The 72089-nt window shown below is 40.1% G+C and overlaps 3 protein-coding genes and 1 long non-coding RNA gene across 8 annotated transcripts; 2 read left to right on the top strand and 2 right to left on the bottom strand.

Moving 5' to 3' along the window:
• Positions 1 to 22790: 22790 nt before the first annotated feature.
• Positions 22791 to 36102, top strand: LOC105426319 (segmentation protein paired). 4 transcript variants are annotated; one of them, XM_011637480.3, is made up of 5 exons: positions 22791 to 23608; positions 27966 to 28104; positions 28394 to 28677; positions 33078 to 33494; positions 33600 to 36102. In XM_011637480.3, exons 1-5 carry the CDS (start codon positions 23545 to 23547, stop codon positions 34178 to 34180), a joined length of 1485 nt encoding a protein of 494 aa, XP_011635782.1. In that variant the 5' UTR covers positions 22791 to 23544; the 3' UTR covers positions 34181 to 36102. The 4 variants fall into 4 exon arrangements, with proteins under 4 accessions (XP_011635782.1, XP_011635783.1, XP_011635781.1 ...); XM_011637481.3 differs by having other exon boundaries at positions 22791 to 23321; positions 28394 to 28683; XM_011637479.3 differs by having other exon boundaries at positions 22794 to 23608; positions 28394 to 28683.
• Positions 36103 to 37710: 1608 nt separating this feature from the next.
• Positions 37711 to 39419, bottom strand: LOC105426396 (uncharacterized). Its single transcript, XR_016139771.1, has 3 exons — positions 38986 to 39419; positions 38285 to 38426; positions 37711 to 38189 (listed from the first exon to the last, which is right to left on the bottom strand). It is a non-coding gene; the product is annotated as an uncharacterized LOC105426396 (long non-coding RNA).
• Positions 39420 to 40529: 1110 nt separating this feature from the next.
• LOC105426320 (trehalose transporter 1-like protein) lies at positions 40530 to 51345 on the top strand. Of its 2 annotated transcripts, none has more exons than XM_011637483.3 (5): positions 40530 to 41013; positions 46272 to 46328; positions 47925 to 48066; positions 48166 to 48485; positions 48591 to 51345. In XM_011637483.3, the coding sequence occupies exons 1-5, from the start codon at positions 40954 to 40956 to the stop codon at positions 49548 to 49550; spliced, it is 1539 nt and encodes a 512-aa protein (XP_011635785.2). In that variant the 5' UTR covers positions 40530 to 40953; the 3' UTR covers positions 49551 to 51345. The 2 variants fall into 2 exon arrangements, with proteins under 2 accessions (XP_011635785.2, XP_011635784.2); XM_011637482.3 differs by lacking the exon at positions 40530 to 41013 and adding an exon at positions 43821 to 45435.
• On the bottom strand, positions 51022 to 57198 carry LOC105426322 (cytochrome P450 307a1). Its single transcript, XM_011637485.3, has 3 exons — positions 56279 to 57198; positions 53494 to 54285; positions 51022 to 53235 (listed from the first exon to the last, which is right to left on the bottom strand). Exons 1-3 carry the CDS (start codon positions 56673 to 56675, stop codon positions 52907 to 52909), a joined length of 1518 nt encoding a protein of 505 aa, XP_011635787.2. The 5' UTR covers positions 56676 to 57198; the 3' UTR covers positions 51022 to 52906.
• Between the last annotated feature and the right edge of the window lie 14891 nt (positions 57199 to 72089).

Consider the following 72089-nt stretch of genomic DNA (forward strand, 5'->3'; position numbering starts at 1 on the left):
TGGGAGCGGATATTTGCACATCGTTTACGTCGATCGCAGCAGATTTCTATCGATTAATCGAGCTCCTCTCGGCGTGGTCACACGTAGGTCGTTTATTCGGCCGTACGGCTGATAAAAAATGGCGATATAACTCTTGCGTAACGAAGCAACGATTTAATAACGCGTCCGCATGGGGATGCTCGTAGTCGGCCGGTCCTCGTCGGGACCGGTGGTTAATTAAAACGATCGCTCGGCAAGATCCGGGGATCATTTGTTTACCGATGGCGCGCGGGCGAGTTATCTCGCCGTTACGATCGCGCCGTGTCGGATCGCAATTAGCTACCGGATTTAATATACGGAGAAATCTCGGCTCGAGCGAGACGAGAAGCGACGACGAGGAGGTGAGAAGAATTGGGGCCCGCCGGATTTCGCGGCTGTCGCGGGATGGAGGAAAGAGGACATGAACGAAATGCCCCCGGGGAGGAGAGCGAGAGAAATAAGTCGTAAAAAGGAGAGGAAGAATCCGATCGGTCCTTGGAAAGGAAAGGAGGGACGATCGATTTTAAGATAGATTGGCGACGAGAAGAGAGAAAGAGAGAGAAGGAAGGAAAGGAGAGGAAGGAGGATGCACGAGGCAATTGAGACGGAAGAGGACCCGCGGGGCCTGACATGAAGAATGAAGTAAGAAATGGAGCGTCCACACCGAGATAACGGACTCTCAAGTCGGACCAGGTAACGAAGATAAAGAAAGCGGGCGAGTTCGGGCGAGAGAATTTAAATAGATGTGTAGAATAAGAAACGAGACAGGCTGTTCGTAAAAATCGAACAGATTTAAACCACTTGCCACTTGGATAACGTGAAGAAAAAAACTTACTTTAAGGAGCTTAAAATATCGTATAACAATTATTCGATTCCGTATCGTCCGAGATTTGCGGAGGGGAGAGGAGCCCGAGTGTGAGAAATCGTGCGTCGTACACCGCCTCGATGACTCGGCGTGGGCGAAAATCAGCGTGCCCCGCCTCATGGGGCCCCATGAGTAAGGGCCCGAGTGACTAGAAACCAGGCCTATTTTCCCGGTCGCGCGGCGGTGCTGCGAAACAGAAGCGGCGAGTGTCCGACGCTTTAGGGAAGAAGCCGCGCTCGGTTAATTACTTCAGGCCCATTACCGCGCACAATGTAGGGCCCCGGTGAGTCCCGCAACACCTCTTCTTGATGCGTCTCGATGCCTCCCCCCTTTCCCTCCTCGCCCCCCGTCCTCGGGGACTCGGACGGTGCGGCTCGAGATGAGAAAGCGCGCGCGGGTAGCGAACGGGAGGGCGAGGGGAAGTGCGGCGGGTTTTTGTTTTTACCTAATTTGCCCCGAGAGAGAAAGAGAGAGAGAGAGAGAGAAAGAGAGAGGGATGCGATAGGAGACGAGGCTGTCGCCTCAGCCGCCATTTCTTGGGACCCTCCAAGATACATACCCACGTCCATACCCACGGAAAGTTGTACAGTCATCGACGCTTGATCGAGCCGACGCGGATACCCGTCCTCCGCCTCCTCCTCCTCCTCCTCCTCCTCCTCCTCCTCCTTTTCCTCTTCTTCTTCTTCCTCCTCCTCTTTGTCCCTCTTTCCTCTTTCTCTTCTTCTTCGTGCCCTTCTTGCCGCTCTTTTTCTACAGCGTCTTCTTACGCCGCCGGGCGTTATATTTCTCGGACAACAAAGCTCCTCGACCTGGGCCTCATGATATCACGTCCACTCGATATCCTGATACTCTGATCATAGGCGGACTTATTGAACTTTTATCCCCGCTTGTCAGCGCGCCGGAAAGGCTTCGCTCCGCCATCGTCGATCATCGCAACTTCGACGACTCGTACTGCCACACAGTTTCACAATTGAGATAATATTTTTACTATATAAAATCATTATAACGCGCAGTACGTTTAAAATAATAACGGTAAGTGAAGCAAATTATAAAAGTATCAATCGAGCAAATTCATGAAAAAAATATTTCCAAAAAGGAAAATGGAGTTTTTATTAAAATATTTATATTCGTTTGCCTTGGAAGATAAAAAGGGCAACTTATGTTAGGCAAATCTTCTTGTAGAACAGGAAGCCTTGCCTTTTTCCCCTTGTAAAAAGAAATGTATTACGAGTTGTAACGAGAAATTAATGTACTTGCACAACGACGCACCGGCTAACTATTCTGGAATTGTTTCTGTTTTTCTGATCATGATCGTCCCCCACGTCTTTCGTACAATCATATGTATATCGTCGCGTCATGTTCATGTTCTACGTACTGGTGATGGTTTCTGTGCGCAATGAGACGTGCATCTGTCGACCGACAGCCTACAGCTATCGGCATCTGGTCGACCGTAGGTACTCAACTTGCTCATTTTTTTTCGAGAGGAAGACAATCCCGAGAGCTATTTCTACCTGTCGTGACACGTTGTTCGTGAAATCGCATAAGAAAACACGCATTAAGAGCCATCATGTACGGCTTATCGACGTCATTTACTCGATCTCGTTTCATTCTCTTCCTGTGCCTAAGATCGCAGATAACGATAATAATGTTTGAATAATAATCACGCTCGGACGATTGCAAAGTGACATTTACAAGTTGGGCAGATACAAGTACAGTACAGTACAAGATGGCTCGTGACGTGAGATCGGCACATCCCATTTGACTTTGAGTCTCGGCATTTTTACGAGCAGCTGCTTTCTAATCTCGTTGATATAACTGCTGGCTCACACGCGGAGAGGAGATTCGGAGCGGGTTGAGCGGCGTTGAGGCGGACAGTAGCTCGAAAGTTTAATTAATGATGGCCGAGTCCTGATTCATTCATACCTCGAAGAATCCGAGGACTTTGCGCCCCGAAAGCAAAAAGCAACGAAGTCCGAGATAGCGGTGCGGCCAATAAGACCAAAATAACCAAGACTTCACGTCGTGCGAGAGAAAGAAGGGGGGAGGGAGGGGGGGGAGGGGAGAGAGAGAGAGAGAGAGAAAGAGACGGAGAAAGGCGAACGGAGCGAGGGAAAAGGAAGCGGAACAAAAATTGAAGTGCATTGTGGCCGTCGGTTTTTTGCCTCTATCCGCATCTACGAACGACAGACGCTTACGTGGAAAATTTCATATTCGTCCATTTTTCTTCGTCGAACCAATTCCAGAAGCTTGATTACTTTTTACCTTCACAAAGCTTTGCGGCCCGCGGCCGGCTTCTGTGGCCTACTCTCCACTTTTGCCCCGTCTATCTATATATATATATACCTATATATGGACGGTTGTAATCTCGCTCTAAAATAAACGTTGCTTCACGACGAAGGAGTGTGCCAGTAGGGGTGTAGATTACAGTGACGATGAACGCGATGTTTTGTCGTCGTGGCTATTAACCTTTTTTTTTTTTTTGCATTTGCAGGACTTTTTCACAATCCCTTTGCTCGCGATAAGAAATCTTAGGTACGCCACGGCGAGGGTGCTAATTGGGGTTAACCTTTGTACTTCCAAAAATTTATTGAAGAAACGACGTTGCGGGGGAAAGCTCTCCTCGGAAACACCGCACGAGGGGAGTCGAGGAGGAGGCGATTGGACGGAAGTCTAGTGTAAATACATAAGGAAGCGAAGCATTAGGGAGGAACGACTTCCCCCGGAGCGTATAAAATCAGTAATTTCGCCTTTAGACGAGACCAGACCCTAAGCCATACATGCTGCGCCGGTGCGAATGTTGCGCACGGGCCTTAATGCCCCGCTGCATCGACGCTGGCCCACAAAAACTATGCATTATCGCGCTAACTGCGTGATCTACGAAACTCTTCGATAAAAGAAAAACCCGAGGGAACACGGGTGATTCGCTTCTTCTTTTTCTTTTCTAACAAGTTGTGCGGCTACCAATAATATTAATATAATTATAAAAAAATTACAAAGTGATGAGAGCCACACGTTGATAATAATCCATTTGAGCTGTATGTCTTTTTTTTTTTTTTTTTTTTTAAAGAAAGATTATTTTGACGTTGGATAACAATCGCGTGCGGAAGTGAGATGATTTTTTGGACTACTTTGCTAATCCAGAGACATACTTTAAACACATGCGAATTGACTTTCACTTACTTTGCTTTATTGCGAACATACGAGGGACCACGAGGCAATAACTTTCGCGGCACCCTCGCAACGCGCACGGCAAAGAGTAAAGGAAGCCGTACCGCCGCCCCCTCACTCTTCGTTCGCGGCTTATGTAAACATTAAAGTCTATTACTTTTCGATCTCAATTTCGGGCCGGACGCGAAACTTTTTAATTTACACACGCGGCAAAACCGCCGCCGCCGCCGCCGCCGCCGCCACCGCCGCCGCCACTGCTGCCATCAAGCCCCCGAAGCCAGGGATACCGCCAGGGTATAGGGCTGGATACAGAACGGAGGAAAGAAAAGAAAGAAAGAGAGAGAAAGCAAGCGAGGTGGCCGCATTCGCAGCTCTCGCGTTACAAACGAAGCCGACACCCACCTGTGTCCGGCTTCTTTTTCTCCTCCTCTTTTTTTCCCGCCTCGCTCGTTTCTGCCGCCTCTCTCATTTCTCTACCTTCCTTCGCCGGTCTCTCTCGTCCCGTTGTCACGCAAGAACGACGGACGAGGGAGGAAGAGGGGAGGATAGAAAAATGTCCGAAAAATGTTATTAACATTTTTCCGCGCGATCGTGACATCGTCAGAATCAACGTCGCGCAATCCCCGCGGAATCCGTTTCCGTTTTTTCCCGCACCCGAGTGAACGGTAATTGTCCTCGGAAATGCCGGAAATTTCTCTCCTCGCGGGATCGAAACTGCCCGATGCTTCCTGTTACATACGCGATTTACGATGGCAGCCGCGCGCGCGCGTTTGATTTTTCGCGCGATTCACTCGCGCGCGCAAGCGTGCGGCGCGTGCATGGTGCAGTCTTCGGGCTCAATTGGCCGTGTCGCTATGCGGTAGCAGGATGACATTGCTAATGGTTGGAATGCAGCGACGTCATACCGGTCGCGATGCTGAAGAGGTGTAACGATTTACATCGCGCGACGAGCGCGCGTATGCAATTTTACGCGCGGGGCAAGAAGTCGATACATCAATCCTAAAAAATACACTCGAATTCTTCCCCCGAGTATACACGCCGTGATACGGAGATAATAATTATAATTATGATTATAACAATTATAATAATTATAAATACGAAGCTGAAAGAGCGAAACTCGATTTTCGAACGCGTTAATCTTTAACGTAATCTTTTTTTCCTTTTATGCGTATCTTTTTCGTTTTCTTTCTTTTTTTTTTTTTTTTTTTTTCTTTTATGCGATCGAGATGAAAGTATACAGAGCGGCACGGCTTCACGCGCAATGTTTGCACGAGCGGTAGGAATCGCGCGATCGGTGTGAATTCCACGCACGATATTTGCATAAGTGATGGCGGCCCGCAGATAATGAGCGTAATGCGTCGGTTCTCTCCGCCGTTCCGAGAAGGCGAGCTCATCCTCCGTATTTGTTCTCCGTGATGTTGCGTTAATCACAACCTCCATTACAATCTGCACAGGTGTGCGTAAGGGGGTGAAAAAAATTTACATGTGAAAGGCCGGCGGCGCGACGCGGGCGAGATTTATCGAGCCGGATAACTGTCTACACGGGTTTTTCTCTCGCCTCGGAGAGGCAGAATCTAAATTGTAAAGCACTGGTTAATAACGGATGTAACAGTCTCTCACGTTTCTCACCTGTAAGCGGTGAAGAAAGAAAGAAAGGTTGTTCATGCTGACTGAGTCGCGCTACCGTCTGATCGTGTACGTTGGTTTGCGTTTCGCTTCATTACAACGCTATTTCTATTTGCAATCGATATTAATTTTATCACGCCAATTCTTCCATATTTATTTACAAAATAATGTTTAATAAAATAAATATGCAGTTAATATTAATTTTAATTAAAATTAAAATTAAATTAATTTTAATTAATTAATATTATTATTAATTATAAATTGAGATACATACGTAATTAAATTACAGTCTAAGGAGGTTAATAATTTTTAGGTGTGTGTGTGTGTGTGTGTGTGTGTGTGTTCCAATTGTGTGACTTTTAAAGTACACTTTCCGAGATTCATTGACGATCCATGCTGGCGAGGCCAGCAGATCTTCGCGTTGGACCAGCAGCATCCCAGCGGGCCCTAAAATACTGTAATTAAGACCGATCGCACCGAATCGCACGCCCACGCGGGTATACTCGTCATATTCATGACAAAGTAAAATTTTCAATTGCAGGATACGGCCATTAGCGCGGACCGCGGCTAATCCCACAAATAGAGCGTGGAGGACGACACGGCCGGTGGGGGTGTGCTGGCAACGGTACAAAAATTAATCATCCTCGCGTTAATTGGCGGGCATGATTAAGCGACAGTCCTCTGCACGCCAGGTTGACTTTCGACGCTCTTCGCCACTGCCCGTTGTTTTACACGCGATTCCGGTGTTAGGTAACAAACGAGATCTCCCTCTTTCGTAAAAACAAAGAAAATAAAATAAAATAAAACTCGAGATGTTTGTAAATTTATATCTTACAATTTCGAGAGTTTAACTTTCGAAAAGATTGACAAAAGTGTACTTCAATGCGTGATCAACGTGATCGTTATAAACGTAACAACTCTTGAGAAAGTACAACGTATCCGTGTATAAAATTTCCGGGAACGATAAGTCGTTTCTTTCGCGGACAAAAAGAGTTATTTCCCCTCTTCACCCTTCTCCGTTTATTTATCATCCGATAAGGCTCCTCGAGGACGATTACGAGGAGGACGGTCGTCGTTATCGGGTCGGGAGGGACTGTTCTATGCGTGCCGCAAGATTTCACGATGTAAATGGCTTGTAACTGACCCACCGCAGTGTCGGACCAATTTAAGGGATCATTTCCCGAGGCCGCACTTCACATCAGAGCGTTGCGACGCTCGAGCGACGAGCGAGCTCGCCCGAGAGAGGAGCGCGCCCCGTGATGGATCGGGGGACCACACACGTTACGGTGCCGCATGATGCGCCACGATGCAACGCGCGACGCATGTGCTTCCTCCGCTTCGTAGAGCAATTTCGGAGCTAACCCGGTTCTCGCAGCCCGGGCCCGAGTCTCTCGTAAGAGGAGAAATCGCTCGTCGGCCTGCCTGACGCGCGTCGACTGCTCGACGCTCGGTCTCAGATTGATAATCACGCAAAAAAAAAAAAAAAAAAAAACTCGACGCGACGTTTGTCCAAGATGAGATTCGAGGGAGAAATCGATCCTATCCCGGAAAATAATTAGACCTCCATTTCATAAATCCAGATAAATTAGACGGACAGAAAGTTCGCGATACGCGCCAATTTCAAATCCCGACAATATATATCGCGTCTACGTCCTCGGATAATTAACACGTCGGTATTGATAAATGATGGTACATTCATCCGGCTACTGTTTGCCGTTTCCACGATAACGGCCGCGCCATTCACCGGCGATGGATCTTACTTAGCGAGGCCGAGAGCGTCTCGCGATCTCGACGAGTATGTGTGAGCGCGAATCATGAAGGCGGCCGGGGAACGAGCAAGGGCGGGTGGTCGATATCGCGAGCTCTCCTCTCAGAGAAAAATTCAATTTTACAAAAATATCGGTCTGGTAATGAGAAATAGCCGCTGAGTCAGCGCGGTCGCCGGTAAAAACTTGAAGAGGGCAGAAGAGGCCGGCGGCTTGTTCTCCGCTTCGTACACTCGGGCCCCGCTGCGTCCCACGCCCTCGGCCGGGTCGGAAAGAAAAATCAACCCCCTCGTGCCTCTCCTCCACCTCGCTCTCCGTCCTTCTCGTTTCGCTCTGTCAAGTGAGGTCTCGCCTCCAGATCGCTTCTTCCTCCTTTGCGGCCGCGCAAAGTCTCCTCTCGCCGCATCTTTCGCCGCAACGTGGAATTCCGCGAAGCGAACGAAATAAGGAGGCGTCTCTTTTCATTCTCCTTCGATCGGGTCGCCGATCGCGATCGATATGCGTCAATTCTCAACACTACTATCCGACAACTCAATCAGTCTGCTAAACTCTCATTCGCGTTAATTCTGGATTTGGAATGATCTCCCGTTCGAGCGAGCGCTACGATCGCACGAAATATCGGCGTGGAATTACTGTCGATTCTTCCGAGATTCTTTCGAATATCTCGGAAAACATTGTTACGTTTGTTCTTAGATTCGTTCTCGATTAAATGATGTATGATGTACGCGTATCGCATTTACACAAAGCCCTCGCGCGACGTGCAGCGATAAGTAATTAACCTCGGACGGAAGTCCGGGGTGCATGAATATGAAGTTCTTTAATATAGGAAGAAGGATCGTAATTATATGAGTTACGATCGCGGTGCGTTTACCTCCGCGCAACGCGGGCGAGCAACAAAGAGCCCGGGTTTTTATGCACGTAGGAAAATTTTTCAGGTAATTCATCTTAGGAATCGTAGAAACGGGGCGGAAGAGTAAAGACCTCTCGTTGCAAATTAAACGCGGCGTGGCGCTCCGAGATGCGAGATAGTATTATACACGCCGATTTCATCGTGACGATCGCCATTGTTAATAATCGCGTCCACGTGAAATTGATCTTGCAAATCGATCTTTTTTTTTTTTCTAATAAACCGAGGATAATCCGAAGAAAGCTCGGACGATGAAAGGTATTTCGAAAAACCGCAACGAAATTTAGATCAAAGTCGATTTTACCATTAATAAATCTCTTCAAGGATCGAAGCGTTAAGAATTGGAAATAATTTTATTAATTTAATGTTAAGAGTGATTTAATTTAATTTAATATTTAATTTAATCTACTATTAAAAATTTTTAGATTGCGAAAATGATAAATACGGCGCACAAGCTTTATTATGTAGTTGGAAAAATAGAGAAAAAAAGCAGAGAAAAAAGAAGACTAATTTTAAAATCAAGACTATATATTTTCATATATAAGCAAGAATATTAATAATTTTCTTAAAAAATTTAATCTTGATTCGGTTGATATATATTGATTTAGGTATAGATATTCTTATGTATAAGAATATTCAATATAAATCAAATTAAGACTAAAGTTTTTAATATTAGTTTTAATTTAAAACTAATTTTTTTCTGTGTATTTGAGAAAAAAACAAAAAATAGTGTTAAATTAAAATTATATATTTACATACATTAGTAAGAATATTATAATTATATCTCCTTAGAAAAATTTTAATCTAGTTTTAATTGAATTTTTATATTGATGCAAGTACAGAATGCATTTCGTTTCTCGCATGATGCACATGATGTATTATTATTCACTACATTCGATTATCCTTATTATTCCCTACATGTTAAACAAAGATAAATGATGCATTATGGTCATCATGCAAGAAACGGAACGCATCCATAAATATTTTCATAAGCAAGAATATTATAATCTGTATATAGAAAATTTTTAGTTTTCGAATTAAACAAAAGTAATATTTGCAATAGAAATATTAATTTACGACTAAAGTTTTTAAAGAAGATTACAATATTCTTGTTCACACACATATATGAGAATATTTATCTTGATTTACAACAAATTTTTTTTCTATGAGTAAAAAAGAACACAAAAAATTATTCTTAAATCAAAACTTACTTATATATTCTCATATAAGTAAGAACATTATAATCTTCATGCAGAAAATTTTTAATATAGAGTTGAACAAAAGTAATACTCACATCAATACAAATTCATTCGAATCAAGACGATAAAGTTTTTCAAAAAGATATAGATTATGATATTCTCGCTTGAACACGAGAATATTCGTGACTTAAGACCAATTCTTTTTTTCGAAGAAGCGAAGAAAAGGGAAAAGGTAGATAGAGGTAGGAGAAAGGCATATCCTCGTCTTAAGCAGTTGGGAACTTTTCTTAAAAGATATATACGTAGGAAAGAGGCATACCCTCGTCTTAAATAGTTGGGAACTTTTCTCAAAAGGTGACCTGGGCATTTCGCTGAAAGCGGCGAGACGAAGACGGTAGACCGAGGAGGCCGAAGGTGTTGCGCATGTTGCACGCGCGACTGACCGTAGGCAAAGGCGTAAGACAGTGGCAGCGCGCGTTTCACCGTGACGGCCGCCATTGTCCACGCGTGAAACCGGCCCGCGGCTTCTCTCCGCCGTCCGGGGCCCGTCGCGCGTGCACGCATACGGTATATACGTATGTACACGCCGTAAGGGTAAGGACACGTCGCAATACACGCGCGTGCAACATTTCTCACACACGCGACAGAGGCCGGCGGGCGCGCATCACCGAGTCCGAGTCGGTCGGCCGCATGATAAATGCATCCGAGACGGTCGACGTGCATCAAATAAGAGATGGGGGAGGGGGGGGGGGAGGAGAGGAAGGAAAGGGGAAAGGGGCTGGCCGGCAGAGAGACCCCCGCTGCTGTACACGCGTGTGCACGTCGGCGATGCGGTGAGCCGTGCGAGCGGCAAAGGATCCGCCGACGGACAGCCACGAAATTAGAATGCCACCGGCCGCCAGAAATCGATGTCGGTCTCCCGATCGGACGGTAATTGAGATTTGATTACCGGTCCGCCGGGGGGAGAAAAAAGACGGAGGAAATAAACCGCGTTGTCTTCCGATGATTAAGCAATTAACGGGAAAATTGCCATTGACAGAGAACGAATGGGATACCAAATGTAGGCAGTAGATGGAATAGCACGTTTTCTAAATCAAATATTAATAGTCAATAGTGTTACGTTGAAGCTACGTCGGTTGATATCTAGTGCTTTCGAAATTCCTATTCGTCGGTCCCATTTCGTTTTTTTTAGATTTAGTCAGAAATTCAATGTACAAATCGAGGGGAACGAATTGATAGAGTAGGTCCGTTCGCGTTAGTCTGGTGGTAGCCGACGGGTAAGAGAAGGAGGTGATTCGAGTCATTCTAGAAAACGGTAGCGAGGTTCGTTTAGACGTCGAGGCCGGCCTAAGAAAAGAAAAAAAAGAAAGTGAGAAGTGCTGCTCCTGGAATCGTCGCCCGACAATGCAGCAACAAAATTACATCGAGCCCTCTCTCTCTCTCTCTCTCTCTCTCTCTCTTTCTCTCTCTCTCTCTCTATCTCCCTCTCTCTCCCATCTTCCTCCGCTCGTTCTTTTTCATCTTATTCCCGTCGTATCCGGACGGCTGTGGCGGAGGCTGCTTGTCCAAAAAGAATTCCTCGATCTCGCCCGGTGAATGAGATCGCGGCTACCGCGGCGACCCGCGGCGGCGACTAGGATGATGAAGAGCATTCCGCGATGGGAGGCGTCATTGTGATCCGGATGTCATATGTTGCCCCTCAGCGAGTGTTTTACATTCTCTCGCCCCGTAATGACTCGAATTCCCGCGTCGTCGTTTCTTCCTCCGCCGCCGTCGCCGCCGTTGCTTTTGCTCCCCTCCGAACCAGTTTATGGGGATTCGAGGAGTAACGTCGCGTTCACGTTCGATCGTTGTGCGTTTCACCCGTGCGTTTCTTACTTCGGCAAACCGTAAGAAACTGTATGAATACGCTTTCCAGCCTCGCAGATGTCGGCGAAGAAGAGAGCGAGAGACGCGTGCTCGGCAGATTGAATTATTCCACGGCGTACAATCGGCCGTGGAATCTCAACGCGGAAATCACCCGACGCTCGTCCTCGCTGGCTCCTAATGAACGCCGCACAATCGCGCCTTTCAGGAGAAAAAACGTCAACGAAAGAGAGATTGTCTCGCTATTATTACTCACGGGATAATGACAGTGATGTAAGAATAGTCCCTGGCGTTTGCTCGCTCAGCTTCGAGCTAAACCTCGCGCGGCTCGTTTGACATTTCTTCGTCGACGCGCGCGTTTCTTTTCCTCTTACGCGTCTCCTATTTTTCGCACCGCGATCGATGAAATTGCGTCACGTAATGACAAAGGCGTCTGATGAAGGCGTTTAAGTGAAAAAATATGCAAATCACTTTTTTCGTATCGCGCGAGCAATTCAAAAATAGCTATCGACTGTCGTCAAGTGGCTCGCTGCGCCTCCTTCTGAACGCGGCTTTGCCTCGCGAGGGATTTAAGAAAATATCGATACTCGGCGGAAAAAAAGAGGTTTTTTTTTTTTTCCCCAAACGGATGCAATCACACGTGAAATTCCAATGAGAGGCCGAATGAAAAATTTCAGGAATTTAATTATCTCGAATTAAGAAACGTAATTTCTTTCTGAAACTTTTTAATTTTAATCTTCACGCCGACGCGCACACTCGCCTTACTTTCACACAGCGCTGGTATTCCTGCCACGTGATCTCCTGAAAAAAAAGTAAAAGTCATCAACGCCCGGTAGCAACGGCGGTAGCACTCGATCGTGATGGTCGCGATCGATCTGTTCTCGCTCGCACGCGAAGTTACGAGCTACCTATAGCTCGTATCAAGTACCGTGCAATGATACGTTGTACGGCATAAATTTCGTAGCGACGGCTTCGATTCGGCAACTCGAATCGCTCTCTCTCTCCTATTCCCATATCTGTATCATCCTTGAGATAAAAAAATTTAACGCGCGCGTCCGTTTCTACTTTTTATAATTAGCAAAATCGTATCGTTTACACTCAGCGAAATAAAGTAAAGATCAATTGCGCGCGTAAAATCGAGGATTCCTTTTTTAATGATCGATTACATATTTCTCTAGAATTTCTTCTAAACAAGTCGCTTTTACGTGTCGCCGAAGATGCTCGCGTAAACTCGGGGGCTTATGTAAAATCGTTGAACGCTTTCGCCGCGCGCTCGAGTCAGTCGCTGGCAGCCGAGTAAGAGGCACTGCTCGTCGCAGAAACGATATTACCACTTGGTTATTATGTGTACAAGGCTGCTGATGTTCGAGTCGAGCAACACCGGCGCGACGGCCGTGCTCTCGCTCGTGCGAGGGCACGAGAGGAAGGAGGACCCGGGGAGCGGGAGGGGGGGGGGAAGGGAGGAAGGAGGACCTACCGCCGCGAGGCTCAAGGATCTCGAGCTTTCGCACGTCAGCTGCGACCGGTCCTCCTCCTCGCTCGATTCGATTCCTCTCGGCACAAGATAGATTTATTCGTAATTAATAATTGGCCTTTGAACCGGACTTTTCTCCGGGTGAAAGCTTAAACTGTGTGTTGAAGCCGAGAATGCAGGGCAACGATGATCTCTATATTGACTTTTAGTTTTTTTTTTTTTATCGCGACAGTTCTATCTGTGAAAGGAATTTTTAAATTTATTTTTAATTTTAAAATTTATTTTTTTTTTTTTTTTTTAGTTGCCATTTGAATCGATGTCTCGTTAAAAAGTTTTTGACTTGGATCGAAAAAAGATGATGAGAGCAACGGCGGTGGTGTGTCGTTGACAGCCTAGGCGAAAAAGCGTCCAATATAAATGCGAGGCTATCGATGGAAAAAAGAAAGACGCGTGACTAATTGGGGTCAAGATTAAAATAGAAGTGGTGACCGCAAGGTAGTGAGAAACGGGGACCGAGGATTCAAACGGCTCGACATGTCCTTGCGTTACTGAAACGTCGCGCTTATTGAACTCGATCGTTGTCTCGTTTCTCATTTCTCTCTTTCTCTCTCTTTCTCTCTCTCTCTCGATAAAAACCATGCTAATCGCAATCTCTCCATGAGAAAGAAAATCCTGAAAATCTTGCCGAACGGGAGACCAAATATGTATGCTCATTAATTAATTATAACTTATTCGCCGATATTAATGGTGTCAATTAGAAACCTGTTTCAAGGAACTTCACCAAGAGACGTAGCTGACGTGTGAACCCATGAGGAAGTAAATGTATATTTATAATAATGATTATCGCGTTAAGTCATGTGTGACTCTACATGTGTAATTATAATACCGCGGAGACCACATTGACGACATAGACGCACGAAAATGCAACGACGTGACGCAAAAACGCTTTACTAATTACGTTGTTATTCGCTGTAATGACGTCTAATCGATGGAAAGGCGCGTATAAAGTCAGCCACGATACAACGCATGACTTATTACATGTGAGTGACGAACGTACGCGAGCAAGCAAACGCGTTGCAAATTATATCCGGTTAATCGTTCGATCGTCTCTGCCCGTTAATTACGAATTTTTCATTGGACGTTTAAAGGATATTAATTGATATTAATGACTCGCTCGAGTGCATTCCTCGAAGGCGCGCATTACACACGCTTTATGCGCTTTATTTGACGCAACCGAAATCAAATCCCAGAAATGTAGTACTACTAATTTTTATTACGATTAACAAAACGTAAGGGTAGTAATTAAAATAACATTTTTGAGAAACAATGTATTTTGTAACTTTGCACACGACTTGTGCTGTAATTACCGCGACCCGCACGGGATGCTTTTACTTTGATACGCTCTCTTCGTAAATAGTCTTCGTTATTCAACGACAAGATTGCGCTCGTATCATTAAAGGAAGATACGATTTCTTTGACGAACCTTATATCCTTGCGAGGCGCAAAGGAAAAGAGCGCCCAGGATCGGCCGATCTTGACAGATTGGTATATATTGGCAACGCCCCTCGTCTATAGTTGTTCATCTCGCCAGCGCGCCGTTCCCGATGCGATCTACTTAACGATCGAGACGAGGCGATATTAACGAAGACAAAAAGCCCCGATCGGCGAGGAGGCTCGTAAAACGGATTTTCTGCAGCTTCTCGGAAATCACCTGGACGCGGCTTCGATCGGCGAGATCGCATCTTACCGTCGGCCATTTCTTCTGCCGCCGGCATCCTTCCAGAATTTTTACCCCTGTCTCCGTCCGACCATTTTCTCCCTGTTAATATTTTTCTCAGTTTCTATTCGCCGAACCGCCGGTAGAACGGGTGGAAGACCGCTTCGGTGAACGGCAAGACGTCTCGCTGATGAAAAGTGAAACCCCCCGTGAATCGACATTGTCGGGGAACGTGGGAATCTAAATTGAAATAAAAGAGATTGTTCCTCCTCGCGCATTCTCGCGATCCTCGTATTTCTTAGAGAGAGAGAGAGAGAGAGAGAGAGAGAGACCAGCTCGCTACTTCTCGCTGTGGACGACGAACCACGCCCACGTGGATAACGACGAGAGAGAGAGAGAGAGAGAGAGAGAGAGAGAGAGAGAGAGAGAGAGAGAGAGAGAGAGAGAGAGAGAGAGACATACGCAAAATTAACGAATTTAGATTTTAGGGCGAGTGACAAATTAATCCGGCCGATTCCCGGCGAAGTCGAGCGGGAAGAAGTGGGTGGTGGACGGCGGGGAAGAAAACGCGGCGGGCAATATCGCAAACCCGTGAAATTCCGATGATCCACGCCGCGATGGCTCCGGCATTCCCACAAATCTCGATGATCCCGGTGATCGCGAGCGATCGCCTGTACATCGTGATCGGACGTATTGTGCGGCCGCAAAAATGTATATTGCCTGTCGCGACGAGAGATTGAAGCGTTTCTTGCTAGGAATCTAACGAAGCATGAGCGCACCTTTTTGGTCTCGGCCTTTGGTATCTCGCTCTCTTGTTCTTGTCGCGGAACTTTTCGCCACCCAACAGTCCCACGCTACATTGTTTCTTCTGCGATAACGTTGATCGAGTCTTTTCTTCCCTTCGTGAATAAAAATTTATTTTCTTTTTTTTTTTTTTAAACGGAGAAACGTAGAATTTTATTAAATTCCTCCAGCTTCGTGAGAAATAGGATATTAGAGGTGAAAGATATTAAGTCGAAAGATATTAAGCAAAAAATTTGGAAAATGGTTATAATATTCGTGTTGGACATGACGTGTCCGACAAAAAAAATCAACGTTATAAATTTTGTTGAGAATTGGGTGAACAAAAAAAAAAAGGTATTTTTTTCAGGTATGGTGGAAAAGTTTTTGCAGTTCCTCTTTATTTCATCATGTAAAGTCGTCAGCTCCCTGGACAGAGGCAACCCCCTTTATCATTTTTTTTTAACCAATAAAGATAAATCCGTACATTCGAGAATGAGGATTATAGGCGATGATGAAGAATATTTATGACCTTGTGTTTATGATCTGACGATTTTACGAGTTAAAACGGCTTCATTGGCTGCACGCAGAGAAGCCATCCCGTAGATTTTGAAAAGAAAATTCAGGAAACTCGTTGTGCCTGTCACATGGTGACATCATGGGGAAACTTTTGGTCGTGTTTCCTTTTTTCTATTTTTTTTTATTCCTGCTAAAGAAAATTTTAAATAAATTATAATGAAAGGAGCTATGAAATATATTGCTAAAAAAAGAGTTGGAATAAAAAATATATATCATTTATTTTTATATCATTTATTTTTTTTTTAACATTTTTTAAAATAAAATGTAATAGTAAAGATATAATGTATAATATCTAAAATGTATGAATTATAATTATATCATTGTATATTACATGCATTATATCTTCCGTGAATATATATATATATATATATATATATATTTTCTGTCTTAATTCATTTTATTTTAATTATTCAATTTCTTAATTTAACATAAATTTAAAAGAATATGCCTCAAATTTATCATGCCTTTTAAAAATATTTTTCAAGTTTCTGCGATTATCATGAATCCTTTGTGCGCTAAGGATAACGGGTAACCTGAAAAACAAGCCAAGAGGAAATTCACTGTGGAATCCGCTGTGAATTCAGCAATCTGGGTCTTCGCAGACTAGAAGAGCGACCATTTGCAGCGATTGATGCGACCAGACAATTAATTCCTGTGAGAAAATATGCTGTTACGACTCGATGATGCAGATCATCTCCACCGTTGAGCGAACAGTTCGCTGCACATCGAAAGTAGCTTCTGCATTGCAAAATCAGGCCGACCGCAATTAGTTTCTTATTAAACTATGGTTATCACTATAACTTGGCGATACTACTTGGGTCAACTAACTCTACTTATACATTGTATGATCGATATTTTTGCGGAGCCTTCACTTCTCGTTAAGATTCTATGATGTTATCGATCTATTAAATCTATCGATCAGCTTTAACATTCATATGTATATATATACATTTTTTCTATTTTTTATTTTATTAGTATATAGTAAATAGTATTAATAGATTGTTTATAAAGTCAAACGTGTGACGTTGATATATTTGAGTAACTGTACTGATAGAAAACTTGCCTTTGACCTAAGACCCCTACAATGTGTTTTATTTCACAAAAGAACTTTCTTTGTAGAACAATTTGGTATATATACAGGTAAAAATTGTACCCATAAAAAACGGAAAGGTCCATAAATTTCGATTACATCATCGAAAAAAATACTTTTGTGACAAAAGTCAAGTAGAACATGAAATAATACTAAAATTCATAAAATTGTTATGTTCATAAAATTGTTATTCTAATGTAAGGAGTGATCGATTATGTTCCTTTTTAAACTCGTATATAAATTCAAAAAATGAGTTTATAGCTAATATAGTTATTAATTTAAACCATATTTCTTTCTGTGTCCTTCCATCATTTATTCATTTCAAAGTTTGTGTGTGCGACACAATGGTAGACTGAACCAGCGTGAAATTTACAAGCTTTTCAGAAAGATTTTTCCTGGATCCTTCAGTGCCTTAGAAAACTTGTTTTATAGTCGAGATCATCCCATTTTTCTTTTCAATTATAAGCAGGGATGCTATGTTGAAGTAAAATGTAATATTTGTCTTGCTGAATAGACGAAATGAAAGACCCGAAAGTTAACAAAATTGCAGTGAAAGTACCAAGATATTGAATGAATTCAATGAAAATTAAGAAAAGATATAGTTATTTTACAGGATTTTAATCTTTTACAGGAAACTGATTTTACAAACTTATAAAACGAAGGTATTAAAATTCTATTTTAATAATTAAATTTGTTAGCTCAATATTTATTAATAAAGTGTTTTTGGATGGAAAGTGAGAGAGGACGGAAATTGAATGCTCATAGAAGTAACTAACGTGAAAAATATTGCACAACCCTAACTGTAAATTTTATCGTATGCTATATTTCTTTTTTGTTATCTTTATTGTCATGCGCTTTCCAATTTTTCTATTAATGTCACGTTTTTGACTCCCTGCTGCTTTGCCCTGGTGAAATTATTTTTAGCATATCTTAGATATAACATTATTCATTAATAAAATTTTTTACAAAGAATGAAAATTTTTATAAATAAAAGAATAATTGTATAAATTCAAATATAATAAAATATATAATGGACTTTAATTTTTCTATTACGAAAAAAATAAATTTCATAGCTATTAAAATATTAAATTGATATTAAGCATTTGAGGAGGGGGGGGGGGGGGAGAAAGAGAAGAGAAATGTTTCTAGTATAATGTTTTTAATATATATTTTACAAATTCTAGTTAAGCCTTTAAAGATGTTTTTAATAAAGCTTCAAATTTATTTTTTCAAGAATTTCAATTAACACAGAGTAGTTTCTTCTTTCTAGTCGTTTTTTTTCGACTGCAAAATTTAACTACTGACAATATTGATTTCGCACTTAAAAAACTCCTGCAGTTTTGCTTCAGTATATCTGTCAACATCGTTATAAGCGTAATATATTGAGATCCCATTGAGCATTGCGCAACAAATGAAAGAATCTAAAACTGAATAGATTATTTTGCAGCAAAAAAGTCGGCACCTTTGCCGAAAGAATGCTCCGTTGCGAATGCTTCTGCCACTTCTTCCCGGTCAAAAGCTTTGAATAGAATCGGGAAAACAACCTATGCGAGTTCAAGTCCCGGGTTGATTTCCCGGCGAAGCAACTCTAGCCACCTTATATTAATCTTTTCTACAAAGCGACATTAATATATCGACGCTGTAGAATAAAAATTTTTCTATTTTTCTCAATTGCAAGTAGAAAATGTGTTCGTTTGAAACTGAACATTTTAGATTTTTGCCGCACGCACGTCAACTCCTAAATTATATTTTTCAAACCCGCCTAACGTGATCACGTTGTAAAATATAAAGAGACGCAACCTGAAATAAATTATCTAGAAGCTTCGTGCCAATTTATAACATGTGAAAAATTTGCAATCTTCCAACGCGAGTGCCCGCGAGAAGAATAATTAATCTTGTTCCATGAGACGCGGCTTGTTATTTATCAACTACGCTCTGCCGTTGAGAATACATCCCGCTGTTAATCGACGCTTACACGAAGACCGATTACCGCAGCCGGGAGACATGCCGCCTGACAGACTAATTAATTGGCTATTAATGATCCGACGCACGCGGGATGATTCGCGTGGCCTTCTTAGTCGTGAAAATCACATCGCGAAACGCTGGCGACTTGTTCATGGTTTTAGAATGTTATTCAACTCAATTAACGTATAACTTGTTCATCTTGTTACTCTATATTTATACCAAAATTAATTATCCCGAAATAACACATTATCATAGTCATCACATGTGTGTATAAAATAACAAAGAATTTTCAAAAATAAATATTTTTGAAAGATGAGATGATGTCTTTGGTTAATTCTACCAGATATATTCTAGATTGGACGAATCAACGCCAAAATACACTTGACAAACATTACCAAACATTATTAGTCCAAGTATTAAATATTCAGGTATTGTATTTTCTAAAGTCGATCTATGACCAAGCGACTTACAAATTACACTTTCTTATCGTCGGCTATGTTTATTGTATATATTTCCCCTATTTATTTAATAGCGACATTAATATATCGACGCTGTGGAGTAAAAGTTTCGAGCGACCGATCGAGTGGCATCGCAGAAAAGAACGAAGGAGAGGCATATGGAAATGAAAAAAAGAAGGAGGAGTAGGGGGTTGAATGCTCGGACGGGGTAGATTATTTACGGCGTAACGGTCTACGTCACTACTGTCCGCGTTGTCAGGTAGGCGGATCGGGAGTCCCGAGGCGCAATTTGCATCTGTTTGCAGGTTCTCGCCTCCGCCCTCTTTCGCTGGCTCATCAGAGAGCGATGTATATCGTTCCTCTTTCACGCCCGCGTACCAGCCGATCGCCTTTTTATACGCCGGATCGTCATTACCGTCCTGGCACACTTGAGACCGTCCGATACGCCGCCTTTTTGTCACGGGAAATTATCAAACCGACGACGAACAAAGGTTTTTTTGGAGATTGTATCCGGGATTAATTAACGTCTTTTCCTCGACACGAATTTTGTAATATCTTGACACGGACTATCGTAAGGAAGATGCGGGGAGTATCTCTGAGATTGCATCTAGATTTTTAATAATTTTCATAAATAAAAAGACATTACGTCTGGTATGAGAGAGAAGAGAGAGAGAGAGAGAGAGAGAGAGAGAGAGAGAGAGAGAGAGAGAGAGAGAGACCAACATTTCAGAAAAGAGAAAAACAAATCGGAAGCTGAAAAGTGGGAAACTAACACACTTTTGATAATGCGTTTAGTTATGCCTTTCAAAATTTATTTGTAATGCGTATTAAAAAAAAACAAACAAATAATAGCAGATAATGATCCATCGTTTTCCAAAATATATGCTCGAGGACCCTAATTAGTTCCGTGAAATGAAAACGGATTAAGCGGGAAATAATAACAGATAATGATCCATCGTTTTCCAAAATATATGCTCGTGGACCCTAATTAGTTCCGTGAAATGAAAACGGATTAAACGGGAAATAACGCAAGAGGGAAAAAATAAAATATGCAAAAAATAAAATATGCATTTACCATTTTAAATGGCACGCTCGACCGAGAGAACTGTCGCTCAATATATTATTGTCCTGCTTATGCAGTATCTAACTTTAAGGCGGAAGACTAGTAGGAGATGGCATACATTATCTTGGAATACGTGCTCGAATGCCTGAGACCCCCATCTGCGTGGACGTCATAACCGAGGCGACACGAGGCAATCCTGACCGAACTTCGCTTACAGGAGGTCAAGAAGATATCCCGCCGCGTCGACAAAACAAACTTCCTAATGTCTTCATAGTTCTTGATGTCCTCTAAGCTTCTGTGTATATGATGGGTATTCAATCCTATATAGAAAAAAAATTAGTCTTTATAATAAATCAAGACAAATATTCTCACGTATAAGCAAAAATATTATTTTTATATATATATATATATATATATATATGAATTTAGAATAATATAATTTAAAATTTAGAATAACGTTATCCGATTTTCAAGATTCAATTCTTCCTTTTTTTACAAATTACTTCTCTTGCGCTCATCGCTATTGGTTCCAGTTTGTTTTCGTTCTTCATTTTTATTTTCGATGTTCCAGAGGTTTAGACAGAGTGTTTAGTTTTTTAGAGTGTTTTGGAAATCTTCCATTATCTATTCTGTTTACGTGCCCATAATAAATTAATTATCTTCTCTCTATATCTTCCATTACTGTTCCTTCTATCCCCATCGAATTTTTGATATCTTTATTTTTTATCCGATTTTTTTTTAGATATCCTTAACGATCTTCTAATTGCATCCATTTCTACTGCTTGAACTTTTTTCCAGTTTTCTTTTCTGTCACTCTCCATGTTTGTGCTCCATATAAGAAACTTTGATCATGGTCTCATAGATATTAAATTTTCTCTTGAATATTATAATTTTCTTAAAAACTTTAGTCTTGATTTAATTGAATTTATATTTATGTAAATATTACTTTTGCTCAATTCAAAGCTAAAAACCTTCTATACGAAGATTATAATATTCTTGTTTATATATATGAATATCTATACTTGCATCAATATAAATTCAATCAAATCAAGATTAAAATTTTTCTAAGAAGATTATAATCTTGTTTATATTTATGAGAATAGGTAGTCTCTTGATATAAAAGATTAATTTTTTTCTATATCAAATTTCCTGCATGCGAAAGACACAACGAATATTTCAAGATCACATTAATCATTTGCTAAATATACTATTAAAATAATTTCCGGAGGGAGGGGGGGGCGGGGGGTTAAAAATAATTTCTTATATTATTTAAGATAGTTAATTACTAAAGGAAATCAAAACGATCGATCACCGCCTTACGTCACCGCCGCGGCTATTGTGTCGCATCCTGTTTCAATCGTGCATTGTCATTTCCCCGATAGCTCGGAACGGGGCCCGCTAGAAAAGGGGGAGATACGACAAAAAAAAAAAAGAAGCGAGAATCCTGAAGTAATTCGCAATCATGCGTGAACAGCTGACACTGGAGATTAGGTAAACTACGCGCCTCGCGCTGGCGATTTGCGCTAAATCGCTTTACCCGGCTTGAAAACGCACGACAAGAAGCGCACAATCTGTGCTCGAGCGATGACGCCGCACAGAAACTGGCGGCGAGAAAAGATCACGTCGGTTTTCTCCCATTACCTTAATTGCGTGCTCCGCAAGCAAAGATGTGTGTCGTTTGCGGCTACTATTTTGCTGAAAACACCTTATGACACTACGCACCTGTAATTAAATCGTCAACCATCCCGGCACACAATGCAGTATCCAATCCCCCACTAGTTTCTTTGCACTAGTTTCATGTATTTATTGAAACGAATAAAAAGAAATAATTCAGTAGCTATTAATTTTTGTTTTTTTTTTTTTTTTATGATGTTGCGTCATACTAATCGCAAGAGGAAAGAAAATTTTACGTATCCTTTTACTAATAAACACCCAAATGTTTAGATATTGAATTTCGAATGTGTACTTATGGCGTAATAATAGAAGAAAATTCCATTGCCATCCTTTTATATCCAGAATTACTTCCACTCTTTTTGATATGATGAATCTCCGGTTTCATCTCCGGCATTAAGAGAATTTTCAACGATCTCTCTCTGACAGAGAGAAACCTTGGAGGATCATTCGATGCTTATTATAATCGCGGCTGAGCGAATGATAAAGAAAAATGATTGCGCGACAGCGAGGTGGAAGAAACAACAAACGAATTTGACCCATTCAGCTTGTGCTCATCGAGGAACAACGAGAACACGGTGTACAAGCATGGAGCGTGCTCGTAAAAGCGCGGCAATAAAGTCGACCTAAGACTGTGCCCATCGTCCGGTATTATTTGGGCGTGAATCGGAGGCGTGGTGAAAGGCTCTTACGGTGCGACGATTGGTCGCCGGCGACGATGGGCACCAGTGGCCAAGGACCGTGGGTTTGTCTTGCCGTACCGTCCAATTCTACCGCAAGCATGTGGACGACGTACCCGGGTGCGCGAGCACACCCGGGTAGTGCTACCTGTGGTATCGGAGATTGGTGGGAGTGCCCGGCCGTTAGTTACCCCGATACCCCATCCCCGAGAGACTTAGTCAGGATCAGCGCGCCGATCAGTCGACACATCCATTTCAGTGTGACACAGACACGAGTGATCGCGGCCATCGCGTCTCGGATCTGTCGGGGAAAAGAGACGAGGAAAGAGAAGAGCTCGCGGTTGGGCCCGACGGGCCTGTACCACGAGCCGAAGTTCCGGGATTAAATGGACCCGATCAATGTACTCATCCAGCAGACCAGGAACATTTGTACGACTTGTGTTTATTTGCATGTACCGTTGCGCGAATCGTTTGGTGAATTGTTAGGCGAGACGTAAGAAGAGAGACGTTGTGAGATTAATCGGGCGGAGGAGGACGGTCGATATTACGGTTTTTACCGGATGGCTTGGTGAGGTGCGGTAGTGACGTTTGCGATACTCGGTGCTGGAGCGAACTCATCGAAATTGTCTTGCGGTGGTTTGGTTCGGCTGAAATGACGGTTACTACCACTAATTTCTCGATGATGCGACCATGTTTCACTGGATATTCCTTTCAAGGTTTGTCTTTCCGTCGCAGTTGGTTGAAATTCTTCAACCAACAATATTTTCGCAAATTCGTAGGATTGGTGCTCGCATTAGTTTTACAACCTGAATAGTATTCTCATTTTCTTAGATTGCATAATCATTACATTTGGATTTAATATTATCTCTAAGTAGTTAATTAATATGAAAGAAATATTTTAATAATAGATATTTAAGTGATAGAGACATAGAGATTCAAAGAGATTCTTTATTTGATCTACAAAATTGTATCTTTATTATCTTAAATCTTGGTAAAATTTTGCATTAAACGCGATAGTAAAAAATTAAAGCAATATTAAGTAAAATAATCCCAGATTTAAAAAAATGAGAATAATAATTATTAGTGCTTTAATTATTTAATTATTAATGCTTTATTTATAGTATATATTAATATTGTAGTATTGTCTTTATTAATTATTTTTTTGACAAAGTATTGTATTATGAAGAAAAATTATCAAGTCAATATAGAAAACTATTCATATAAGTGAGCCTTGAAATACGAATTAGTACCTTAAATCTTCCCATTGTAAAATGAGATCTTCCCTTGATTTTTCTCAAAAGATTCATATGACACTGGCAATAGTTCCAAACCGAGCGAAACATCAAAGTTAAAAGCACAATGAGTTGTAGAGTATCTGCTGTGACAACGCCTTAAGAAAAATGAGAAAGTCATTTTTCTTGACTTCTATCCTTGACCTATTCATATTTATATGGTATCTGTCTTTTTCTTCATTACATTCCGAGATTTTGTGCTGTCTAAAGAAAATGAAAAGCTCTAACAATAGGAATATCTAACTAAATGAAATGTTCCCTTGCAATTTAGATAGAGAGAATTTTTTCATAATTTATCAAAATGTAGGAGTTTGATAAATTATTAAAAATATATTTTCCTTCATTTATTTCAGTCGCTTCAGTTAATCTTTCAAACAATCTTCTGTATTTCTCTCTTTATGACCCTTTTTCTCTGTCTCTTTCATAACATATGTACTTACAGTTCATATACACTAGACATTTACTTTTCTTATGTGTTTGTCCGTGATTTGATTTATCGTGTTATTCGTCCTCGTCAGTCAATCGTTTAGGGTCCGATCATGCACGCTCAATTCTTCTTGGAATTTTATCTCTCTCGGAAAAACAGGAAAATACAATGGGTACATCTTCAACAAAATTGCTGATTAATAAATTAAACTCGATATCTCTCATAAAATTTATATAATTATTTAGTCATTTGTTTGCTTCAGAAACAGTAAGAGCATCTCTCATTCGAAGCGGAGAGATTATAAAATACGATTTTTTTCTATGTATCTGGATTTTGTTCGACTTGTCATTTATTATCGTCGTAAATTTTACCATTGTCCAACTCTCCGAGGTGTCTTTTGCATCTTTTGCGCCCAGGATAGTAAAAAAAAAAGGTGTGAGGAAAAAAAAAGTTCCGCGGACGTATCGTTCCGTCACGAACAAAAAAATACAGACGAGGTGCGTTTAACGACGAGGTTTGTAAAATTAAATAACACGATTTGTCAAGTGTCCGAGCGCGCGATGTCCCGGGCGTAATTAGCGCGTGCAATTAGCCGCTTGATGATTTGCCAGTTGGAAGCGAGATACGAAAGCGCGTGTGCTCGCGGAAATCACGGCGGTAAATGATGGCGGACGATTAGCACTCGACTCAACGAATGCGCTTCCGTAAAATCCACGCAGAAGAGTTTTCAATGATGGTCATTAATTACTTCGTCGCGGTGCGCAGGTTTTTTTCTTCTTCTTCTTCTTCTTTTTTTTTTGCCTCCATGATTCCGTCATTATGATGATTTATGAGTCGCGCCGCGGTTTTCTGAGCTAGAAGCTTTTCCTCCTTCTGGAAAGCGAGCTAGCTCGAGTTGAGGGGCCAGGCCGAGATGCTGAAAGCCCGGTTAAGATTAATGAAATTTTCACGCAGCTCCGATTTATTAATTAAACAATCGGCCGGAGCGGAAGCTGCTCCGCGGGAGCGAGATCGTTATCGGCGGACGTACGCGCGGTTTTTCGAGCATCGATTGCACCCGCGGCGACGATGCATGGCTACGGTTATGCAAGCGTTCTGCGCAATCGGATAGCGGTTTCCTTTTTCTGCGGAGCGCTTTTTACCGAAGTCCGCCTACCCTTTGTCTCGAGCGACAAAGTGTTTTACGCGGAAATGTGTTTAATTACGAACGAAAGCGTGTGACCGTACCCAGTCGCGTTTCCCGCCTCTCGATGACGACGACGACGACGACGACGACGACGACGACGACGACGACGACGACGAAGATGAGGCCATCATTTCCATATTTCCGCTACGGGAGATTTTTTCCGATTGTGAAAGTGCAACATTGCACGTTACTTTATCTCTCTCTTCTCTCTCTCTCTCTCTCTCTCTCTCTCTCTCTCTCTCTCTCTCTCTCTCGCGATCGGTCCCGATTATTTCATTGCGAATTAACGCTTTTATAATTCTTCTTGTTAGCGAAAGATTTGCTTACCAGGCGACGTTTTGCACCCGGATTGGAAAAGTGAAAGCCGCGGGATCAGTCATCCGCTTCCTTCTCGCCGCGAGCTCTCTCTGTAAACGATTAATAATTTGCCAACGCGGTAGGCGTTGAAAACCGCAGAATTAATTTAATCTGCATCGATACACTGACACAAGTAATACTTACTTAGCATATCGACGGTCATCGAGTGATTGCATACACCGATTTATACTTCCGTCCAATTTTATAAAATTCCTAAAGGAAGATGTTTTTTCTTTCTATCTAATCTTCTGATGACGCAGCGTGTTTACTTGTTAATTTGTCTACATGTAATAGTTTAAAAAACGTCACGCAAAATAATGAGGAGACTTTCCTTTTCTCGTGAACGCTAAACGCTATAAGCAATTATTACAAATCGATTAATTATTTGTATTAATTTCATGTATTGTTTCATGTATTGTTATTATTATTATAAATCCTTTGGCGAAATTTTGATACTCTTATCATCATGAGCCAGGAGATCTCTTGTTGCACAATGCGCTCTGTTAAAAACATCGATATTTAAGTCCGCTTGGTATGAATAAGATCAATAGCTAATAAGTCGATTACGTTAACACTATACGTAGCGTGTTGTAACAACAATAAGCTATTAACGATAAAAGCACGCCGATCGCCGTCTCGCCTGGACGATCTGATTTTTCGTTGCGCTGTCATTGAGATACTCTTTTTTTTTTTTCCGTCGATTATCGTCTTGTATGAGCGAGCGCGTTTTTCCTTAATGTTCGAACACGCGATTGCGCGTCTCTTTTTTCACTCATCCAATCAGTACAACTCGTTCGTTTCGTTCTCACCGTTCTTATCCTCAATTGTAATTTTATCGCTTTAAAATACGAGTTCTGTTCTTTAGAGCGACCGGAGGATAACCAGGATAGAAATTCGCGAAGAATCCCAAAACGAAGACATTCGCAATCAAAAATCGCGTATCGACGTTATAAAATTGCTCGTTTCTTCAAGAAATTTACAGTGTTAAAACAACTACGCGCCTAATAAAAATCGCAATGGTTCTATTTCCTGGACCGTGCGCTTTCTTCTCTCTCTCTCTCTCTCTCTCTCTCTCTCTCTCTCTCTCTCTGTCTTTCTCTCTCTCTCTCTCTCTCTACGAATCGGGCTCTCGAGATCGTCGTCGTGTAACGCGAAATTAAATAAGCCAAGCAAATTATACGCTATCATTGTTGTACGTCGTAAACCGCGCCGGGATTTATTGGACTTATCGGTAGTTACGGCGTGTTCGCTTTATTCGCTCCAGCCGCCCTCACTTATAACTCTCTCTCTCTTTCTCTCTCCCCTCATCTCTTTTTCTCTTTCTTTATCTCTCTCTTCCGTTTTGAGAGAACGAGAGAAAGAGAGAGAGAGAGAGAGAGAGAGAGAGAGAGAGAGAGAGAGAGAGAGAGAGCGAGCGAGAGAAAACGAAGGAGAAAGAGAGAGAAAGAGAAGTCAAATCGAGCACGCGGTGCACAGCGATAAATCCAGATTGCTCTCTTTATACGCCGTCCAATAACCGCCGCACCGCCGACAATCATCGGTTTTTCTCTCTCTTTCTGTCTCTCTCTCTCTGTCTCTCTCTCTCTTTTCCTCTTTTTCTCGACTTCCGGTAGGCACGGAAATCAAAGCTGACCGAAGGACGATTGCTCAATCGCGCAACCTCCGCAAACGCGATTGAAATGGGAGAGGAAAAAAAAAAAAATAATTCGGAAGGGAAAATCGAATGTCGTTAACACCTGAAGTGAAATTAGTGGCATCTACCTTGATTATGGGGACGAATGTGAAAGAAGCGGCACTGTTTGTTGTTGCAGACATCGGATCGATACCAGGCCAGGGACGCGTAAATCAGCTCGGTGGAGTCTTCATCAACGGGCGACCGCTGCCTAATCACATCAGACTGAAAATCGTCGAGATGGCCGCAGCGGGGATCAGGCCGTGCGTTATATCAAGGTGTCGTATTAAATCTTTTCGGATAACTAACTGCATCTGGTATCTTAAAATAAAAATATAGATTTGTAAAAGTATAAATTTAATAAAGATATAAATTTGTAAAGATATAAATTTAAAAGTATAAATTTAATAAAGATATAAATTTGTAAAAATATATATTTGCAAAGATTTATAAAAAAAAAATATATATATAATCTATAAACATACAGATTTATAAATTGCAAATAATTTTACAAATTGAATCTAAACTGATCCGTATATTTTTTTTTTAACGCTTTCCGGAGGACAGACAGTTGAGAGTGTCCCACGGATGTGTGTCGAAGATTCTAAACCGTTACCAAGAAACTGGTAGCATCAGACCTGGAGTCATCGGTGGAAGCAAACCACGTGTAGCCACGCCGGAAGTGGAGGCAAGAATCGAAGAGTATAAGCGGGACAATCCGGGTATGTTTTCGTGGGAAATTAGGGATCGGCTGATCAAAGAGGGCATCTGCGAGCGGACCAGCGCGCCGAGCGTGTCCGCGATTTCTCGACTTCTCAGGGGTCGCGATTCCGAAGACGACGTTAAACTAGGTGACGGTGAGAGATCTCAATAACACTTACCGCCCTAAGTAATTAACGTAACAAGCACTTAAGAAATCAGGAGTGATAAATAGAATTTGGAGTATAAACCTTGCATGCTTTGTCCAAGAAATATATGTCTATCTGGAAAAAAAATATTTACTGCAATTACTTATTATCACGCAAATTGCATTTTCCATTCGATTGATTAGCGGGATTCTGAATATATGATGAAAAAGTTATGCTACAAACTAAATTTCGAAGACAGCCAATTGATCAGGTCTGTGCTCCAAATAACATTCATCTTGATATTTTAATTTAAGCGTATTCTTAAATTGAAAAATCTCCAAGATTTCACATAGAGTTAATTAATATTTTTAAGAACAACGATAACTCGGCACTTGTGTCATTATCACTTTGATGGAAAGACGCGAGGGCTTTGAAGTCTATTCGATCGGTCGCGTTAATGGTGGCGGCGGGGTTTCTTGAGCGGGTGTCCATCCGCCCTCTCGCTGTCCGAGTTTCTTCCCGCGTCCTAACGGAGATTGATGATCGCCGACGAATCGGCGAGTATCCTTGCACGGAATTGGATTATAACGACATCGGCTCGCATGCGAGACCGAGTCGAGTCCGGCGTCGTTCGTTACACGACGCCTCTTAAAATTGAATCAGTCGCTTATCACGTTTCTTGCAGTCACCGTCGTGAACCATCGTGAAGCATCGAGACGAGGTATGATTTTATAAAAATTATTTGCATCGTACGTATGACGTTAATGAAAAAAGCTGGAGAAGCAGCAGATATAGTTACAAGAGAATTTTTACCTTCTGAATTTGTGATTTATTACCTGTGTGCGGTGTAACTCTTTGGAATTTGCTGTTCCTAGGAAGGAAACAATACAGGTAGCCTTACTTTGCTGCCTTGCACGAACATTCATTTCACTTGGGATTCAATACCATTTCGTTCCTTTGAATATTTTAAGGAAAAACTCGAGTACATTTTGAGTACATTTTTAAGGACGGAATTAAGGACGGACCTCCCATCGTACTTTCGTACAGTACGACGGGAGGAATTGCAAACCGCGCGCGTTTGAAACATCGTCTCGTCCGACGTCACCAGGACGTCATTGTTCGTCGAATCACCCACTATTTGACCCAGTTGGATCCCTGGAAGTTCGAGGATACCGCGAACGCGATTTCGCGTGCGGTGAAAGGATCTCCGCATCCGCGGCACGCCTCATCACTTGGCCCACACGATGGACCACCGTGTGGGACCCGTTTGCTGCTCGCCCCGGCAACGGTGAATGAGTAAATTAAATGCTCGCGTATTAATCGACCGTGCCCACGTTTCTCGGTCTCGGAAATTGCGGGTTCGCCTCCGGTGCGCCGTGGTCGGCTCGCCTCCCTCCAGTAGCCGGGCCGACCGCAACCGTCCGACGGGCTCTGTAATTTCCTCGCCGCCCGGTACATGCCCACGTGTGTACGTGGCGCGAGCCCGGTAGGGCAGGTTGCACGTGAAGATGTGGGACCTTACACGCGTGCAAGAGTGTTGATCGTCCTCGAGAAAATCGACGGCCGATGAAGGATGTGCGCCTGCCGACTCACTCATCAATTGGGACTCCCTTCGCCTCACCTTTCTCAGCGTTCGCAGTAAAAAAATATGTAAACGCGTAAAAAGATTGTTTTAAACAAAATCCTCTTGCTATATATTTTTATCTACATAAAACTGAAAAGCTGAAAATAAAAATTAAGGAGATTCATTGAATTTGGATATATATATATATATATATATGTGTGTGTGTGTGTGTGTGTGTGTGTGTGTGTGTGTGTGTGTGTGTGTGTGTGTAATTAAAATAATATTTTGATAGATAATGATAAATAAATATTGTACTTGTGGAAAGCCTAAAAAGATCTAGAATTTCGATGTTGCCGTAGAATGTCCCGTAGAAATTCCACCAAACGCGGATACAAATTGGCATCTCGTTCGGAGAAGGGGAGTCTTTTCACTCTGCTGACAAGATAAATGAATTGTGTACAGTCACGGATCCATCCTAGAATCGTCTGGGAGGCTACTAAGCCGGCAAAGATGAAAGAGACCACAGTTGGAAGGAGGGGATGGAGAGGATTCTTGAGTCTGTAAGTCGATCGTTCTGACGGTCGGGCGCCCGTCGAAAAAAAAAAAAAAAAAAATAGAAAAACTGGGGCAGAAATAACACGACCTCGCGGAGGGGTGAGGAACGAAAAGGGACACCGTCTATTAAACGCCCACGAAATCGCGAGTGTGTGAGTCGAGCTGCTGAAACTGTCGAGATGAAGTGACGCCTTTGTTCGGCGAACGTGTCGGATTGTTTTTCTCGCGTACGAATCGTGTCGCACGGTATAAGTATCCATGTAAGTTGAGGGATGTCAACTGCGGGCGAGGAAGGAATGCGACATTCTAATGTCGGGGATTGACTTTGCGAAGACGAATAATTAATCTCGCATACATTGACTCGATAACAGTAAACATCCTATCCTATTTACCAACGTACGTTGATTTGTCATGAAATATCTCCTCTTCACATTAATAAGAAAGGGATAGAGATCGTGGCTCTTTAATTAAACTGTGTACATGGTGGAATAAAATATCGATGCAATTTTTTTTACATTTATAATTTTAGATGCTTCATTTTTTTATAATCTCACGTCAAATGTACAATCTAGCGCAATAATAATTACGTATATGCCTTCTCTTTGACAGAGATATCACGCAGAATTTCCGCGTGGTCATTACAGTTGTCGTTTTTGTCGTTGTGAACGATACCCGGTTCATCCACAGGCGAATCGAAAAAAATCAGAACAGAAATTATATGCCTCGCAGGGTTAAGCGTTCGCGATCAGTCAGTAATTCTTCAAGTTTTGAAACCTGATATTAGCCGCAGGATGAATGATTACCAGGTTTGCTGCGACCGGCACTAGAACGGAGTCGTGATAAATCTGTTATCACACCATGATTTTTCATCGCAAAACGCCATTGTTTGAATTAAACATTTTTCAGAAATAATCATAAAGTGTACCTTATAAACTACGTATAGTTACATTGTGATTTACTAGCTGTTTGCTGAAAAAAATTCTATTTTTATGCAAAAAACATCCAAAATATAAAAATATGTAAAATGTGAATCGCCAATGTATGTGAACAATAATCGTGATGTCAACTATCTATCTAAACAAGATCGAGATCTCGATCGCTCCACCTTTATTTGTATTTTTGTCGCTCGATACTCGAGTAATACTCCATTCCATCGTTGCATTTCAAGGGAAGGGAATGATTACCTATGAGGTCCTGGCGAGGCTTTTGTCGAGGCTATTTTTGATCGCACGTGGACACGTGGCACAATCGTGGCCTCAAGTTTGTTGGACCACGTCGTCGCTCACACTATTTCCATCCGCACGCGGATAGGTGTCGGTGAATTTGACGAAACACGAAACAGAGAAGAGAAAGAGAGAGAGAGAGAGAGAAAGAGAGAGAGAGAGAGAGAGAGAGAGAGGAAGAGAGAGAGGGAAAGGAAGAGAGGGAGAGAGAGAGAAAGAGAGAAAACGGAATGAGCTGGAGGCGGAGGTGGATGGAAAAAAAGCACGACGACGGCCGGGAATAGAGCCCGTGTCGAATTTGCATTAACGCGGCCCGTCCCGGCGTCAGGCGTCGTCGCCCGATTAGTCGCGCGCCGTGTAAACTCGAGAAACCGACGACAATCCCAAAATGCACATCGCGGCGGGATTGCACCGCGGAGCACAGCGCACGCGGAAGCAAAAAGTCACCGCCGCGTCTTCAACGTCTGCGCATCACGTGCTTCCTCGCCGCGTTTCCTCGTGATGAGAAATAGGCGCGAAAAAATGCCTATTTTGAGAACTGGAATGTATTCGGACGTAAATGAACAATGTAATCGAAAAAGAATTTTATTAAGCTACAAAGACATACAAATATAAATAAAAAATATATATACATTTTTTATGAAATATGTAATTTTTTAATAAAAATTAAATTCATAAAAATCACACACACACACACACACACACACACACACACACACACACACACACACACACATGTGTCGTGTCATATATTACGATATATATGCGTATGTGCGTCTGGGTGTATGTGATTTTCTTCAAAGCAAATTTTTTTCGAACGTTTATATACCTTTAAAATATAACTTTAAAGTTAATTTAATTCTTGCTTCGTGCGATCTTCACGTTCGTGTGATCTTCTGTCGTGTCACTTGCACCTAGCGACGGAGCTTACTTGTAAATACGAGCTCGCATTGCCGGCTCGCAGTTTGCTTTTGAAGAATCATTCCAACGTGAATCTTAAACGTAAACCTTTTATCACATTTCATATTTTTCTCACATTTTTTTTCACATTCTTCTTGTAGGCAAAACGAGTTCAGGGTCTGATTGTGAGAGCGAACCGGGAATCCCGTTGAAAAGAAAGCAGCGCAGGAGCAGGACTACCTTTACGGCTCATCAGCTGGATGAGCTGGAACGAGCATTCGAGAAGACCCAGTATCCTGACATCTACGTCAGAGAGGAACTCGCCCAGAGGACAAGATTGTCAGAGGCCAGAATCCAAGTGTGGTTCAGTAACAGGAGAGCTCGGCTGAGGAAACACATCTCTTCGTCGACGTCCGCTGGATACGTCAGCTCTGTCGCCTATCCTACTAGCTACGTCATTCATCCACCGGCACCGCCTCACCCTCACGCGGGGGCAGCCGTGCCGCCGGGTCATCCACATCCACACCCGCATCCGCATCCTCAGGGTCTGCCAGATGCTGCATTTTCCTCCGGCCAAGGTATGCGTGATAATAATAAATTTCATTCCCCTCTTAATTTTTATGAAAGTGTAACGCGAGTGCAAAAAAGCGAGATGACTCTTACACGTTCTATTTCAATTCCAGAGTTATACTCGTCTCATCACGCAACGGTGACTCATCAATTGGCAGCGGATTCCGCACGACTACCCTCTACCGTCGGCTCGTCCTCGACTTACACTTTTCCGGCCACGGTGACTTATCCCAATCTGCCGATACTGTCACCGGCCTCGTCGACGACCGCCCACATGGCTCATCAAGCTTCGACGTCATCCAGCTATCAGCAAACGAGCGGCCATCAGCTACCGCCGACTCCGAATTCTCTCGTCACCATGATGGGACCGAATTCCGGCAATTCCACTTCCGCTCCCGATCAGTTAGCCTCGTCGGAACTGCCAATCAGCTCGGTTTCACCTTCTCAGCAGCAACAGCCGCAGCAACAGCCGCAGCAACAGCCAGCGCAACAGACCAGTCAAGGAACCACGTCGCCGTCATGGAATCTCGCGATTACCGCCAGCGGCAGTAGAGTCAATCTGTCGAGTCCACCGACGAGTCTCCAACAACCCCACGCCTATAGCGCTCACCCTCATCAGGCTTTCGCCAGCCCCTACACCGCGCAGGGCTTTCAGCAACCACCTAGACCAGCGCCACAACCGTTCTGGTATTGAAGTACGATTTGATTATTATTGTCAACATTTAGCTTCGTGAGAGTTATAAACTGTCTGATATTCATGTGTATGACATATTAAAAATCGTGATAATAAAAGAAAGGCAATGATTTTAAAAGATTAAAATGATTAAAAACATTTTAATTACTGAGCCTATTTAAAAGATATCTTTGAAGGTTAAGTCAACGTGATTACATGATTACAGAAACTATTGTTGATATTGCTATTTGCATGTGACAATTTACACTAGCATTTAGATTTATAGTTAACAAATTCATAAAAGAAGCATAAAAGAAGAATGTTAGAGGAACAAATAATTCTATCGAGATAAGTTAAAATTGTTTCCTTGAAAGGAAAACAATGTGCGTGTATATACAAAATATATTAAGCAATGATTATATTTTACGTTATAAAATGTTGTGTACATAATACGATTTGTGATGCTTTACAATCACATATAGCTTTTAAACATCAGAAAATTATTCCCTACAAAGAATTACTAACATTCATTATACATTTTACAAAGTGAAACTGTAAATATATTTTTCCGTCGGTTTGTGGGTTTACTACATTTCCTTTTTCAATTCTTCTTGCAACATCTTATGTTTACAGTGCGACCAAAAATTTAGATTTTAAACTGTACCTACGTATAGTTTAAGACCTTATGTATACGAGCGATATTATTTGATTTTAAACAATGCAAAATGTTTCGGTGATGTACGGTAATCATACAGCATATGAAACATATGTGCATATTTCATATGTTTATTATGTTTATATACATGGTTGTGCATGCGAGTGAAACAATAACCTTAAAAATCAAAGTTAAAATTGTACTGTTCAAGATGAACATTGAATAATCCAACATGTAAAAAAATTTATTTGAAATAACTAATAAGTATTATTTTAAATATTTTTATATAATATATGTAATTTTGACGTATATATACATTATAGTATAGATTTATAGATGCTATAAACATTAATACATCACATCTTATATAATTTCTATATGTAAACAGATTACAAATTTAAAATATTATTTTTCTACTGCGTATATTTCAAATAAGGTATATTTTTATTTAATAACCATTTTGTACAGTACAATTATCTGGTGCTTTTCATTATTTAATCATAATACTTTAATAATTAACAAATAATCTCTTGTATACATATCTTGTATAAATGATTTGGCAATTTAGAAAACCTTTATTTTATTATTTCGTTATTTGTGTACATATTTAAGTTTATTAGATTAAATAACTAACCCAAATAGTGAAAACAGATTTTGCAAAGAGTTTATAATAAATTTGTTCCGCAGAATACCAAGAATAGTATAACAAAATCTGCTAGCAGATTGAGTGCAGAAATTGAGCAGTAATTGCCACACACATTTCGTAATCATTTAAATATATCACAATCATAAAATCATCGATTTGCTTGATTTTTATTAACAATCTGCTATCGGATTATCAGTAAATTTTACTGGCAAAACAGTTTAAATACTTTGCGTGGGAATCTGCTAACATCATACTACTACTAATCTTTTGCTTACTGAATAAGTTAAATAATTTAGTTAATGATCTTTTTATTATGATAAAATAATTACGTAGCGAGAAAATAACGAAGAATATATTTTTAAACTAAATTTTGTTTATTCAGGACGCTGCACCATGTTAGTGACAAACGATTTATAAACTGTACTTTTAAAATGTGAAATGTAATGATTAAGGGCACTACAACAGATTTTTAATTTTATTTAAGTGTGATTCTCGTCGTAGACTTTAAAAATATTCAACGACATAGATAAGGAGAAGAGAGACCCTTATATTGTACTATATTTCTAATTATATATGTTGATATTCAGGCAGAAGAGATATTGTATTTGATAAATAATTATAAAATAAAAACTAAAATGAAATCTTTGTAATTTTAATTTCCTTACAGCAGACATAATTCTTAACAGACTTGAGAGAAGAGAAAAATTATCTTTTATAGATATGAAAAAATAATCTTTGGCTTTTGGGAGAATTTTGACTCTCATTATCAATTCACTATCCAAAAATATCAATATATTATTCTTTAAGTATTTAAAAGCATTTTTATGACCAATAACAATATATACATCTGCATAATTCAGTGAATAATGGATATTTATATTAACTTCTTTCTTATCTTGGTTGTGATATACCTTGTGAGTAATCTGTAAGCTTCTTTTCTGCCGCTCTAGAGGGACACACAGAATCTACATTCCAATTTCTTCATCTGCTTCGATATGAAGAGAGAGAGAGAGATTAGCATTAAATATTTATTTTGTGAAAAAATATTTATTTTACAACAATAACAATGACACGTTTACAAATCCACTATTTTATATCAAGATGCATGCAACACTTTAACAACGTTTTACCGTTTTACCGTTTGTAGCTTCAGTTGTTGAACGTGTATCTTCAATTTTCATTCTACAATCTATCTTCTAATCTACCTCTAAATCCTTCTTCGATCTGTATTTTTGTTTTTCCTCGTGTCTTTGGCATCGCAGCCATCAGAAAAGAGGTGGCTGTAATAGATATTATAGTAAAAGTAAATAACAATGTATTTGTTCTGCGTTACCATCATTCGATATAATGCTAAAGAAGTAAAGTTCAACAAATTGCCGATAGTAACGGTAATCGATGCGAGGACGTCTATGTATTTGGTAGGATACAGTACCCCCCCTCCCCCCCCAATCAGTACTCAGGGTAGTGAAAAAAATTCCGAATGATCCAAACGCCTGCAATTCATGAATTAATTGTAATCTGCCGACTATATATATATATATAATACAACGAGCTTTTTAAAAAACTGACGATTTAAAAAAAAAAAATATTCAGTTCAATTTATATCAGGCAGATCTTCGAAGTTATTGTCATGATTATTTTCTTAAAAAGAATTTTGATGAAAATTTTTTGACAAATATTCGTGAAAAATGTTATTATCTTACACAAAGAAAAGGATGCAAATTAGAGGTACAATTTCCACGTTGATGTTCTGGAAAAATTGCAGATATACTCCTAAAGCGCACGAAAAGATTGACATACCGGCATAGAACACAACACGACATGGTTCGACGATTAAACCTGATAGAATTTCAAATTTTATTAATGATCTTCTTGAAACATTGCCAGTTTGAACGATATGTATCATATTCAATATCCGATGATCATAGTGCTTTAATTATGATAATTAATTGTAAAGATTATATAAAAGATATCAGAGCACGATAGTCATTTAATTAAATTCATAATTGTGCGATTATCAATTTATCATTAATGAGTCTTACTGCAGTTAATATTGCCTTTGGACTTATGAGTGGGTAAATCATGCAATTATATTATACTTTACATCACATATATGATAATCGCAGATCGTGTTAAATAAACAGAAATAATTACCTCTTGCTACAGCATGCGGTAATTATAGTGCCTACCGCTAGAATAATTAATTTACGATGATGATACGATTAATATACGAATATATAATATTACGACGGTGATCAGGAAGGGATCCACTATGATGTTAACCATAACGATCGTATCAACGGCATAAGCTACAATCACATATAGTCCACTAAACTGTTGAAAAAAAGAAGTAGAGTATTAGTATCACAAACGGCTTCCACACTTCTGGCAACAGCAATTGTCTTCCTGAATATTTTTCAATTCGTTCCATAAATTCGAGATAAAAAGACGATTTCTTTTTGGCCTCTTCCGCCGAGGAGCAGGTTTGAGATTCTTTAAGCTGGCTTGTCAATTCAATATAGTTCAATATAGTTCACCATTCTGTTAAATTCTTCTCGGAACTCTATCGTTTCCTGACGTAAGCCACGAATTCGAAGTAAAGCAATTCTGACTGCCTCCTTTTGATTTTTTGAAAGTAACCATACAGGACTTTCATAGATAAAAAGGATTACGCCTAACACAGATAATATTGACGGTATAATGCAAATCGCTACCAACCTCCAATCGTCCTAAAACAATATTAAATTTTTAAATAAAATTTATATATAAATTAGTACACATTAATTATAGTAATTGTTTCAAATATTTTATGGTAAATATTTACCTGTATACTATATCCTGGAAGATAAACAACTAGAATTTCGCTGTTTGACGCAACGTGTGTGGTAATGATTTCTTCCATGAAAATATAGAGATTTCTTCTAGATAAACTTGAATGCAACTTGTGTTAAGATCCATAGCAATGCCTGAAAATTTTCAAAATCTTTCTAATTAGTGACTTTGCAGTTAAACTTTGTCTTGCAGTTAAACAAATTAATCTATTAGAAAAGACTTTATTTTCGTTTTTATTTGTTTTAATTTTTTTTCCATATCTATGATGATTTGCATGTATAAAGTCACGATAAAACGTGTTAACATTTTAAAAATTTAATTAATTAATTAACAAAGAGTTTTCCAAGCATAGTAATGTATGAAAAATGTTCCACTATTATTTTATTTGTTATTGTACATAGTATATAATTACTTGATCATGGTTGAGAATATTTAAAGAATATTTTTCTTGACAAGAATTCTTAGAATATAATTTTGCATCGAGGTATAATTGACATAATTTTTTTTCCTCGATCATGATAGTTAAATATTTAAAATATATCGAAGTACTCAATGTTGCATCTCAATTTTCGTACTTTTGAAAATTTTTATACTTTTTGTTTAACAAAAATAATTTTTTATTGAATACATTTTAATAAATAAGAAAAACAACTGAATATCAAGGATCTAATCTTGATTCGCCGTATCTCTCACCTGTTACCGCTCTACCAATGAGAAGCTGTATCACATTATAATTACTTGCAATCAAACTCCAGCTCAAAGAAAAAATTATACCAATGATTATCATAGTATAATATCTACCATATTTCAATGTAAGAAGACACAACAAACAATAATTATAACGACGAATGGTATAGAAACTAAAAAAGTTTTTTATTATTTGTAAATAAATATAATCGACAAAAAATATTGTATAAAAATATATTATCCATTTTTCTAAATTATATCCATGACTTCAATTTATTGTTCTTACAATTAAATTATATTAAAAAATTATAATGAATATCATATAAATAAATGATAACAGATATTGATGTTATTGAATAATGTATATTTGGTAATTAACATTACTAATATTTTTGATTAAAGAAGCAAATTACCAAATAATGATTTCTCCATTGTGTCTAAAGTTATTGATAATATATTACTCGTTAATAATGGAAGCGCTATAGAAGAATATCCCAAAGTGAGTCCCACGTTAATAAATCCCAAATTGCAAAGAACTGTATACAGAAACTGCGGCAAATTTTATATATGTAATATATATTTATATAATATACATTTTAAATACAACAATACTGTCTTCGCTTTTATCATACTAAAGTTAAAAACGTTTTTGTCTGCTTTATAGAAATTTTATAACAAATTACGTTAATATAAAGTTATTTTCCTTCCTTTTATTAACATGTTTTAAATAATTAGATTTAATTGCATACCAACAAGAGCACATCTTTTCGCACATATATTTTTATTTTGTTCATATTATCACTGTTTCGCACAAATTTCACAGGAAACAAGATACTTTAATGGCATTATAATAATATTATTAATTTATAAGCTCGATTATGATGATTAATTTTTGTCTTTTATTAAATAACTTTTGTTCGGTCTTTTAATAAAGAGAAAGAAATTATAACATTTTCAGTAAAATTTCTTATATTATTAAAAATAATTCCTAATTTGATTTATCTCTCTCTCTCTCTCTCTCTCTCTCTCTCTCTCTCTCTCTCTCTCTCTCTTTTCATATATGTCTTAAACGTTTATTTAAAAAAACGTTTCAATATTTAAAAAGAAACTAACTCCCTTGTCATCCATATATACTGCTTTTATACTTATTCATCAATTAAATTATTATTAACAGTCATAATTATGTGATAATATGAAGCTTATCATTCTTAAAACTATTTTTTTAATTGCAAAATAATGACTAACGCTAAATGTTGCACTATATTTGTATTGAAGAATAACGTATTTTATACAAAATTTTCAAAATCATTAAGTTTTACAAAGTAAATAGAGTTTTACACGCAGCCAAAAAACACACTTTTTTTTTAATACTTTTGTCGAACACTGTATAAAGCGATTTAATTGCATTCAATGAACTATTATCTATATCTATCACACACTCAATATCATTGTAAGATTCCGAATACATTCCAAATCTAATAAACACGAGACTCACTCGAGGCGCTCATATAGCAACGTCAAGTGGTTAAACAAGTCAGTTTTGGTGCGCGCTTTCATCAGAGAAATCATGAGACAATTCAGATGACTTTGAAGCCACTGTATATTTTCATTAATAGCTACAATTAGTGTCGATTGTATAGTACCGATAACAACAGCGGATCAACAGCATTCTAAGATACATTTAATTTTTGCTTGTGGTGCTTTAACGTGAACGATATTTTTATTTTTTTGTAAAAACGGTATCTCTTATCGACATGGTGAACGTATCACCGTCTATTCTTTATCGATAATTAAACGTGTTTATCTAGTAGTAGTAGTAGATCTTGAGGAAGCAAAGAACGAGAAGTCGATAATGGACTGTTAAGAAACAATTACGCATTATTATAAGAAACAATTATACGCATTTCGTTAAGCTGAACATTTCTAATTTATTAAAATTAGTGCTAATACACATAGTGTTTTCATTTTTACTGCATGGACGCATTAGCATCTGGAAAAATGTCTTCTCCCGAAGAGGAATGCAGTTTCATTCAGGTAAGTCAGCGAACCTTTCACAAATCCGCCTTCTGCCTTTTATAACGATCAAATGCATTTCAACTGCACCGAAAGGTCGCGTTGAAACTTGAATGAATTTACATTCAATATTTATTATCAAAGCTGAAATTTTAAATTTACATATAAAAATATAAAAAATATAAAATAATGTTTCTATTTGTAATGATCTATATATAAAAAAAGAGATCTATAAAATCAACATTTAACAATCTGAATCTGTGTTTAAACGACCAGCCTTGGCGCCTTAATTCCAGTTTCTCTCCCAAATCTGCGAGTTGTAAAGCGCCATGATAAACTTTACTTCTACAGCCGTATGTTTGATGACCAGGGCTCGAAAAGATGTCAAATGTATAAGCATCTCAAGCAAGCTCTGCAAACATCACGCTCATTGACATCATACATCGGTCTTTTTCGCACCGCTTGTTGTGATTATCGTACGATTAATAATCTCACAATTAAAGTGATAATGACGGTATAATTATCAACGCTTTCGTAGCACTTCTAATGCAATTCAAGCGCGCGGCAATTACGGAGTTCGACGCAGTTGGAGTATGCCGCGCCGATTTTCCGTCTCGGAATTAAATTCCGTCTCTCGGAGGCGAATGGTGAGACGTATTGCCGATCGGCCTCGGAAAGATCGACGCATCGTGACGTGCACGCGATATCGTGCACAGTGACGACCTGATCTTCTTACGTAAGCGCTAAGAGTTCCGTGACAACGCTCTCATCATACCGTATTACATACGGTCTTACCGGTCGGCTTTATCGACTCATCCTTAATCTCTTTCAATTCATAAGCACGTGTCACCAGATCGCCGATCTCCGATACCGATGCGGGGGACCTCGTCGGATTAACGAACGCTTCGATCGTGATACCATATGCATCCTCCAGCGCTTCTTTGTCGTAATATTAGCGGTATTAAGATGTGTCTTCTAATTGTAACGCACGAAGCGAGATGATTTTTAATTCCAAATCGTAGAATACATTATGTAATACTTTAAAAAACATAATTATTATTTTTATGTGTTTATTTGTTCATTTTGGTTATATTTGATAATAGGTTATATTCTTATATATTTATAATTAAATATTTAATCATATATATATATATATATATATATATTGTAATGTATATTTTTTAAATATCTGTATATTTGTGTAAGAAATATATTCAATTTGAAATATGAGAATATAAAAATAAAGAAAATAAAGAAAAACAGATACTACTAAACTGTAGACTTGAGTTTTGTAAGCAGGCCTCCTTCTTTGAAAATACATAGACGCCATTTTTTGGAACAAAATGTTTGCCGAATTAAAACAAAAAAAATAATGAAATACGTAACATGCGCAATAATTTGAATCCAAGGCCGTTAAGGGATTAAACGAGCTCAAGAAAGTAAAGAAGGAAACGTTTGCAAATTTATTAAACCCGTCTGTAAAAGTCTTATGCAATTAATGCTGCTATTAATGTGCAAACGTGTTTGAAATTCGGCGAAATATTACATCTCGCGCTAATTACGTTTGCGATTGTACTGAGATCTGTTTTACGAGCGGTGACATTGTTTGCTTACGATGCCTTGTGATAGTGGCGATACTGTCACTCGTAGGAGATACCAAAAGCGACGTCACGTTCGCTGTTGTTCATTTAATCAAGACAAGTGTCATTCTTATCGCTTAGAATACTCGAAACATTGTAATTATGTACGCTACATGTATAAACGTAGGAAAATAAAATCTTAATATAAAATATTTTTTAATACAGAAATAAATATATTTAAATATATTTATATATATATATATATATTCCCTTATGGGCACCGTAATTTTTATTTAAAGACGAACATGGGAGAGAGAGAGGGGCCAAGGACTTCATTTAAATCGTCCATGTTGTAAGATGGCATTGATCACGATATATAATTTACGGATACACAATTTAATTGCTATAAAATGTTTCTTAATGGGTGCCCATCCTAAGAATCGGCGATAAATTAATGGGGAATCGTGATAAAAATTACGTCACAATATATGTTTATCTCGTTCGAGGAAGTTGCGCAAGCCAATGTCAAGACGACCGGAGGAAAAATAAGACCGGAAAAAATTTAGAGTTACAACAATTTGTAGCGCAGTGAGGAATTAATCGAAGCGTGAAGTCACTTTGAAGTCTCACGTCGATTACTAATTAGCCTTTCACTCCGACTGAATCCGACGGCGAAACAAACAGACGTTTCAGATTAAGTATCCACGTGTACGACCCTATGACGTACAACAAATTTTTGTTGCTACAGAATAAACATGGATCTGACACAAAGGTGTGATTTTAATTAACCAGTCTGATATTTCCGACCGTCTATTATTAACTAATTTAAACAAAAAGAAAAAGATATTTTTATTTTAATCAGATTCAAATGATGTCTTCCTATAAATCAATTATACTGCTCATCATATTTATCCAGCATGTATATATTTATTACTATAAAATGTAAAATTAGTAATATAAAATTGTATACAAAATGTTCTTAAAATAATCAATCGTCGAGTTGAAACAAATAAAGATAACGATATTTATAAATTTACGCAAAACGAAATATAAAATTTCGAAATAAGTTTTAAATAACAGATACGACGAGATTATTAGTCAACCGCGCGTGCTTTTTCTTTGCTCTCTTTCATTTGATTAACTGCATCATATTTCCCGTTCCTCCGTCTCCCCCTCAGGCAGAAGTCTCTCGTGACGTTATGACAAATTATGCTCATTACCATTGATGTCATCATTATTGTTAATTAAACTTTGTTCCGATTAAACGTTATTACGCCGATTTTGCGAACATGCCAACTATCAGCGATTTTTTCGATTGTCTTCTTACGTAATCGCCTCATTATCAGTTACGAAGAGACGTCTATTTGACATTCGCTCGCCTGAGCATCGCCGATACGGCGCGACGCGAAGCGGTCCCGGAGTGGAGAAACGTGGCCGGGTGCAGCAGATAAAATCCGTGCGTCGTCCTCAGTCAATAACGAGTTCCCAGTTAGTCGCTGGTCGCACCAACCACGGGTTGCACACCGGGAAGCTCATCGATCTCGCGCTAATCGGAAGAAGGCTCGCGAATGTCGCAACGCGGACGGACGAGAGACGTTCACGCGAGTAAAGGCATACTCAGGCCTCAGAGAGGCTCTCATCGTGCGACTTGAAGGGACACACACATTTCGAGCCGACGCATTTACGAAAATCTCGAATCTATATTGCGACGAAGACGAATATCGAACTTTGACGGAATAACAGTGGGCACGTTTACTCTCTCTCTCTCTCTCTCTCAGATCTGAAGATATCCGAGACCGGCTCGGAAAACGGCAATTATTTCTAAGATAATTTCTAAGAATTTTCCAGAGCGATCCGGTGGATATCTCTCCGAGACGACGACGACGTTTTGCTTGAATGGCAAAACAATAAAATCGTTAGATTAGACACGTTATTTGTAATTGTTATGTAAAGATCGAAGGCGCAATCTCGAACCGCGATTTTCCGCGGAACGCTATCGAACGGGGCAATAATACGAGCAGACAGTCGAGAGGGATAAACAGCTCGGCGCGGATCGCGTATTTATTGCATTGTACATACGACGATATTATATCTGAACAAAGAAGAAACTGAAGGCAGAAGAAAGGAGACCAGACTCGTCTATCTAAAACTCGCGGCGCATCCGAACGGGACGGCAGTAAATTAGCATCGAGTCGTTGAAACGCATCTATTCGGTGATCGGTCTCCGATCGAAAGTCTCTTTTAAATAGCCCGGCATGCAAGCGGTCGATGAATGATGATAAAGATTTAAAGTACCTTGCGATACGATATCGAGCTCATCAATCGAATATATATAAACACCGTCGAGTATTGTAAAGGCATATAAAGGATTGAGTCGTGAATGAGAGCGAGAAGAGGTGGTCACTTGTCAAAGGAAATAAAAAAGACTGATTGATTGATTCTCTTTTAAAAAAAAATTGCAAATCACGCATTTTTGTGCATTACGTAGAGAGATTACCGTTGTTATATTACTATTTGTTTAATTATTGGAAAATACTAAAGATACTGAAGAAAAGGGAATACCATGGCGAACACAGCGGACGTTAATAACACGGATGGACAAACGGACAGTAACGTAAATAGACAGACGGACGTGACGAATGTAAATGAACAAACGGACGTGAAAAATGTAAATGGACAAACGGACGTCAAAAATGTAAACGAACAAACGGACGTTGATAATGCGAATGGACCAACGGACGTTAACAAAACGAATGAACAGAAAGATATTAATAATGTGAACGAAATGCATATTAATATTGTCGGTGGGCAAACCAGCATTAACAATACAGGTGGAAACGTATCATTGTGCATGGAGGTCAAGGTACGTACATATTTTCGGAATACAAATTCAAATTTTTGAATTATATTCGTAAAAGTTTATATTCGTTGAAGAATTATATTCGTTGAAGTATATTCGTGCATTTTTAATCTAAAATAAACCTTCCTCTAAATTTTAAATTTTAAAAATTGTCTGTTAAAGATGGTCTGATATTTAAAATTATCATCGTATTTCAGTGCATTTTTTAATATACATTTTAACAAGACTAACTATATTTCTAAGGTTTCTTTTCTTAGCTCTAAAACTCATAATTGAAAAAAGTATTTTATGATATTTTTCTTTTTTGAGAATGTGTCAAAAAGAGTTTTTGCTTTATTTTGAATTCTTTTTATTATGCAGCATCATATTCGTTAAGGAAAGGAGGAACTCTTATTAGAGTTACGTTTATCAGGATTTTTTCTTCGTCTTTTCTTCCCTTTGAATATAAAGCTCTGTGCTATCTCTGAACATCATTAATCATATTCCGCGATAACGACTTGAATTTATCAATTTTAGCAGCCTTTTGATCTTCACTTTTAGCATTAAATATTCCTGTAATATAGAATTACCAATATGAGCGGCGTTTATGTACACTCTTTCAGTTGTATAAGAAATCGTTTAATTATGTTTAAGATTACCGACAATTTGTATCTTTATTCTTATGACTCGTGTTTTACAATCAATAAAAAAAAAAAAAAAAAAAAAAACGCGATAAAAACCGAGTCTGATGTATTTATGTATGTGAAACTTAGATCAGCTTTGAAAATTACGTATATACGTAATTATGGAAATGGTAATAACGATTAACGATTAACAGTTTATTAATCTTCTTTTTGCAGATGGAATCTAGTGTTTCTGATGAAAAAAAGTGGGAACGATCCGGAACAATTTATCAAGTAAGCTAAATCTTCTTACACGCTAAACAATCGCGTATAATTTTGCCTACAATTATTATTCATGAAAGACAAAGTGAATAATGAGAATGATAATATCTCATATTGTTTATCAAATCCAAGTGTTAATATAAATCACTTTTAGAAATAATAACGAACCCATCTTGCCGATGGAATGATTGATTTTTGCCTTATCGATCTTATCGTCGAAAACAAGTGCCTCGTAAATATTAACTATAGTTAACTTATTTCTCAATTAATTTATCTTTACGTGACAAGATGCACGCGCTTAATGCGCTTTTGCAATCGAGATAGCAAAATATTTTGCAATAAACATAATCTCTCTTTCTCCCTTTCTCTCTGCATCTTTTAAAATTTATATCGCGACGATGACACGCTTCCAAGTCTATTCATTGTACGCTTTTCGAATGATCTTGGAATTAAGATGTAGTAATCAAGTCAAAATGCAAATTACATGAAATAAAAACAAGACGTGTAGTAGAACAGATTTCCTATTTTATTCGATTTTGTCCGTAATAAATTATGTAAATTGTTAGGAAACATTCATGGAATCATTTATATAACTCTCATTTATAATTCACAATTAATCAAAAAAAAAGTTTGCACGCGTAGTTGTATTAACCTTGTCGCAATCATCAGTTACAGATTAGAAAGTGAAAAAATACGAGCAAACACAAATATTTTAATTTTGTTTAAAAAAAGAAAAAAATTCGCTCACTTTGATTCTTATTTATACTGTCATCAATATTTGCATTTCTTTCACATCATGACTGCACAGCGCTTCTTTATTTTGCATAAAACAACGGTATCTTCAAAAGATTTCGATCTACATTTCTGCGTGATCTCTCACGTAAGATGCTTATTCTTGAGCACACAACAAAGAAATGCATTATATACATATACATATGTATATGTATGTATATATGTATGCATATACATACATATATATATATATATTTTTGCTTATCTCTGACGTCACATAAAATTCCAAATCTTCCAGATCAATGGCGATAAGATATACTCTATCTTCATTATGAGATTTTCCATTCGGTAGTTATCTCGATATCTTGAAAAGGATAATAGGCACTACGTATTAATTCGCCTTTAAGCCATCATAAAAAAAAACCATCATTTTCCACCGCGAGTTTTTAAGGCGCATTTAATTGTCGGCTGCGCCTTCCTTCGCGATTATTCGTTAAACCGGTTCTAATGTTATTCGCATGTATAACAGCTGCAGCAGTTGGCATGATAAGGGAAATTATTCAGATAAAAAATTCGATGATATGCTTCAGTTAACCTTAGCCTTTGGTGATACGATAACTGCAATACCTCCCGCATCTGTTTACCGCGCTTTTCGCGCACATGTTTTGCAACATGTAAACAATGATCTAGCCATAAATATTCCATTTTGAAAAGTTTACCGAGAGCTCACGTTTTGCAACGCAATATACAAATATTTTTCTTAAGATTTTTCGCACGCTCACCGTTACGTTTTCATTACAATTCACCGATATCTCCAATTTTCCTCTGATTTACGATCTCTCTCTCTCTCTCTCTCTTTTTTTTTTTTTTTAACAGATACTGATGGCTTTATGCGCCAATGTTGTAGTACTGGGGCCTGCGATGGGTTTCGGTTACAGCGCTGTAGCGGAACCTGCGATGATGAACCCAAAAAGTCCCGACGACTTGCGGCTTGACGCTGTCCAAGCGAACTGGATGGGTCGGTGTCACGAAAAATTCACCCCTTTAACCAGTTTCCCTTGAAACTTGTTAAATTATTAGGAATAAACTTTAATCGTAATTGTTTCTTGCGCCACAGCTACCGTATCGGCGTTGGGTACGCCTATCGGCTGCTTACTTTCGAGCGCTGTGATGGGACGAGGAAGGAAGATCAGCATGTTCGTGACATCGTTCATCTCGATGGCGGGTTGGGTGACCATTTACATGTCGAACAGTTACACGCAGATCCTGATAGGAAGAGCGATTTCCGGAATATCCACCGGTATGGCGTCGGTTCCGACGACGGTGTACGTGGCAGAAATAGCTGGACCGAAATGGCGAGGCACGATGGTCACGTGGACCAGTATCTCAATTGCTCTCGGTGTTCTTATTGTTTATATCTTCGGATATATCATTAAGGTAAATGCTCATAATATTAATTAATATATATGAATAATAATAATAATAATAATAATAATAATAATAATAATAATAATAATAATAATCTCGATTTTTCTCTCAAAGGACGACTGGCGACTGGTGGCTCTGCTGTGCGCCCTATTTCCGTTGTGCGCGATCGCCCTCACCCTGCTGGTGGTACCAGAGACTCCTCTATGGCTGCGGGACCAGAATCGGCCCGAGGAAGCGCTGGAGATCATGAAAAGATTTCGCGGAATACCGAAGGACCAGCCAGCCACGGCGGAGGTTCTGTTTGAGCTGAAGCCACGGCCGCAGAAGAAAAATCAGAATATACTGAAGCACTTGGTGAAAAGGAGCTCCTTGGTACCGTTCGGTATAATGATCGCGTTCTTCTTCTTCCAACAATTCTCCGGAATCTTCGTCGTCATATACAACGCCGTCGCGATCATGGCCAAGTCCGGTGTCAAGGTAGATCCTTATCTCGGGGCCGTACTGATAGGGGTCGCCCGTTTCATAGCCAGTCTTCTGACGGCCGGCGTGTCTCGCAAATTCGGTCGACGAATACCATCGATGATATCCGGCATCGGCATGACGATATTTATGGGCGGCCTGTCGCTCTATCTCTTCCTGGCGGAAAAGGGCACGGTTATGGCGGACAACGGGGTGGTCCCGGTGATCTGCATGGTGATGTATATCTTTACGAGTACTCTGGGCTTCCTGGTCATGCCCTTCGCCATGGTGGGCGAGGTATACCCGTCCAAGGTCAAAGATATATTGTCCGGCTCGACGGTTTGCCTAGGTTATCTCTTCAGCGCGGTGACCGTCAAAACGTATCCGGATATGCTGGCCCAAATGGGTATGCACGGTGTGTTTCTCTTTTTCGCAATCGTGTCTCTGGTTGGGGTCGTATTCATCCTATTCTTCCTACCTGAGACGAAGGGAAAGACCCTTCGTGAAATCGAAGACATGTTCTCGATGAAGAAGAAGGCCTTTGAGTTGCAGACAACCGAAGGAATAGTCGGGGAAAGAGTAGCTCCAACCTCCGTCGGTCTTTTAAGAAATTGAGGATATTTAATGTTTATAAAAACGGGCAGGTAACCGTCTAGAGTAAATTATATTATATTTATGGAGGAAAAGACATAAAAATCGAACGTACGAATGTTGCATGGCTGGCGGAAGAAATGAAACAAATGCAACGCTGTTCTGTGATATTTCGAGAGGTATCCTAAAATAAGGGGTATAAAATCGAAATAATGAAATATCTTTTATATTTATTCTAAATACATTAAACGAGATCTTTCAATCATATATTTCGTAAAATTCTGACTTTCTGACGTGGATAAAAGACGTAAAGATATTTGCTTACAAAGAGAAATAAATAAAACGTATTATGACAAAGCTATGTTGTCATCTTGATAAGAATTTTGCCATTGAAACGAGAACAGTGCCATATATCAATAGTTCCACATGCAAGATGTGTTCCAAATGTGTTGCAAATTCCACTAAAATAAGATTTGATTTGCACTAATTTACAACTAATTTACGGCAAGAGAGAGAAGAGAGAGAGAGAGAGAGAGAGAGAGAGAGAGAGAGAGAGAGAGAGAGAGAGAGAGAGAGAGAGAGATACGCAATCTCGAAAATTACATTTATATAAGACAACATACTGTACTATTTAATTAAAATTCATTTATATACTTATTGCTCAGTAAATGAGGCATCTCTTAATCTTCAAGATACAATTCAAATTATCGTCACATATCTCAAATATTCTCCTTTATCGAAAGGATAGATTAAAATGTCATCACATTGAAGATCTAGAGAGAAGAATATGTTGCGTAAAATCGATTGCGTTCTATCGATAATATGCATAGTTAATTAAATATAAGATATTTAATCAGTGATAATTATACTTTATCAGTGATAATTTATATTGACTGTTCAACAGTATAAAAATTTATGAATGCGAAATCGAAAGGAGACATTGCGTGATAGTGCTTATCTAAGTGCACTAAACAAATTGCACAAATAGCTTATTATTGATTTACTTTTTGTAAAATTGTCTTCATGCTAATTACCAGCATGTTAAATTTGATTTATTCGCCGATAAGGTCGACAAGTTGGCGCGATGATAACGATCGAATGTCGACTCGATAACGATATAGAAAGGCGTTTCGTATTCGCGTGTCACGGATACATGTTGTTTACTTAAGGCTGGAAAGTATTCTGACATTGCGATAATAATTGAGGGAATTGTCTTCAATTAAATTGCCACTTTACAATTGTCTTTTACAATTTGAAATGTAACTTTCTTTATTTGTACAAATTGGGGGGAGGGGGGACAGTGCGATGATATTGACGCAGCTATTGGACGTGAAGTACTTACTTTACAGCTTACCAAAGTTTACAGCTTACCAAAACTCTAAAGTTTATCGTGCGACTGATCGATGAATTAATTTACAATTAATTCAACTAATTCTGAAACTTATTTAAGTTATACTAAATATGTATCATATATGTCAATATAAAAATACATATATATACATATGTGTCTCATGTATTTTATAATTATTAAATATAATTATTTAAAATATTATTAAAATCTTAAATAATAAATTAACAAATAATGTAACAATCACGATAATTAAATAACAAATAATGTACAATTTACGAAATGTGAAAGCGTGGGATACAGGTGGGATCCGGTGGAGAAACGAGGCGAGAAAAGATAGGATGACGATTAACATGATTACTGACAATAATAATGATAATAATAAGAAGTAATAATAATAACATAGAATAATTGTAAAATTGTAGTAATAATACAACATAATGCTAATAAACACTCAATAATTAAAATAAATTATTGTTTGCGAGGTGGTACAGGAAGAAAATATTACTTTGTCCCGAAAAGTTATCATGTTACGTAACATATATCATTTAACCAAAAATGCAAACGTTTAGGAAATAATGTCGAATTTTCTCGTAACATTTTAACATGGCTTAAATTGTTCTCCTTCTTTTTGCCTCCATGCTCTCGAAAATTACTTCGCACCACGTTATGAAATGTGACGATATGGTGAAATACATGCATGATGATTTAACAATACTAAATATTATTCAATATATATATTATATATATATATATATATATATCAAAATAAAGAAGAAGAAGAAGAAGAAGAAAATATGTATAAAAACGCTTTGCCTCTATAAAGTGGAATGCTTCGCATTTCTCTTTATTATGTTAATAAAAATAAATCTTAAACCTTCGAATTGAAAAGTGCAAAGAATCTTTCATACAATTTACTTTTATAAAAGGATTTTAAGATATACAAACATAAAGATGTATATTTGACAACATTAAGCTCGTGTACATTACACTTTTAAATTCGAAGGAAGTATTAATTAACTTCAGTCTTCTTCTTCGATTATTTTCAAATATCAATTAAAACCAAAGTTTCATGTGAATCGTCCGGACTTAGCCCTAGCACTCTTTATATCGTCTTAATTGATAATCTTTCTATTAATATATCAGCTGATGAGAAGTCTTATGTGTTTAAACAAACAGTTCGTTCTATCATGGGCGAGGCGTGACGTTTCTTTCAAAACAATTATCGCTCATCATTGATTCACAATCTATCTTTTGATTCAGAATATTGTGAATGGAGTTTTGCATAGTTTTTGTCGCTGTAGCTGTTCCAATTTTTTTTATAAATAGAATAAAATTATAGATAAATATAAAATTAAATTTTATAATTAACATGTTAATTAAAAAACGCTATTCTCTCGAATTAGCTACTATTAATTAATTCTAAAATAATTTTTGTAATCAAATCATGCAATTCGATTTAATAAGAGAAGGAAATAATATTCCGTAAGATGTAAAGTAATTAAATAAAATAAGTAAAGTAAGTAAAAAAGTAAACGAAGAACTAATTTAACGAAACTGGGCTCCGCGCGTATTCGCGCCTAGGGCATGAGTCGAACGATCCAGTTAGCTACCTTAACGATCTAATAATGTCAGTAAAGCTCTGTTAGCGCCGGAGATCGGACACCCTCCACTCGTTCTCATATCTAACCCTCCCTACGCCAGTAAAGCTTCCTTGGAGTCAAAAGCCTCTTTTTAGCTGCTGGTCCTCCGTTACGCGTATCGCTAATAAAAAACTCCGCCGATGTACGAGAGTACGTTTTTGTCGTTACGCTCGATTATCATAAATTAAATATCGAATCGTTGTTTTCAGTTCTTGCCTGCCATTCGAGTCCAATCGAGTCGATTTTAATCAACGATTGTTGTCCGCGTGATCGGCAAAAGCTTCAGGAGCCCAGCTCGCGGTCGAATCGTGGACGAGAGATCGAAATCGCGCGCCGATTTCACCGATTCGACCGGATTCATTCTTTTTCTCGTTGTCGCGTTTCCTATTCTACCGTCTCTCAAAACGGAATCTGAACGTATCCTGCGGAAGCGCCAGATTGCCGATCGGGACCTTGTAGATCTCCTTCTCTACCGGCAATATGTTGAAGTTCTTCAGCAGGGTGGCTATCGTCGAGAAGCTGATGTACTGAACCATTTTGTAGCCCATGCAAGATCTTCGGCCACCCCCGAACGGCAGGAAGTGTTCCGGCTTCAGCAGCTTGCCGTTCTGCACAAATCGCTCCGGCATGAATTCTTCAGGCGAGACCCACAAGCTCTCCGACATATTCAAATCGTAGTTGTTCAGAAAGATAAACGTGTCCTTCTCTATCTTGTAACCTGGAAGATAGAAAATCGAGATTTAAATAAAAACAAAAACAAAAAAATTCCCAAAATTGTCATATTCTATTTTTTAAATTATAAATAAAAATATTGCGTAAGCTCAACAAAATATTCTCTTCAATAATCGTCGTTGTAAAAATTTGCTTATTTCACTCGCAGTTTTATAAATTTCTGCAAATTGCAACAACTAACAAGATTAGATTTATATAATATTCGCTTTAACAACGTAGCAGGAGGGAGAAAAAAATTGCTCACCGGCTATGGAACTATCCTGATTGGCGACATGTGGCACGATCGGGCTGGCGATCAGTCTGATCGCTTCGAGAATGATCGCTTCCGTGTACGGCATGCTTCCTCTATTCTCCAGGCCGACGAAGGCGCTCGGGGTTTCGACCCCGTCGATTTCCATCTGCGCTATTTTCTGTACGTGCGGCCGAATAACCAGGTATCCCAAGATCTTGACTAAGAGATTGCCGACCGCCGAGTGACCGCCAATGATGTCTTCCAGCGCGAACATCGCCATCTCCCAGGACATCTTGGGCTCGGCGTCGGTCTTGATGTGATTGATCAGGCAGTCGACGTAGTCCTCCTCGGGGATGACCGACCTCCAGCTAGTCACACGATCGCCGATTATGTTCTTCTCCACGAACTTCCTGACCTCGTGGCTCCAGTTCGCCATTTTCGTCATGTTACGTTGGTGCAATGGCATCAGAAACGGCATAAAGTCCGCGGCGTAGCCTTGATTTACCTCGTAGAACACCTTGTCGAAGTTCTCGGTCATCTCACGGAAGGGAATATAGTCGAGGCTGAAGCTCCGCGAGCAGAAATACTTGATAAAGATATTCGCGCACGTGTGCATGATCAATGGCTTGACGTGCAAGCTGACACCGGAGATGCTGGTCAGGTGGTCGATCAGCCAATCCATCTCGCCGCCGATGATGCCGTTCAACTGGTTGTATCGTGTGGTAAAAGCGCGCGGGAACGTGTGTCCTCGCAGCATCTCTCTTCGCGTTTTCTGAATGTCCGACCAATTGCAGAACGCCAGAGCTATAAATACATTAAAAAAAAAAAAAAAAAGAGATTTAATTGTCGTCCTATCTTAAAAGTCCAACATACATTCAGTTAATAATAATAAACAATTTTAAAATTTTCATTAAGAATTAGTATCCTATAATTTGTTTGGCTGAAAAATATACTTCAACAATATTTGTAAAATATAAATACATAAATATCTTTCTTTTTTTTCTTTTTACTTAGAGACATGATATTTAAAACAATTTCTCCAATACGGCAGTAATTAATTTTGCTTCCGTCGTGTCGTAATCTATAGCAACTTGCAACAGAAGTAGCTGACGTCGTGGCGTCGTGATGGTATATTCTGCGATGGTACGTTTGCGGTTCAAATTACCGAATCGAGAAAAAAATAATCAGCACAACTGGCAGCGGTGTTGAACTTGGCCTTGTTACCGTTGCGGCGCGCGTAACAACGTGTTTCAAAACGTCATCATTTTTAGCAAGAGAAAAATTCGCATACCCTCCCTTTCTATTTCGCACACCTTCCGATCGCGTCGCGAACGCGGAAATGTGCAGCTAGACGGCATCAATTCCCCGGCAGAGGCAGAAAATGGATTCGCCGTTCGGCGCACTTGATATGAAATCGAAGCGGGAGAAGAGACGGTAGCAGGAAGTGACCCGGTTTCTCGCCGTGCATGCGGGGCAACCGAGACCGAGAACCTGAAGAGCAATTTTTCCACAACCCTGTTCTCCCATTACCTGTTTTTTTTTCGCGACAACTCGGCGAACTCATCAGATCGGAATAAAAAACACTTTGAAAGAAATCTTTTTTAATTTAACATTTTACATAAAATTATAAAATATATAAAATATATAAAAATATATTTTCGTAATAAAAAACAATTAAGTAAAATATGGAAATGTTTAACGCAAATTAATTTAAAATAGAATCATATGCGAGCATCGAGAAAAATTGTAAAATATCGTTAATTCATTGCCCGTGACGAAGAAAAATCGTGGGATCGAGTCGGCTAATAATAGCTAGTCATTCTGTAATAAACAAGAAACATGGAGATCGTATTGTGAGTCGGCGGTGCCCGTGACGTATGCGCGAAAATAAAATATTTCACCGCGACTTACGGGCCTGTGAACGGGAAGGGGTTAGCGCGATCGTCTCGCATCGCGGGGCACGGCGGCGGCGATTCTGGTGGATCAGCCTTGATCCTGTTTGCCGGGTGAGCCAGGAACGCGTGAAAGTGGTACCGTGACCTTTTCCGCCTGCACTTGGTACCGCTTCTTACCGCTGACCTTAGCACGAGTTTCGGCGCGGACGAGCGTGGAATATGCGTGCGCGACAGGTAAATCACGTATTATGCGTAAGGTACGCGTGAGTATATTCATGCGTATGTGCGCTCACGTGTTTTTGCGTGCGCGCGCGCGCAAGCGACGTACGACAAGGTCGTTAGCATGAGAAGCGACTTTTCGAGGAGCTCCTCCTGAAACGAGGTGCTGACAAGCCGCGCGGGCCTTCGGCCGACGCTACATCGATGATTCACGATTCGGTGGACAGTAAATCACAATCGATCGGAATTTCTGATCTCCCTGCCGGACGCGCGATCAGGGAACAGGAACACGCTCGCAACGTGACCCAAACCGCTGAGAGAGTGATTCGTTTGCGGTTGTGTGAGCGTAATCGATCTGCGTTTCGATCGAACAATCTGAACTAAAAAGTGTTAAGTAACCACCAAATTGGCTGAATTCATTTCTATTGGCTTACTAATTGTTAATATCAATAGAATGATAAATCGGCCAGAAAATTGCTTCAAATATATGAAATTCGAATTCGCCACAATCTTACAGTTATAAATCTTTTGTTTGTAATATTAATCTCTTTTTCTTGTTTAAACATTCAGAATTTTTTAAACATAATTTTAATATATTAATGTAATATTAAAAGTTTCTTTGAATAGAATTAATTAATTTTGTATCGATTTTTAGGTGCACGAACAATAACAAAAATACTTACAGTTCTCCTTGTTGCCGCAGAAGAGAAGATGATATCTGATAAAGTTCGGCCTGGAGTCGAAGTGATGGCCCTTGGTGATCAAAACCTCTTTGATGTTCTCCAGTCCATTGACGACGACACACTGTACAGATCCCATCTTGAGCTTAATCACCTGGCTGTTGTAAGTCTTGACGAGGTCGCCGAAGGCCTTGTAAGGCACGTCGTAGCGTCCCAAAATATGAAGGGAGCCCAGGATTGGCCATGGCCTCGGCCCAGGTGGATCTTGTAGGGACGGCTCTTCGCCGTCGTATAGTTTCTTCGGCGTCTTTTTCGACGTAATATAGTCTACTATGATCAAGGCTAAGGCTACCAAAACAACGGCGAGCAGAAAGCATGTTGTGGTGCTGACAAAGATCATCCTTCGGCACAATCACAAATTTCTTCATTAAAGAGAACCTTCTCGTCCTTTTCTTCCCTTTTCTCTGATGATCCGGGAAAAATATTCTTCTTGACTTTCCAACAGAAATACTGTTTCGATTATCGAGCCCAGAGCTCTTCGATTTATATCTTTTCTGTGGGATATATTCTTTCTTAATTCGAAACACATGTATTGATGATTAGGCCGTCTATCTTCAGTAAGGTGAATTTCTTCTCGAAACCCAGATGCAGTCCCTTGCTCACGTCGCTGGAAATGTCAACAATCGTCGATTCTTCTCCAAAACGATCTCTCGGACGTGATAGCTCCACCGCAAACGAGTATCGGCTGATCGGGACGCAAGCTCCTTGTGGCCCGTCTGTGAACGGCCCGCCGATCTGTCTCGGTCTGTGGGGATAGGATGGTTGCCCGGCTATCTTATATAGCCGGGCGTAATGTAGTCAGCACATTTGCGTCGAGCACTGTGCGCCTCAACCCCATACATATGGATTCGTGTTCAGACGAGGTGGGCTGTGTGCAAGAGGAGGAGGGAGGGAGGGAGGGAGAGAGGGAGGAGGAGGTGGTGGTGACGATAGAGGTGGAGGAAGACGAGAGAGAGAGAGAGAGAGAGAGAGAGAGAGAGAGAGAGAGAGAGAGAGAGAGAGAGAGAGAGAGAGAGAGAGAGAGAGAGAGAGAGAGAGAGAGAGAGAGAGAGAGAGAGAGAGAGAGAGAGAGAGAGAGAGAGAGAGAGAGAGAGAGAGAGAGAGAGAGAGAGAGAGAGAGAGAGAGGAGGAGAAGGAGGAGGAGGTGGACATCTCTTGTACGGATCATGAGTGCGTACCCCTCTGCCTTTGCTTAAACAGAGACAAATTTCAAGAAAACCTGAAGGGACATACTCGCGTACGGATTGGTAGTACCTGCGGAGCGGTGAGAGAAGGACCGGAGGGAAGCGGACGCAACGACGGAGGGATGATCGCGGGGGAGTGGAGGAGAGGAAAAGGACCCCGGAGGCGGTGGAGCAAAGAGCAAACCTACGTAGTGGTAGGGACGGGTGATAGAGGAGAGGGTGGGGAGAGGGGTCGCCAATAGGGCCCGCGGCCTCCCGAGCTCGAGCCGTGTAAACGAAGGGACGCTTCTTGCCCTTGGCTTCTCTCCTTAAGGTGCCATCGAGTTTTCTGGCAGCGAAGGTGGTGGTATGTGCTGGCGAGCGTGCGCTGCGCGTCGACTCGCAGCCAGCTCCTGGGACGATTCCGTCGACACACAACCGCGCCGGTACCATCTGACGCACCTGTGATCGAGACGAATGTCGCGGTCGGTGATCGATGATAATTCACTTTTGGTACATCGCGGGATACGTGGATAGAGAGCAAAGTTACCTTTTTCGCGTGGTGCCCAGCTAACTCGTGGCTCGGCATTCCCCCACTTTCGGCGCTTTCGACTCTTTAAAAAACTATACGAAAACACACACACACACACACACACACACACACATTCACAGAATTGCGCGACGGGGCTGTATTATAATTCTCCTATAGGTTCCGTACAGAGAAAAATGAGAGTGAAAAGCGAGTCGCGACTTTCCGTTTTCATTATCGAAACTTGACCGTACAAATTATATGGCTTTTTCCCTGGATCGGCAGAATGCAATAAATTATTCATCATTTTCCATCACTTCACAGCATAATGGAAGCTAAAATAAGCGGGTATCTTACATTTACAAGACTATACTTTATTATATTCCGTTTTGACATTGCAAAGCTATAAATAGTTTACTATACGTGTAGCGATCGTCATTTTTGTGAAACTTTTCCTCCGCTGGTCACGCTTGTTTGGGGCGGCAGACATTGTTTACGTCTGGATCGATTTTTCTCATCGAGAAAAATCAATCGGTCGATCTTGAATCCAAAATCAGCGTCTCAGCAGGACGCTGAATGGCCGTTATGTAACCGAGACAATTGCGAATGCGTTTCGACGAGAAGGAAGTAAAATATACAATTCTAACGATGTCTTCTTTTCCTTTCATCCATATTAATTTCATCCATATTAGTTTACAAACATTGTTTAAGCGGAAAACAAGCAGGTTTCATCAATCTTTAAATGCTCTTTAGAACAATAGAGCAGACGGATAATATATGTATCATATATGTATCTATATATATGTAACGGAATGAGGAAGAACGTTTAAAAATTAAAATTATCGTCCTAAGAAAACCCGAGATTATCATCTTCACATTTCCTATTCTGTGAAAACAGAAAATACTGTTCTACAAAAACATTCCGTGCGACCTGCTTGCTACCTGCGGTCTGAAAATTTACACTTTCCGTTTCTGACACGATTCGTAAAGAAAATCAAGCAAGAAAAATAAAAGTTAGCTTCTGATTAAGAACGCAATAGATTAATTTGCAGCAGGAAGATATATAAATAAAAAAAAAAAAAAAATAAATTTAAATAAATTTAATTTAATGACAAAAAAGTATGACAAGTTCTTCAAAAATTCATACAAATTAATGAAAGTCACACTTCAAATTCGTACAAATTAATGTATAGAGCATAAGAATTATGGTGGTGCGTATGTGCCCCTATTCTCTACCGGGCCCTCCCGCTTGTCCTCCGGGGAACGCACGGCGTGACACAGGCTCCCCCACCGGTCAGTGCCGCGATTTTTTTCCCTCTCACTCGCCGCGACAGTAGAGAGATTACTTCATCCGTATCGAGTGGTATTATCGAGAGTCGATTTCTGGGAAGCTAGCGGTACCGGCCTCTCTGCCGCCGCCGCCGCCGCCGCCGCCGCCGTCGTCGCCGCCTCCAGCTCGCCAAATCAACTCTAGAGACGAGGCGCATAACGGGAAAGCCCTCTTCTCCGTTTGCGAGTCATGGCCGGAAGCTCGCCGCCACTGTCGTCGTCGTCGTCGTCATCGTCGTCGTCGTCGTCGTCCCCGTCGTCGTCGGGGCGATTTTTCATTTCGCTTTCGTACGCGATCTCTCTCGCAGCTCGGCGCTCGATTAACGCGGAAATCCGTACGAAACGCCACTTTCCATAGATTTCTGCGAGAATGCGATAAAATTCAAGATTCAGCGTCAAGTGGCAATTTCGATAAATTTCAAGTCTCTCGGTTTCAATTTTCAATATATTTTCAAAAGAAGAAGAGATTAATCTTCTTTTTCTATTTCATCATCTCTTTATACTTCCTACATCTCATCTGCAAATATTTACGGATAATCGAAACAAAAAAAATTAGCCTTAAATTAAGACAAACTTTTTTTCTCATGTATAAACACTATTATAATCTTCTTAAAAGTTTTTGCTTTGATTTGATTGAATTGATATTGATGTAAATATTACTTTTGCTTAATTCGAGATTAAAAATCTTCCATATAAAGATTACATTCTTGCTTATATATGAGAATTTCTATACTTGCATTAATAGAAATTCAAAACAAATCAAAATAAATCAATCAAATCAAAATCAATTCTTCTGAAAATATTATAATATTCTTGCTTATAATAGAATATATCTTAATTTATGATTTACTTTTTTCTGTATAATATGATTAATAGAATATGATGAATTGATGTTGAATCTGATTAGTAAATTGTTTTATTAAATGCCAAAATAAAAATGAAATCGTAAATGTGATTCGTTATTGCAGAATGAGAAGAAGCAAAGCTGATAAAAGTGAGATAGGCAGCGCGATGACACACTTTTGTCAAGTACTCGACAGCAATGAAGGACGAATTGAAATATAAACCGGCATAAACTCATATTCCTTACCACATCTACTTATATGTTTGAACAGTTGATAAAAAGGGAACAAAATAACGAATCAAACTAAAAGAAGCCTCAGGTTTTCCAATAAAATACATCATTCAAGACTCTTGTCTTGTCATCAAGACTATTATCTTATATTGTCTTAAATTGTCACATTGTTGATCTTCATTCGCGATAAATCTTTAATGATCTTCCCTTTGAGGTAGCCAAGTGATGAGTGATCAAGATTCACGTTTTGAGGTTTATTTCTGAGGTTGATCTCGATGATCGCACCGCATCGATCTGGTCGCAGATAGATGCTCGGCGATAAAAAAAAGTGTGGCAGATATATTCCGAGGCGGCCGGTACGAAGGCGACCAGCACCGAAAATCAAGGTTATCCGGATTAGCAATGAATAAGATCGGTGATGGGACGCATGGTCGCCTGCCTTGCAGCCCGCTTGTCCTTTTGCCTGGATTTGTAGGACAGTTAAGGATAGTTCTGAAGACCCCATGTCACCCGGAGCGGAGCACTTGGTTGATGTGCTAAAAAGAAACCTATCTCTTCCATCCCCCCCCCCCCCGGTATTATTCCATCCCTCATTGTTTTTGCACACCATACGCAGATAAAATTCTTCATTGATTTCTAACGCGCGAGGACACAACATTCTTCGATTCTCGATTACGAAATGCCTTTGATTTATCTACGTCCTATTCGAGGACCTCTCGTATCGCTGCGAGATAAACACGGGCCAAAGGAATTTTCGCATTATTCGTAACTGTGCCACGTGTTACACGGGCAAGGTCTTTCTGGAATCCCAGATTATTACAGCGAATTTATCGAACAGTTCCATCTGTACTTGAATTTCAACTTTAACCGTTTAAAAAAAGCTAGTATTTTATTACTTCCATATAAAATAATATATTTGTACTTTTCTAACACTAAAACGCGCAGTTACTCACTGCTATCACCTCGAGTGAAGAAATATGGGAAGCTCGCCCAAAAATGTACGCAGGTATATAACGGATAGAGGATTTAGATAAAAAGAGATATATATACTGTGGAAATTTTGGAAAGAGAGAGAAAAGGGGTTGAAAAAAAGAAAGGAGAGAAATAGGGATAAAAGGAAACGTGCGATAGCGTAGTTAAAGATAAAAAAAACTACGAATGCAGAAAACAAATATAATACAAAAATAATATATAGGAAATAATATAGAACATAAGATATATGTATATATATATATATATATATATATATATATATATATATATATATGTATATATAGGAAATATATAATATATTATAATTATAATAATAATTCAGAGAGTTAGCAATACGAGTTAGCTCTAAGGTATGAACGGATGTGCGGGCAAAGTTAAGTAAAGTTTGTGAACCAAGTTCCTTCTTGGATATACAAACCGAAGAAATAAATTTCTTCTTCGGTATAACAAATAGAGAAGGGCGGGAAGGGGAGGGGGCGGGGAGGGCGAGGGGGGAGGGTGAAAATCGCGAACTGCCGGAAGACGGAGGCATGCAAAGTAAGTAACAGAATCGGCACTGAGTCGGCCGAATCGCATTTAGACAGACGGCCAGGATTCCAACCGCGGCTCGGCGAGTTGCGTAAGAAATTATTGAAAATGTAACGGGCGTGCATCCCCCCCCGTGCGTCTCTCCTCGGTCGCCGCCGCCGACGCCGGGGCAGATCGGGAGCATGCACACATGCGAGATATATCTCCCTGCGAGGCGCGTCCGCGCTGACACGATCGATCTGCGTGTAGCGGTCGTGCATTGAGCTCTAACGGTCAAGAGAGATCCGCGGCTTTTACATAAGCGCGGATAAGCGCCGTGCATAAAACGCGCAACGCGAACGGGGAACGAGATATCCCGGTCGGTGGATATGCCAATTGCAAAATTCGCGACGGATACATTTATGGAGAGCCCCCCGGGCGCGCGCGCGCGCGCGGGCCGCGACGTCGCGCACCCCCCCCCCCCCGCCGTACGCTGCGAGTCGTTACGAGATGACGTTAGACATGCTGATGCCGAGCGAAGGTAAAAGTTTTTTTACGTCTCGGTCCAAGCGCGGAAAGTTTCCCAAGTTTCTCTCTACGTCGGCGGTTTTTTTGTTTCTTTCCTTTTTACGCGCGTCCTTTTCCCGCTTTCCGCCATGCCGCGCTTATGGCGTTTTCGAAGGCGAGCGGAATTTCGATGATCCGCATAATTCGATCGGCCGCAATATTAGCGTCCAATTTCAGTCTTGCAAAAAAAAAAAAAAAAAAACTGACACTTCGATTTTTGGCCGAAAAACTTGACACGTGGATTTTTTTGCTTTTTCATTAAAAAAGTCAAAGTGTCAGGTCTTCTTTTCGTTGAGGTGATCTCGTTTAAGAATTTGATTTCGCAACGATATTAATGTCCGTTTTCTGGACATACATACATCTGAAGGCATTTAAAATATAATAGAATTAAGTTTTGTAAACTAATCTTTAATTTTTAATGTTAATTTTTAATATCTTGATAATTAGCCTCAATGTTAAAAATATCGAGACGAAGACGAACGTAACCGTTAGCGCGCTACCTAGGTCATTACCGAAGCGTCTCGCTCGCCGGATTGCAAACGCGGAATCGTTTGCATCAAAGCTCGCACGTAACCGAGCGGATGAATAGGTATTTGGTTCTAGATCGAGCCGGCGCGAATTTATTAACATCGCCGTAACGGAGCTTCGGAACGCGAATGGGAACGAGAAAAAGTGACAACGACAAAGAAGTAGTCCATCGTACTTCACTCGCCGCTTGCAACTTCGAGATTTATCTTCCCCGCGGGAGAAACACGACGCGAGATATATTCGCATTTAGCCAAGCGTGCTTTACAATTTCTTTTTTTTTTTTTTTTTCCGCAGACAACAGGAGGACCGATTTTCCGCGAAAAGACGAAAGGAGCATCGTACGTCGCTCGGCACCTGCATCACACGCACCACGTGGGGTGTCCGCAATTCCTCTCCGGCCTCCTCGATTACGACACTCTTCCGCGTCGAGTTATCTCGAGCCGGCCGTTCGGCCGGTCGGCCGCGTCTTGCGACGCGAGCGTTGCGGCGAAACCGGTTTTCGGGTGCTCTCTCATCCGTTTGAATGTCGCACCATTTAATTTCACCCGCGGACGAACTTTCGCGACGAGCATCCAATTATCGCGGCCAAGCGGCCGTCCGATAAAAGGGAAATTAGTCTGTCCAACCGGCCGGCGCGATCAAATGTCCACCTTTTTGTCGCCTACCGCGGTCACACTTCTGCGTGGATCCAACGGAACGGAATGCGCCATTTGTATAAGCGCGTCGATGACGAAGAAATTTATTATGTTTTTAGTATCTTCAACGTTTTAACGTAGACAAACTATATTTCTGGGTAATAATTTATCTCGACAAATGTGAGTTAAGCTCGTTAAATGTGAGAGAGAGTGTCGAAACTATTGATTGCACAATAGTTATAAATCTGACTTAACAACCTATGTAGAACTGGAATTTATTCTCGAAGCAGACGACTTCTCTTCTCCAAAAACCTACAATTTATGGCAGTATTCTAGGCACGTTCTCGTCTATCGAGCAATCCGAGGTCACGATCATGTACTTAGAGTTCTAAGCTAGACGAACTGGTCTTGTGGACTCTTCTAGGCAGCGGAGATCTTCCACAAAAACAGCTCGTGTTCAGGTTAGACGAGTATCGCGGTATCGAATAGAACGCGTTTCAATGGCGATTCGCATTGCTACTAGATAGATTCCGAGCGAAGTGCTCGAGAGGCGCACAGTAGACGTGAAAATAAAATTACATTAAGAATGACAGGAAAAGATGATAATTTTTAATGTTAGGTATTTCTCTAATCGCTATATAATGTTATAATTCATAAAAATAAACGGTATCACAGCAAGGAAACATTATAATTATTTGAGATTTTTTTTCCTTAGAGCAATAAAAATAAAAATTAAAAATATATATGATAAAAAAACTAAATATTGCAAAAATCTTAGATTGTTCGAATGAAAAATCCGTAGAAGCAACGAAAAGAAACGGCCTACCACAAAGAAATGCTTCTGTGCTTCAGCTGGTGACTTGTCTTAGTCTCCAACTGTTCTTTTATGTACATCAATGTCCAACGCCTAACGCGATCCTGAAGGACGCATGCATAGAAGTTCGCAGAATCGCTCGAGAATCTCCTTCAAGGTGACGTCGAAATCGGCCAAAACCTACGACAAGTAGGATTTACATCCGGCCGAGATCGATAGATCGAGAAGCGGAGTGTGCGATTGTTCGGCATGGATATAATAATACCATATTGTAATCACAATGGCATGTACCGTTGGCGAACAGAATCCAGAAGATTCGGAACTAAAAAAATAAGAAGGCAGAAAAAGGGGGAGGGGGTGAAGAAAGGAGGAGAGGAGAGATACGATATTCAATATAAATGTATTCGCTGCTCTGTGCCTGCCGATTTTGATGCAACGACTTCGATTTGGATTTCAAATCGTGGCCCGGGTGCATCTGCCTAACTTTCGTGGGTCTAGCATACGATCTTGTATCAATATCACGGGGAGTGCTGCATCGAGAAAAAAAAAGGGGAGGCACAACCGGTATAATTCCGCCATCTCGTCGCGGCGGAGACTCGACACTCGATGACGTCTGCGATCTGCCGAAAATCCGAGATCGTTGCCAAGCGACAGTTGGTCTCAAGGAATTTTTTGAAGTTTTCTCACTTTGAAGCTGAAAGAAACTTTCCAGTAAAAAGTCTAAAGTCGAATTGTATTTTAATGTAAACTAATTAAGATTGCAAAATATTTCATTAAGAAAATAATATATATATATATATATATATATATGCTATGTCTAAGATAAAAGAAAAATATTGTAAAAGTATGAAAAATACTTCAATTGTGAATATTTTTAATACTTAATAAAAGTGTGAGAAGTATTTTAATTACAGAATAAAAAAAAAAAGAATATTCAAATTACGGATATCACATTTCTGATTATTCTCCTAAAAAGGATGCAGAAGTAGATTTATAAATATATTGATAAAATTTTCGTTTAAAACGCAATAGCTACCGGCAAATCGGCGATCTGAGCAGAACGGCGAGCTTCTTCTTGGCAGGATATTAATGTCAAAGTGCTTAAGCGGTATCCCGATTGCATCTGACGCACGGTTTAAAACGGATACAGTCGAATTGCATCTGCTCCCGACGCGCTGATAGAAATCGCGATATTCCGAGTTGCTCTAACCGACGTGTCGGCGTTCGATAATTAATTGGCATGCTTATCGATCGCAATTTGACGCGGCAGGATTCGCTGCAAGTGACGGATGACGGCGTACAATCGGACAATACTATCTAAACAGTACATACGTAGAGCAATAGACGGAAACCTATGAATTTACATTCGTCCCGAAGATTTTTGCGAACGAAACTTATTAAAACGGAACATATTATAAAACATAGATTAGATGACGCAAGAGCATTAGATTTATCAACATGTGCGAAAATTAAAATTAATCTGCAGCATAATTTTTTAAATCACTTTTTTCTATGTCAGATAATCTAACAAATTTTTCTAATGACAGAAAAATTTAAAGATTACACCCTATTTTTATAATTTTTATATTTATAATGAAAAACTATGAAAACTGTATCGATATTATTCTAAATTCCATTTAAAAGTAATACAACAAAGAGTTAAATGGCAGTTTGAAATCTGGATCAAAAATTATTTAAATAAATAAGTAGAAACGTGCTGTGTGAAAAGTAGTCAGAAATAATGATAAAAATCTCTTACATGTTTTATAAACAGTAATTTTGTTTTATTTGTATCATCCCTCGTTTAGTTTGCTCCCTTAATAAAAACAATGTTTATTTACAAAACAACTAATTTCTGCATGGCAATAAAGCTTTATATAAATAATCTTGAATACTTACATTAAAAAATTAAGATTTCATTATTTCTTAATTACATTTCTATTAAAAACACATTTCTACCTTAAATAATTTCTGATCCAAACCGTCGCAAAATATTTTGTATTATAATCAAGAATAATTTCTATAATTTCTTTCATAATTTTTTCATTATAAACAAAAGTAGGTGTAATACATTCTGAAATCATATCATATGGATGGCAACCAGTTACAGGATACGCGTGTGATGTCGCTCGATAAGTACTTCGATTATGGATATTAACCAAAGGACACTTTCGGCCAACGTGGGTGTTCGATATGTCGGCGATATGCACACGGTGGCAGGCCGAAATGTACAAGACATGAAGCATTACTCGCTCGCGTCCAGGACATCGAAATGCGCGATAGAAACCGTACACCTCTATCGCGTTATCAAAATGCACATAAATCCACACAGGTCCTGATGCGCGGGAGGCTGAATCTGAATTGCAGGACACAACTGAGCTCCGGGCGGGACGGGGACGGGGGGTGCGGATCTCTGTGTGTCGAGACGTTGCCCGAATACGGCCCGAATTTTTAATCGATCGATCTGACCCGCTGCGACCTGCTAAAAAAAAGGAGATCAGCCACGCGCCGAACGAGGATGTCCGCGAATTGAAAAAAAATCCTGCGATTCTGCGATACGCGTAAATGTCTCGTTTACGCCGTTTACTGTGATCTTTGAAGGAAGCTAATAGCGTGCATCGAGAGCAGGAGTCGGAGAGGAAAATCGATCGTTATCGCGTTATCAGTTTTACGACAGGTATATCACAGATCAGAAATTCTCAAAATGAAATTAACGAAGAAAATATTATTAAAATGTTCAAGAGTATTTTGTAATAATTTTACAAAGAGACGTTAAATATTTTCTAATTGAGATGACGATTTGCTCAAGCAGCCAGAAAATCAATGAGAATATCAATGCTAGATTATGATTGAAAGGCGGCTCGCGCTACGAGGTTCATCTCGTAAAGACGAAAGAATGTTCGTTTAACATGCGAGCTTACAGAACCTGTACTTCGGTCGCAGGAATTATTACCGTGTCTACCGGCGTGTTTTCCGAGATGAATTTCTCGGAGGATGTTTACGCGAAAGGTAGCAAGGATACCTTTGCACGAAGGCCGATCCGGCCTTATCCGCCTTATGCGGTGGGATGCCTGCGATCGCAGGGCCGAGAATTGCACGTACGAAGAAGGACGGAAGATCACATTAAGGAACGGAGGTTCTATTTTCCACGGCGTCAGTCAGCGGAATCCCGACGGAGACGTGTATTTAGTAGGAGAGTCGTGGCATCTATCTAGCCGATGGCAACATTAGTCAGGAATCCAGTCTTTGAGCACGGCTACTAGACGCGATTTATATTCCTATGATAGTGCGGCGACTCCTGTGCGGACTTAACTTTTATCAGAGCGTTAACTGATAGACACCGATGGACACCGAGAGAAGCGATATTCTCGATAGCGTATATAAATAACGAATATCCCCTCTCGCGCGACGGCGGTAGCACAGTGAATACAAAGAAGAAAAAAAAAAAAATATATATATATATATATATATATATATATATAAAAGAGTCGAATTTGCTTCCGTTAAATATTCTTCTCCTCCTTCAAACTTCAGCTGACGAAGAAGGACAAAATTCGGAGGAGACAAAAATTTTTCGGAGGAGAAAAATAACGAGGAGAGAAACAAAATTTTTGGAGGAGGATTAATTTTTGTATTTATTGAAATAGCTGCCTCCGATGTTGACGAGCTGACGAGAGATAAATTTCCGATCTTTTCCGATGACGGCTACTCGGATGATGCGATCGAGCCGCGTCATTCGATTCGGGAATAGTCTGTGACCGAGTTTCGGCAGGTAAATAAGTACACCATGTATCACGAGAGAGCGAGTGACGCATGGAACGGCGGTTTCATTTCCTACATCGCCAGTTGCATCAGACAGAGTTGCATAAGAAAGAGAGAGAGAGAGAGAGAGAGAGAGAGAGAGAGGGGGAGGGAGAGATTCTTTCCTTCGTGGGACGTCGATGAATCACTGCCGGATTCCCTTGTCGGCCAAGTGTAACTGGAATGTTCGGGGCACCGGTGGACCGTGGCGCCAAGTTTCTCGTTATGTTACGCCATAGGACGTTTTCGGATCATATGGAATTTCCATTTTAAGATACCACGAGAATCTCCAGGTTCAGAGATGCGCAGTTGATATTGTGTGCGTTGACGCCACGAAAATGTCGCTTAAAAAATTACGCTTCACCCTTCAAACCTTTCATTCTCGTCTCATTCCCCCCGGCGTTGCGGGCTTCCCGCATTTCTGGACGTTTCGAAATGTAACGATACCGTATGGGCAATATCCCACGGACGAACAGTTAGCGATCGAAGGACGTAATCTTTGGTATTTTTCTTTAAACGTTTCGATGCCGAGGAGACTCGCACACATTGTCACCTTTCCCGTTTTCGATATTTGTTGTTCGCTCGCCTATACGACCGAAGCTGCTGAGAGTTCTCTTCCGGGGTAATGGCCGCCGCGGCCGAGGTATGAGAACGCTGGCCTTGACATTCGTTGGCTTCCAAACGGAGGAGGTTTCTTCACGTTTATTGACAGTAACAAATTAATACCTGTCGACCACAACCGCATGCCTAGCGAGATCGAGCGGTTTGAGCTTCCTTACATTGAGCGTAGTCTATCAGCCGCAGTTCGATCACGTTTCCCTCGTTCACGTGAGCGAAACGTGCTCTCTGCAGCGTGATACAAAAGTAACTGCGGTGTGATGAGCATTAATAATGAAATGCAGTAAATAATAAAACATTATGTTTACGAAAAAAATTACGGAAAAAATTTTGAAGCGACAGAAGCCTAAACTTTCAACTTTCGAATGGGAGCAGCATTCTAATCATCATACAAATGCACTGTCGAGCATTTTGTGTACAATAAATTTGTTTTAATTATTATTGAGATTTAAATAAAGTAAAATTACGCTATTGCTCCTGTTCGAAATTTGAAAGTTTAAGCATCTGTCGCTTTAAAAATATTTTTTCGTAATTTTGCAAACATAATGCCTTTATTATTTACAAATGAGATACAATTTGTGGCAGGAATAATTAACACCATACGTATGGCCGCTCAAGGTTTTAAGTAAAAAAAAAAAAAAAAAAAGAATACGCATATTTACATCAAACGTAATGTTTGTACGTTTTTGCGCGATAAGTGAATGAAACTGAGTGCAAAAAGGACTAATGAGATGCGGGAGATGATGTTGGCCTTGACCGACCAGGAAGGTGGAGTAGGGATGAACGAGTCCCCCGATCGTCTGGGTCAGGCAGTACTTCAGAGACTTCCTTGCTCAAGTTTTAAGCGACAACAAACACCGCGATATATTTCGCGGCCTCTTACATTTCTTTTCACCGTTTCTCGCAAATACCGGAAACCGTAATTACAATTCTTATCGACTTCCTATATCGATCTTCACCGAACCGAAAAAAAAAAACGTATCTTGGAATTTTGCAAGACAAGTAAACAGCTGTACAGTTATACAGAGAAGAATTCGATATATGATGCGTGTCGCAAAAAGTGTCGATGATTATCCATAGCTGTGGAATTATTTTTAGCAAAAAATAATAAAAAAATTGTTTTGCCTCGCTTAAGAAAATAAATAAAGTGTAAATAAAATGTTTTTTCGCAAAAAGGAGAGTCCGCATCGTGCGTCTCTTCCTTTCCTTTCCTTTTCTTCCCTTTTCTTTCCTTTCAACCCTCTTTCAGGCCAAGATTTCTGGTTCCAGGGAGCGGCCGGTTCGTTACTTTCCTCACGGTTCCGCGTTATTTTTCTCCGTCGCCGACGAGCGTGCCGGAAAGCAATAAACGCGTGGAATCTGGGTTCGATGGACCCCAGGCTTGATTCTGACGTAATTCGCTTCCAGGTCATCCACGGGTGGTAGATTTCCTCTCCGTTCAGGAGCGCGCGCTCGCACACGTTATGTCGGTACAAATTTCACCGAAACCTGTTATGCCACCGACGAAGACGGGTTTACGACTGCAGCAGCGTCACCGTGTATCACCCCGATGTCATTGACTTTTGCTGGCACGTCCGCCAATTTGCATGTTGACAACGATAAACGGCCGTTTTTCCCACCATCCTCTACGCAATTGCATCGACGGCGAAATTTCTCCGCGACAAATGCCTTTTTCGTGACCGGGACTCTTCGCTCGAGCAAAATCCTCCGTAGGACCGACTCGGGCATCGTGACGATTTTACGCAATATTTAGGTGTGCCTCCCAACATCCAGTTGCGTTTCTTACCCCTTTTTTATCTGAGAGATAAACTCTTTAGTCCCTAATATTAGAATCGGCGATGCATGAAAATTTAGCATTGCTTTAATTTCGAGTTCAGTTTGCGAACGTCGAGTTTAGTGAAAATTGAAGATTATTATGTCGGGTATTATGTCGGGTATTATCGGGATTAGATAATTCCGATGTGATAGAGAGACTTCCATTCCACGGGGAACGTCCGATTATAGGAACCGTTTGCGAGAGAGGAGGATGACCGAAACGCGTGATGTGTTATCGGCGACCTGATTATGCCGCGCATACTTGACCGGTTCAAAAAAAAAGGAGTCATCCAAAAAAAACTCCCGATTCGATCTCAATCTATGCTGATGTGGTATTGAAGCATGAGCTTGGGTCAATCCATGTATAATGATATTTTGACTTGCATATATATTCGTTTGGTGAAGCTACCGCTGATCTACGTGTGCGTATGTATGTATATGTGTGTGTACACGCGCGCGTCAGCAATTTGTATGAATTCACCGTGAATGAATGTGGGACCGTGGAAGCGATGAAAGTAATTTAACCAGACATCCCTTTTTCCCCGCTTTCTCACTTTTGCTGAATAAAAGGGAAACCGAAGGTGGAACGCGTTGTCTGCAACTACGACAGAGCGACGCGAATCGAGATAAAGAACTATTTCGAGAAAAAGAACACCTTTTACCTCTGAGAAAAGAAATCGAAGTGAAAATATGTTTTATATTTAGAAATACGTTTTAGCGATATTCTTATATAACAGAAAATATTTCCAATTATTATTTGAAAATATTTCCACCTTCTTGGAAAGCGAGGATATCTCAGGATACTTTCTCAAGATGTAAGCTTCACATTCTAAGAATATTCTAAGAATTTTCTTTCACCTGTCCTCGTATCGCTGATATCGATACCTTCTAATAAGACAGCCAGCGCTGGCCGGACCGCGTGTCATTCATACGAGAACGAGTTTAAGTCCCCCATAAATTCTGAGCGGTATCTCTTTTTATCGCGGCTGCGCCCCTCCATCTCCCCTCCGGAGTGCACGAAGAGATGCACTCGCGCCTCCGTCCTTCGTCTCGCGACGAAGGAAGACGCGGCGTCCCATCCTTCTTCCCTCCCCCCTGCAAAATGCCGGCCGGCAGGCTGGACGCGGCGGGCATCCTGGTTCGTCCTTGAATATTCAATGGCGGTAGCTCCGAGAAGGGCGAGTGTTTACTTAGTTGCAATCTCGTAACTCGGTCTCTCGGTCGTCCGCATTTTTATGCGTCTGCCTTAGCCTTAATCGCCGTATTATGAGCATCAGGTGTATCCTGACATGGATTTTAGGCACCGACGGATACCAGCGGGGGCCCCCGAGGGCACCGCGGGAGTTTAACAGGATGCCCACCACGGTACGGGATCTCGAC

This window comes from Pogonomyrmex barbatus, unplaced genomic scaffold (assembly GCF_055798465.1).
Source record: "Pogonomyrmex barbatus isolate J1 unplaced genomic scaffold, ASM5579846v1 scaffold3, whole genome shotgun sequence".
Lineage (NCBI taxonomy): Eukaryota > Metazoa > Arthropoda > Insecta > Hymenoptera > Formicidae > Pogonomyrmex > Pogonomyrmex barbatus.

Bases quoted from the DNA above. Each gene is read 5' to 3' on its own strand.
- LOC105426319 (XM_011637479.3), top strand. From the start codon at position 23,545: ATGACGGTTACTACCACTAATTTCTCGATGATGCGACCATGTTTCACT. The intron at 23,609-27,965 runs GTTTGTCTTTCC...TTGTTGTTGCAG, and splicing joins CACTGGATATTCCTTTCAAG to ACATCGGATCGATACCAGGC. The intron at 28,105-28,393 runs GTGTCGTATTAA...TCCGGAGGACAG, and splicing joins AGGCCGTGCGTTATATCAAG to ACAGTTGAGAGTGTCCCACG.
- LOC105426322 (XM_011637485.3), bottom strand. From the start codon at position 56,675: ATGATCTTTGTCAGCACCACAACATGCTTTCTGCTCGCCGTTGTTTTG. The intron at 54,286-56,278 runs GTAAGTATTTTT...ATGTATTTATAG, and splicing joins CTGCGGCAACAAGGAGAACT to CTCTGGCGTTCTGCAATTGG. The intron at 53,236-53,493 runs GTGAGCAATTTT...TCTATCTTCCAG, and splicing joins TCAGGATAGTTCCATAGCCG to GTTACAAGATAGAGAAGGAC.
- LOC105426320 (XM_011637482.3), top strand. From the start codon at position 45,136: ATGGCGAACACAGCGGACGTTAATAACACGGATGGACAAACGGACAGT. The intron at 48,067-48,165 runs GTCGGTGTCACG...CTTGCGCCACAG, and splicing joins TGTCCAAGCGAACTGGATGG to CTACCGTATCGGCGTTGGGT. The intron at 48,486-48,590 runs GTAAATGCTCAT...TTTCTCTCAAAG, and splicing joins TCTTCGGATATATCATTAAG to GACGACTGGCGACTGGTGGC.